This window comes from Megalops cyprinoides, chromosome 9, assembly GCF_013368585.1.
Source record: "Megalops cyprinoides isolate fMegCyp1 chromosome 9, fMegCyp1.pri, whole genome shotgun sequence".
NCBI classification, from domain to species: Eukaryota; Metazoa; Chordata; class Actinopteri; order Elopiformes; family Megalopidae; genus Megalops; species Megalops cyprinoides.
The window spans coordinates 15,460,023-15,520,970 of record NC_050591.1 but is presented as its reverse complement, the minus strand read 5'-3'; the positions used below and the strand labels follow the sequence as shown (position 1 = coordinate 15,520,970).

General features: G+C 45.2%; 3 protein-coding genes across 5 annotated transcripts in view; 1 reads left to right on the top strand and 2 right to left on the bottom strand.

The window, feature by feature from the left end:
• Positions 1-1,315: 1,315 nt before the first annotated feature.
• npas1 (neuronal PAS domain protein 1) lies at positions 1,316-29,880 on the top strand. Its single transcript, XM_036536403.1, has 12 exons — positions 1,316-1,343; positions 8,904-9,068; positions 10,379-10,617; positions 17,962-18,029; positions 19,794-19,883; positions 22,322-22,496; positions 22,941-23,053; positions 23,584-23,780; positions 24,132-24,238; positions 26,243-26,390; positions 27,954-28,066; positions 28,889-29,880. Exons 2-12 carry the CDS (start codon positions 8,974-8,976, stop codon positions 29,878-29,880), a joined length of 2,337 nt encoding a protein of 778 aa, XP_036392296.1. The 5' UTR covers positions 1,316-1,343; positions 8,904-8,973.
• Positions 24,137-40,041, bottom strand: tmem160 (transmembrane protein 160). 2 transcript variants are annotated; one of them, XM_036536402.1, is made up of 5 exons: positions 39,819-40,041; positions 39,272-39,296; positions 38,703-38,795; positions 38,253-38,477; positions 24,137-24,207 (listed from the first exon to the last, which is right to left on the bottom strand). In XM_036536402.1, the coding sequence occupies exons 1-5, from the start codon at positions 40,032-40,034 to the stop codon at positions 24,191-24,193; spliced, it is 576 nt and encodes a 191-aa protein (XP_036392295.1). In that variant the 5' UTR covers positions 40,035-40,041; the 3' UTR covers positions 24,137-24,190. The 2 variants fall into 2 exon arrangements, with proteins under 2 accessions (XP_036392295.1, XP_036392294.1); XM_036536401.1 differs by lacking the exon at positions 24,137-24,207 and having other exon boundaries at positions 36,092-38,477.
• A 4,491-nt stretch (positions 40,042-44,532) lies between these two features.
• The window catches only part of egln2 (egl-9 family hypoxia-inducible factor 2), a 19,299-nt gene continuing 2,883 nt past the window's right edge, over positions 44,533-60,948 (bottom strand). For both annotated transcript variants that reach the window (XM_036536103.1, XM_036536104.1), the window contains exons 2-6: positions 60,340-60,948; positions 49,145-49,264; positions 48,567-48,703; positions 47,029-47,096; positions 44,533-46,693 (exon numbers count right to left, since the gene is read on the bottom strand). The exon at positions 60,340-60,948 is cut by the window's right edge. In XM_036536103.1, coding sequence (XP_036391996.1) covers positions 46,641-46,693; positions 47,029-47,096; positions 48,567-48,703; positions 49,145-49,264; positions 60,340-60,948 — 987 coding nt within the window. In that variant the 3' untranslated portion in view covers positions 44,533-46,640. The remainder of the gene's footprint in view (positions 46,694-47,028; positions 47,097-48,566; positions 48,704-49,144; positions 49,265-60,339) is intronic.

The following is a 60,948-nucleotide window of genomic DNA, read 5'->3' as shown; positions in this document are numbered from 1 at the left end:
TGTCTCCCCTTAGAATCCCCTGGCAAAATGTTAAGCCCGTTTTTAGCTCACCATAATCTGAAACGGTGCTTAACTGAATTTATGTCTACCTCAGTGCATTAACTTCAGCTATTTTCCCTTTGTGTTTTTTTTTATGTGAGTGCCAAAAAAAAAAAACTTGAAACCAGAGCCACAGAGCAGATATCCTATCAGTATTCAGAGGAGAGAGTGAGTGATGGAGCGAGAGGGGGGAGAGCAATGTATCAATATTCTGAGTAGTGTTTGAGGGCAAGGAGAAGAAGTGAAGGAGAGGGGGAGGAGGGAGGGAGGGAGAAAGAGAGGGAGATCGGTCGGAGAAGGAGAGCTTGCATGTGTCTGGGTGAGTGTTTGCATTTGTTAATATGTGCATCAGTCTGGACGTGCGAGTATATGTGCACGCCTGTGTGTGTCTGTGTTCTTAGGTCAGTAGATGCGCGGTTGTCGCGCGTGTGTTTCTGAGGTTACTCGCTGCACGTGTAGAAGTGTTAAAGTGTGTGACAGTGTGTGTGTGCGTGTGTGTGTGTGTGTGTGTGTGTGTGTGTGTGCGAAGGGGAAACGGTTTAGGATATGTTTGGATGTGATGGAATCTCCCCCCCCCCATTTTCAGTCACATACCTCCCTCCCTCACTCTCTCTGTCCCTCTCTCTCCCTCTCTTTTACTCCGGGTGCTAATCAGCATTTGAAAGGCAGCTTTGACAGTGAGGAAGGGAGAGAGCGAGGGGCGGGGGGGGGGGGGGGGGGGGTTAAACGAGAGAGAGAGAGACCGAGTGAGAGAGAGAGTACGAGGCGAAGGCTGTACAAGCATGCCTTTTATATTTACTAGCGAGAGTGGAGAGAGGGAGGGAGAAGGGACGGACAACTGGTACACGCAGCCTTCCCAAGAAGAAATTAAAAGAAGGAAGCTCTGCTAGGAGACAGTGAGAGAGCGAGAGAAGGGGAGGGAGAGAGAGGGAGAGAGAGGACAAATCCACACACCGTTCCTCACAGTCTAAGCACACATCTGAGAGGATATTGCACTGGATGTTTGTAGGAGAACTGTGTGAGAGAGGGGAGCGTAGGTTTTCCTCGGTGAGCAGCGCTTGGACACACACACGCGCGCGCGCGCACACACACATATACACGCAGTCACACAAACACGCACGCAGGGAGCTGAGCGCTTGCATCTTTTGTGAGAGCTGGGGGAACGTTCGGTCCTGACCCCTGAGAAAGCGCGTGTGGATCCAGGGAGGGCCACAGCCCAGGGGCAGCTCATCGGGACATCTGGGAAAGCGGGGGGTGGGGGGACATCCAGGACAGAGGGGTGCAGCGCTGGAAATGCCCATCAGGTAAGTTCATACCCGAATACGGCAACTAACTCCTTCTGTTCAACATCACACACACACACAAAATCAAAGAAACTTCAACAGTGTTTGACATGTCCAGCATGGTAGTATTTACCAGGGATGTTTTGGCACCCGGCTGATACGTGATCATAATGTTGTGGCAATGTTTTTATCTCACTTCAGTCCCATGGCAGTGTGGAGAGGTTACTGGGCTCAGCTGGGTTTAAATGTGGGCTTTTTAAAGGACAGAGTGAAGATGCGACACGCTGAAATGTTGTGATTTCACTGTGCACGTGTTTCCTGAGGGATGTTTCAGAAGGAACAGGGAGCCTGAAATCTTCTATTGCACTTTTTAAGTAGTGTTTCTTTCTTTACAGTTAGGTGAACAAATATCTCCACTGACTGAGGGCACATTTGGGAAATGGAATATATTTAGCCCGTCATCTTACTACCACTAGTGTATTTACTTTTTACTTATTCAAAATGCAGAGGGAACTGTGAATGTAGACATTACAGTAGGTGTCTGGAGTGTACACTCTGATTCTAATGGACTGGAATATTTCAGTAGGATTTGGCAAAACCTACAATTAATCTGATTATGGGGTGACTAGAAAACAACAAACGTGAAAACTTTTATTTTCATGTTTTTGAGCGACCCCGTTCAGACACACTCTTGTCATGAGATTTCATTCCGTCACTGGCCCGAATTGCGGCAAATATGATAAACCATAGCCTTCACAGGAGTCATTTAATGGAAGCTTAAACATTTGCCAGATCATCTCTGTGTGTTATTTCTTACAACTCAAGTCAAATTCCTCTGGGTTTAGGTTTTTGTACCCTCATGGTTTTCTAGACGTCTTGCCAAGATGTCCTTTTTTATTTTGATTTTTGCCCAATTCATTGTTTTGTGTGCATTTCAAAATGTCAGTACTACTCTATACAAAATGACTGTGGTGCACTTAAACAAATATGAATGAATATCTACTTTTGCCCTCAAATGGGTGACAACTGCTCACCCACACAATGGACAGAAAGAAAGATTTGCTGTGGGCTATGGTTTTAAGATTGTATAACCTGTGGGAGCGTTGTGGCCAAGTATTGAGAGTCTGAAGCCAGTTTTAGACGTATCGAGGACCTACAGGCCACAGTGCATTCCAGGCTGTGGCATTTAGCCATTGCAACACTGATGATTTCATTTGAAACCTGACAAATACGTTGGTTTTAAGCATAGGAGTAATACCTTGATTTCCTTGTTGAATTGCAATGTTGCAAAGAACTAATGCTGTACTTAGGGTCAGAGGTAGGGATGTAATGGCAGGCATGAGGTTTATAGACATACAGTATATGTATAGAAATTTGTGGGATGTGAAGTTTCCTTATGAAGAGGTCCTATAGGACAGGACCTTCCATAATCTTATTGGGGGCTTTTGTTGATACAGTTGATACTGTATGCGTCTGTTGTGATTCTTATGGTAACTATCTCTGCAAACCAGTAACATCCTGCACAAATGCAAAGAAAACAAGAAGTGAATACGAAAAAACATTTGAAATGAGCACCAAAGGCTACATAAGTGAAGCACATCAATGACAAAAAATCTGGACATTTTCTGAATCAAATAATACGGTGTCAGTTATTTTTCTGCCTCCTCATTCCCAGTTATTTAAGCCCTGAACATATTGCAACAATCTAAGAGGCACTGGTTTAACCCAACCCGTGTCTGTTCACAGATTAAACTGCGACTGTAGCCCAACCCTTGATATGGGACGCTTTGCAGTGGCTGTCCAGGTACTTATGTGGAACCAAGGTGAAATGACCTCGGGTTTGACTGAGAGTTTCTGGGTGCCGGAAACCTGTGAGATGGGTGTGGTCCCACTTGTTTTGAAGGTGTAAGGCTTCTTTCCAGGCCTGTGTAGGCATGTCGTGGTTCCCTCGCAGCATGGGGTCCCAGACCCACCCCCTGGAGCAATCCCGCACCTCTGATGTGCCTATATAACCTTCAGCCCTTAAGGTCCCAATGTCCTTGAGTTGTGAGTGATTGATAAAGCTAGAAGAGCTAGATTGATAAAGAGCATTGTCCAATCAGTGCATGCAAATGCAGGGTCAGGCAGAGGAGAATGACAAGGCAGACAGGATTGGTGTCAGACAGACAGACGGACAGGATTGCTATCAGACAGACGGACAGATAAGATTGCTGTCAGACAGATGAAGTCAAGTCAGGCAGTCAAATGAACAGAAACAATGTCAAACACACACAGTCAGACAAACAGACTGGCTGGAGACAGACAGAAAGACGGACAGGAACTGTACTTCTTTGTGATCAGTGGGGTGACCAAGAAACAAAAGCAGAATTGAAAGGACAGGAGAAGTAAGTAGAGGGATGGGTAGGGAGACAGAGAGGGGCAATGTCAGGCAGACAGGTGTTTTGTCATGCACACAGAAGCAGGGAGAGACAGGAGAGGTGTCTTACAGACAGACAGAGAGGAATGTTGTCTGACAGACAGAGAGACAGACGGGAGTGGTGACAGACAGCATCTGTGTCAGCGCTGTGCTCTTCTGTGTCACACTCCACTGACCTGATCTCTGGTCAGCCTGTCCACTCTGCTCCACTGTGACTCCTTATGTAACCCTGCTGCCACTCACAGTGCTGTCTGCTGACAAACACACACACACATACACACACATGCAGGGGTGCACACACACTCACATACACTTACACATAGAATACATACACACACACATTGAAGCACACACACAAACATGAACTTACATGTACACACTTTCACTTACAGACATATGCATACACACACACACACACATACAGCACATGCACTTACATAGATACACACACATTTTCTCATAGATACACACATACACACACAGATACTTTAAAGCTCTCATGCTCACATACAGACACACACATTTTGCAGTTATAAGTTTATACTCACATACCCACACACAAACACAAGGTTTATATAACACTGTAATTGCCAGCTGAACTTTGACATTTCCTTTATGTTAATCTATGGAGGGGCTGTCAACCTCTGTGTTGCCCTCTGGATGGGAGCTGTGGGAAGGGGGCAGCATTGATGTTGCAACTTAAGGACGTAGGCCAGCTGTTGGACACTACACTGTAAATAAACTTGAGCTTTCCACTGTGTTTCAACTCTGTGACAGCCTTCATCTGATTTCTTGTCATATATTAGAATGTGTTATCAATCTAAGTTAGTATCATTCTGTCTGCTGTTGGTACCTCATTGATTCTTGAGTGATTTTTCTGTAGTACAGGAGTGCCTTAGAGTTCTGAAGTAACAGTCTACATCTGTTTTCGGGCCCAGTTTGATTTTGACCTGGCTAGTATGCTAACTTGCTAACTCGTTTCAGGAAGCAAATTATCTCACTCTTGACTTCGGAGACAGGAGTTGCATCCTGTTTTCCTCACAGAGTGGATACCTGGGCCGGCCAACTGTGGTCCTCAGTATCCTGCAGGTGTTTGCGGTTATCTTTATATCTCCATTTAATGCACAGAGGGGAAAGTCTCTGTAATCAAACTGGTTATCGATTCTATTAGATGTTTCACAGCTCAGTTAGAATGAATACCATCCAGACTTGGGCCCTTGTGGGTTTTTGAGGAACCTTTGGGTCCGGGTTATTTTGGAGAGGGTCCTCAAGGTGACCCTGGTCTATGAGGGAGCTTTCAGAACCTGGCACTTCGGTTCTGCAGGACCATCCCACGTGGATTTGCGCCAACTGCCGTCAATTGATCCAGAAGTTGAGTCCAAAGCGGATGATCTGACTTTCAAATATTCACTTCAAACGAGTTTTGGGATGAAAAGTGCTAAAAGGCCCTGAGGACACGAATCCGTGCATAGACTTTTATACAGAGACACTGGTTTGTGTTTCAGAACTATCTCCCGACGTGGGTACCCATATTTAAACACAATGGGTCTCCGTGTGCTCACACTTCATATGTTTTGTTCAGCAATACTGGTATTAATTTGTACTTAATATGTATGTAATATATCACTAAACATTTTGTGTATATAATTTATAATAAATCATGAATATGATATATCACTTATATAACTCAATATATTTTTTACATTATATTACTGCTCAGCATAAATTGTATTTATAAAAGATCTGCATGCAATGTTTTTTGTAAAGATGAGACTAATATTTCAGAAAAATACTTATTTCTGAGAAATTTTGCTATGATGGGAGTATTTTATACTTACCTGTAAAACATCACTACAGGTGAGATATGAGATACAGGGGAAAGGCTGATCAGTGCATTTATTTTCAACATTGCAATCGACAAGACTCTTATGGCAGCAACTCCAAAAAGAAAATAAATTTGTAACAGGACTGGATTTTGCTCTTATTTCAGCCCATAGATTAAAAATGGTGATGTCTAGGTCGAAATAATTTCAGTGACTACATTCATGACATATACACACTCATTATTACTATAATACATTGAGAATAAAGATTGAAACTTTTCAACATATTCTTAAATTACATTGTGTCTGATGATAACAAGAAAACAGATTTCACAAAATGGTCAGACACAAAACATCTGTTGAATATATCACATGTTCATGCCCAACCTGAAAATACTAAGATTCTTCCCTCATCTTTACAGACAGATGTACTAGAGCAACCCAGCACCTAACAAAAAACTGAAAACCTGGCAATCCTGCAGTATCTGGCAACCTAAAACTCATCCTCACATGTAACATATCTCCACTGAGCGTGAGTGTTCATAAGGTGTGTCAGCCTCCTTAGAGAGGAAGCCCTTGAGTGAAGGCAGTTATAGTCTGAGGACCTCACAAACAAACACCTGCAGTGTGGACAGGACAGTTTGGCTGGTGCTTTAGTGGTCCCAGACTATGTATCTATGTGTCATTGCTGGTTCTGGTGTTTTCTCCTTCTCACATCCAATGTGGCATGCAACGTTCCTGGGTTCATCAGCACTGGTAAGCGACATGGTCTAAAGGGAGTCCAGCTCACAGCTCACAGGTCCCAGCAAGAGATGTCAGTATGCCCGGCTAAAGCCCTAGGTGCCCGGGACAGAGAAGCAATCACACTCCGTAACAGGCTCTGTCAACTTCCAAAGGTATACTGAGACATTTTAGCCCTTATATTTAGCCCTTATCCTGTAGAATTGTAGCATAGGTGGAAATAATTCCAAGGCCATATACTCAGGAATAATTTATGACCTCTGTCAACACAAACACTAGGAAGTGTTACAGTGAAAGTGAAGTGAAACCAGTGAAACAAAAAAAAAAAAAGATTTTAAAAAGGGTCCCAAAGTGAAGCAGAAAAGCTTTTTGATGACATAATTGCTTGCTTTTACTCTATAGCGGGTACTTTGGCAGGATCCAGAGTGCGTAAATAATTTCTGAAATGATAGCTACCGAGAGCATTTTGGTTACTCTCAACCTCCGCTCTCAGAGTCCATGAGTCTGGCGTTCTGCTCAATAACACTTTATGAATCTTTATGAATTAGAGTGGGGGAGTCAAACCCAGTGTCTGGACAGCCAGGTGTTGGTAGTAGCATATTTATGTTCCAACAAGTTCCCTGGACTTAATTAGCCCAGTGAGTTCATTAGGCACATAAACTTGCACATGCACATTCCCCAAAATGCACTGCTTTAAAACAATTGCTCTTTTGGATTACAGGCATAATTGTAAGATGCAATACATCATTTACAAAAATGTAAAAAAGAAAGCAATGATTAGAATGATTAGACTTAAGCAATTAAGTGCATGGTTTGGATCAAAAGCATGGACTTCAGTTTGACATCCCTGACTGAATAAATGCCTTTGTGCCCTTGCTTCTTTCACATTGCCTACACCTTGGCAATGAAAGGACAAAAAAGGCCAGTCCCTGCGGAGGCTAATAGGAAAGAGATAGACACATCAGTCCACGGCAATCGCGCCAAACTTTTCCGTCCGCAGCAGATGCAGCACCACAGTGTTCGAATGCACTCAGTCTTCAGGGAGGGGCGGAGCACACTAACGAACCTCTGACAGCTGGAGGCTCTAATTAACAATTCCCCACTGAACGCAAACAGTAATTGAGCCAAACTGGTGCCGCGCCTATGCAAATGACGGCGAGCACGACATCACGCAGGGGGTCCGTTGGGTTTCCGGGGTGGGGGCAAAGTGGAACCCCCGTCCCAGAGGGGTCAGACCAGCAAACAAACATTTAATGTTGTCGCAAAGTTGGCGCAGTGTTAGTTTTACTGCAACATTATGGAAACATTGTGGAGATGTTGTGTTCCACTTCGGGGATGTCTGTCAGAATGCCAGAGGGAGTGTAGTGCTTAAGACAAAAAGAACTGAATCCATCTTGTTTGGTTGTACAGTTATGTCTTTAACTGTCCTTTATAAATCAATGTCTTCTTTGCAAGTTCATCTTTATCTTCCTTTTTATCTGTATTTTAGAAAAATAACGAAAAGGACGAAAGGTGTTTGGAAAGGCAACCCCAATGTTAGCTATTATATTTTAATGTTTTATCAAATAAGCTTATTTGAATTGAAATGAGCAAATCTTTTTGGATCCTGGCACAAACTGTATCTGAGAGAGACTGCATGCATGGCAGGTTTTTCAAGCTTGTCCTGTGCATCCCCGATTGCAGGAGCTAGACCAGGGCTATGAAGTTAATTGAACAATTACAGGGAAAGACACCTCCATTATTTCCCCGGCACTGTCAATGGAGATAGCCATGGCAGACCGGTGGAGAGGGGAGATTAGATAAAGAGACACAGATAAGATGCAGCGATAAGCATATTGGGCAAGATTGGCGGGGGAAAAACCCTTCTGCACGCGCACACGCGCATGCACACAGGCATGTCATTTTTTCACCATGCCCGTTTTTTTGTCTACCTCCTCCTACGCCTTAGCTCTGAATGCGTGATGGCCGCAGTGAGCTGTGCGTGGGGTTGATCTTGATGCGTGCGTGCTGGGCCGGTCTGCCACCACGGCTCAGTGCTCCGGTTCTGCTGACCCAGACCCGGCGAGAGGGCAGCTGTTGCCCGGAGCAGGGCACCAAGGGTGCTGGAAGGCACTCCGGCCCTTTAAATGTCACCGGAGCAGGCGCGCGAGGGGGGGACCAGCCAGCTGGCGCTGGGAGCTCGAGGAACTGGGGGACCTGGAGGGGGGGAGGGGCGCCGTGCGAGTGTGTGTTTTAGGGGCTGTAAGTATGGGCAGGTGTGACCCCCACAGACTTTCCTTATCTGAAGGGAAAGCAGGGGAAACCCCTCCCTTTGAAAGTTATCCGCTTTCATTCTGAGTAAACGGCTGTCTGTTCTGTGACAGTTTCAGTTCTACATAGGCTTGTGTGAACTGTAAGCGTAAGGAGAGAGTGGGACTGAATGGTCAGTGCAGGAAAGCAAGAGGTAGAGGCAAGTCAGAACTTCCACTGACATCTGCCACGCTCCTTGTGTTTTCTTGATCCTCCTGCTTCTCCTTCTCCATATTCCTCTTCATCCCTGACTCCTCCTCCTCCTCTTCATTACCCCTGTGACTTACGTGACTCCTCCCCTCTCCCCTGCAGGAGGTCTTGGTTTCACACAGCCCCGGCCAATCACAGCCTGCGTTAGGGGTGGCGGCCAGCGAGCGCTGGAATGGCGGCCATGCCGTTTGTCAGCGAGGGGAAGTGTGTCAGCGTGGAGTGGGACTTTCTGCAGGGACTGCTGGCTAAACCACCTACCCTGCCCTGGTAAGAGTGACAGCCACACACAAACACACACACACAAATGTGCACACAAGCATACTGTACATTCACAGAAATACATAGACATAATGTCTTTCACACCCACACACACACTTACACACACACACAATGGCACATACACACACTCTCTATTATTCTCTCTCTCTCTCTTTTTCTCTTTCTCTCTCTCACACACACACACACACACACACATTCAACATTCATTCATTTCATTATTAGCAGATTACCTGAATTTACCTGTAATTATTAATGTCTGGCCATTTATAGAAGGATATAAAAATGGAGCAGAATCAATGAAGATCTATTGATTGTGTTTTCCTGGGGTCATGCCAGCATCATTGTAAGTGGCTGTGGTAGTCCAGACACAGCTATTCCCAGGTGTCGCACGCACACACGCACACACACACACACACACACACACTACAGGAGCCGTCCTGCTCCCGCTTCTCTGGCCTTGGATTCAGAATCAATGACACAGACATTGGGAAACGCTGTTCCTTTGTTCTAAAAGAGACGTAAATTGTAGTCGCCGCGACAACATAATTCCACCACTCAGGCTCCATTGAGAGACTCGATTGCCAATAAGAGTGACAGGCTACCTGTGCCCGCTGCTCTCTCAGTGACACCCCCTCATTGATCCCGCAAACAGGCCTGCAGCCCGCTGCAAAGGAGAGATTACAGAAATAGGATTACCAGGATGCTACCACTGTACACGCTGCATCAGTCGAATGTGTGCAACAGCCGGATGGCTGTGCTGGATTGGTTATTTAAGGGCATGTTATAGAAAAGTCTGCAACCAATAGACAATTCATGTTTTTTTCTAGAAATATTTATGAAGAGGAAAAACAATTACTTCCTGCCTCTGTCTTTACCATTAATAAGAACAGTAAGAGGAACAACAATACCAGTATTGCAAATAATAATGATAGCATGTTATTATTATTATTATTATTATTATTAGTAGTAGTAGTAGTAGTAGTAGTAGTAGTAGCAGTAGTAGTAGTACTATCAATGTAGCTATATAATGACATTGATGATAATAATAAAAAAAATAATAATAATAATAATGTGACGTAATATGATTATTATATTTTATTATACTTTATTTTGATTATAGTAGCTGATTTTAAAGTGGACTGTTCCATTGTATAGGTTATCCTTTGATCAGATCACTTCCAAGCCCCACCTGTCTGATCTGTACCAGGCTTACCCTGTATCTCTCTTCATCTATTTCACTATTTCTCTCTCTTGCAATTCCATTCCACCTCTCCGCTCACCTTCTCCCTGTACCCCAGCCTGCAGAATCTGAGGAAGGAGAAGTCTCGGAATGCTGCACGCTCCCGCCGTGGGAAAGAAAACTTTGAGTTCTTCGAGCTGGCAAAGATGCTGCCGCTGCCCGGAGCCATCACCAGCCAGCTGGACAAGGCCTCTGTCATCCGCCTCACCATTAGCTATCTGCATATGCGCCACTTCGCCAGCCAGGGAGACCCGCCGTGGAGCCCCCTGCTGGAAGGAGGACCCAACTGCACCAAGGGTAGGGTAACTCATGACAAATATAAAGTGGAGACAGGGGCATTGGGTTTTCACATTTACAGTTTCTCAGTGGCTATTTTTCCATATTTTTTATCTCCTTATGTATATGTATGTATATATACAGGGAATAGACAAAATAATGGAAACATGCATCATATGCAACATGAATATTTATTAACTGATAACGAGCTGGGCTGCCCTTTGTCTTCAGCATAGCTTCATTGCTTGAAATTCTCTTACACAAATTTTTAACTGTCTTTAGTGGACTGTTACACCATTCTTTGAGAATGAAAGCTTCCAGTTCTTTGAAAGATGAAACAGGTTGAAATCTATTTCTCACTCTACTTGCCAGATTGCACCATAAAGGTTCAGTGATGCTCATATCTGGTGATTGGAGAGGCCATGTAAGGTGTTTGACCTCATCCTTGTGTTCATGAAACCATTCTTGAATCCATTTAGCAGTGTGTATGTGATCATTATCATCCTGGAAAATGGGAGCATTCTGAGGAAAGAGTGTTCGGGTGCACCTAGTTGCCTAAAATGGGTTCACGTTCCTTGGCCGTAATACCATGCAAAGGACCCAATGATTCCCATGACAGGGCTGCCCATACAATAACAGACACACCACTGTGTTTAACAGTGGGGAACAGGCAATGTAGGTTAAAGGTTCTTTTGGGTTCTTCCAAACATTTTACTTGAGTACAAGCAGTTTCCGAATGGCAACCCTACCGTAAATATCAGCTCTGTGAAGCTCAGGGCCTACAGTTTTCGCTGAGAGTGGGTTAAGGAGGTGTAGATTCATTTCTGTGGTGATTTTTGAGTCCATCTTGTCCATCTTCTTAAATTGATATCGATATGTAGATACAGTAGATTGATATTCAATTTTATATATCTGATGGTATAAGGTTATTATTATTAAGTTAATTATCTTGAATTACATTTATTTCATTGGACTAAAATTAGCATGTGCTAATTCTATTTCCTTTACCCTAGTACAGCAGTGCCTTCCACTGCATAAAGATGTGTTATTCATTTGAATTCTGAATTGGAATGAAATAGGTTGTCTTTTGGCCAGATTGCATGAGGCAGTGAGATATTTTTCCTTTTGTTCTCATGTACAGAACACTATCTCTCTCCTCATGGCTATTTGAAGAGGTGCTGCCAAAGAAATTATTTACTGCATTGCAATGTTGAAGTCCGAAGAAAGCAGAGAGCTACAGTCACAGATATTGTGTTTACTGACCAGATACACAGCCACTGTATGTGTGCTTAGAGATGAAAATCCTATGTGAATATATAAAACCCACGGACTGTTAAAATACATCCTCATAACTAGCAAGTAACAGCTCATTACAGACTTTATGAGGCATTTGGTCACTAGGACTGAGATTCCGCTGTATAGCATATTCAGTTTTCCTCTCACACATGATTGGCAACTTCACCGTAAATATCTACGTAGATGTTGGAGCTTAAGAGAGAGAGCTTGAGAGAGAGAGAAGTAGATGAAGAGAGAGGAGTGATCTGCATGATTTGCAATTATGAAAATTAACTATATAATGAGGAGAACATAATTACAAGGGTTGTTCAATTGCTATTATTTCTGAGGGGAAACAATCCAGATACAATTAGACTGTATGTGTGATATAAAAGGAGCGCTTGTGGACATTTAAATGTGTGAAGGGATGTGTATATGTGTGTGTATATATATATATATATATATGCAGTATATATATGTGTGTGTGTGTATGTTTGCGTACTGTATATGTGCATACATATGTGTGTATGTATGCTTGTTTGTGTTCACATGCATGTGTGTATGACTGTGTGTAAGCTAGTGAAAGCGGATGTGTGCATGAGAGCTTCATGTATGTATGCATGTGCTTCTCAGTGTGTGTATGAATTTGTGTATGTGTGTATTTAAAATAGAGTGGTCAGTGGTACAAGTAGTTAAAATGTGCATACAGACAGATACAACAGTTCATGGAGGGTAGGATTATTTTTGTTTGAGCGCTGAAGGAGTGCTGGCCAGCACAAATTTACAATATTTCCTGGTGATTACATGACACACAGTGTTTCCTGTACTTGCCCATAATCCATTTGGTGCTTTTGTGCCGTCAGGGCACCCTGCATCCATTCTGCAATGTATTGAAGGGATAAATACCCAGTCATTACTGCACAATTGACTCTAGATAGATAGATAGATTTATTGTCATTGCACAGAGTACAATGAAATTGAGTAGCAATCCTGACAGTGCATTCACACATAACAAACAGCAATTAAAAATAGAAAAGAGTTCAAGCTAAACTATATATATATATATATATATATATGCATATATATACGCACACACACTGGGGTCCAAAATTATTGGGACACTCACTTTTTTTTCTGAAAACCCACAATATTTTTGCTGCATATTCCATCAGATATTGGGAAAGTCATATTTATGTCGATTTCAATTTCAGCTTCATCTTCTGTGACCATGTTCCAACCTTATTAGGTTTATATAGGCTTCAGTATGCATGTTCAATTAGGGGGCAGGGCAACGTTCAATCAGGCCTAATTGAAGTGATGGTCATTTTTGTTCACTTGTCTGCACTTAAGTATGTAGGTACCTTTTAAAATTAAGTTAATGTCATGAAATTGTCAGTTTGTTTGGCAGAATTAATGTCATACATATTATTAAAATGTTGGAAATAAGGGTAGTCATCAGGCAATCGTGTGCCAACCACATAAAGAGATGTTTTGAAAATGTCAATAGTTGTAACTGTTTTCGCCACACCATAAATTAGGTTTTATCATTAAAAGGCTGAGATATTGCACTTCAGGATATTGCACATTTACTGATTTGCAGTGGCCCTATGTACAAGTAGTGCAATTAGGAATATATACATACAAAAGTGCAGTGTTCTATAAATGTAACTGCAAGTATTACAGTATTATTGCTATCGTGGTTATTGGTCAATCTAAGTAGGATTTTCAATGATTATCAATAAACAGCTTATTTTTTCATGCTGACATAGATACATCATGTGCAACCTGCACCCGGTGTGTCTGTTGTTCATGACTGTACTACCCCACCTGATGTACTACTATGTTAGTGCATCAGGTGTACCATGCAGTATCATTGGACTGAAATTGTTACTCAGATTTGAACCAACCACTTGATTTCTCGATGAGTGCCAAAAGAAATTTGATCGACTGAAAAAAGCAATCCACTGACATTATCAATTCTCTGTGCTGTATGAACACCTAACTGGTGTTGGGCATCTTGAAAAGTGGATGGGATGCTGTATCTTTCAATTAGTGGTCAGTATTTTTCAGTCTGTAGTTGGTGTGGCTCATCTGAAAACTTCAGGTTATCTGAATAGCAAAAAAGCATTTGTCAATGAAAGTGTTTCACTGAAGATTTGTTGGCTGGATTCTCCAAAGAGAATTCTTTGACATGTAATCCCAGCTACAGTCTTTGTATCAGTTCACAAGGAGCTAATCATTTGTATCACTGAAATGAATATTTTATGTTTACTGAGAATTTTAGTGGTATGATGAGCAAGAGAGGGATACGGGTGGTATGCTGGTTCAATTCCACTGGTGGAATCTGCTCTGGAGTCCAGCTGTAACTGCAGGAATCTGGGAGTCTGGTCGCGATGTTCTCTGCTGGGGGGGTTGAAGGGGTGGGGGTCCAGTGTGAGAAGAGGAGGGGGGTTGGGAGGTGGCTGGGATGGATTGGGGGGTGGTGGTCGTGATGGAGGGGGTATTTGGGGGTTGGGGGGGGGAGTATTGTGGCTTTTGTCTGCTTTGCACGTTTCAAAGCCAGTCTTGAAAAATGAATAGACAGAGGAAAATCAATTGTATGACCTTCACATGGCGAGAGATAGAGAGAGGGAGAGAGCGAGACACATGGGGGAGGGGGGGGTGGGTGAGGGAGTGAGAGGACACGCGGGGGGAGGGGGGGAGTAGAATGGCACGGAGACACTTCATGGCATTTTTATTCAGTTTGTGTGTGCATGGTGGGAGGGGGGGCTGTCTGCACATGGAGTGGAGCTGGGCACACTCACCAAGCCATCAGACCTGAATAAGACTAAAGTAATCATATTTACAGGGATGAATGCGAGAAGAGTCCTTTACGTTTACAGACTGATCCATGTTTGTTCATTTTCCTGGATCGTAGACGATCAATATTATCACTACTCATATAAGTGATGAATCACAGTTGCAGCACCAGCCATTTCTACTTCAAAGAGAGGAAATGGAGAACTGATTAGGCATTACACAGGGAAAAAAAGATTTGTTGTCACAGAGATTTAGTTGCAAATACAGGATTTAAGCTATGGAGGCATTACAACTGTGTCTGTTGGACTATGCCACATTGTACAAGATTTTCCTCACCCTAGAAGCCCGCAGGCTCATGCACTCAGCCTATCAAAGTATTGGCCTGGTTAGACCTGTTGAATCCATGCAACCTTCTCAGCCTTTTGGTATTTTTGCTGCAGGAAAGGAGCAAAGGTGTTTTAGCAGGTGCTGTAGTCAGTCTCGATATGCCTGGAGGGTGGTGAGTGTTTGAATGTGACCTGCAGTATCCAGCTGTTATTCACAACAGCTACTCATAACATCCAGACTGCCTCCCCATTGCCTTCCTTTTTACCCGTTCGTGTGTGAGTGTTCCTTCCTCTGTCTGTCTGCCTCCACTTTCACGTTCTCTCGCTCTCTCGTTCTCTCTCAGTCCACCTCCCGTCTCCGCTGCTGCACCCGCTCCAGTGCTCTGCCTCTCTCCTCCACGTTCTCGGCGTCTGCCTCGATCGCGTTAATTCCCCGCATTTAAAGCGGCGAGAGCTTTTAAGGGACGTTAATTGCACTCAAATTATGTTCGACCGGAGAAGGAACGAGGGGAGCGCGCGCGAGAGAGAGAGGGATGGCAGGATGAAAGGATAATTGCAGGGGGAGAAGGACGCCGCGATTAGGGTCGTTCTCTCCCTGTCTCTCCATTTCAACCCTGTCCGTTCTTAAGGCAACGGGGAGGTGGGGTGGGGTAAGTTGCGGGGGGGTTGGGGGGGTTGTTGAATCTGCAGCCCAGTCAACGAGTTGCGAGGTAATCAAGCTATTATTCGCACAAGAAAACTGAATTGACAAAACTTATGGAGAAAAGCTCTCCGTGTGAGCGTGATATGTCTGGTCTCCATAGTTACCTCCTAACTTGGTTAAAAGGTCGACTGGTTGGGGGAGTGACGGGATTGGGGTGGGGGAGGGGTGTGTGGGCTGAGACATAATTATGTATAGAACCGAAGCATAAAAATCACGCAGGCAATTTCCCTTTTTTACACCTTCAAAATGTCAAGGAACCCCAAAAACTGACCTCAGAGTCACAATGTAATTAACTTACAGGACGGCATTTGAGTCGCTTCAAAAATGATATCACCACCGGAGTTGAAATCGTTAGTAGCTAATGGAAGCCAACTACAACCATACCCAGGCGGTCAGACTCCCTCAGTCCCACTGCAGCAAGTCTGGTTTCCCAATTATTACATGTCACATATATGAAGCCTGGCCAACTCCACACCGAGGCCTGTTGCTCTTGATCACATTTTGCGGGCTCATCCGAGCGTGTTTTGTAAATATCCCAACAACCGCCAGTGCATTCATCAACTTAATGGATGATGTCAATCTGGCTACTTCCTGTGAGATGGCATTTTGCACATTCATTCAGCAGACGGCCCAGACCGACCACGAGACACGGGTTGGGGGTGGGGGGTCGTACCCCGCTGTTGGCTAGCCCACACGTGGTCCTGTTGGGGACAGGCGACGGGCCCCCAGCCCCCAACCCCCCAACCCCCACCTGCCCCAAGTTCTAGGCAGGGTCTCTCTGCAGACCCCCTTTCAGCAGTCTAAATGGCCAGGCTCATTTATATTCCTGTGCTGTCACAGAGGGGGACCCCACCGCACAATGGCATCAGGGCTTTGTCACACAGCTGTGTGTAGTGTTTGTGTCGAGTCTGGGCTGCCAGGCCTCACTTTGTACACACATACCCACGCCACGACACACGGAATGCGAGGCCGCCCTGCCTAACTTTAAACTGGGTTTCTCTCGGCGACGGGCAACTCTTGTTGATGTTCTAGAGTCGAACCGCAGAAGGGCCAAGTTCAATCTCCCCACAAAATGCTTTAGCCTCAACATTTATGGACGCATTCCTTTTTAATGGTGCGAATGCCATGGGAGAGAGCAACACAACCTTATTATTTGTGGGACTGCATTCAGGTCAAACTACTTTTTCGGAGGATAAAGTGATGTGTTTGTATGAATCCAGATCTATTTCTAACTTCAACATAGCTGTGATAATGTGAATGCATCTGTAATCTAGATGGCTATCTTCCAAGATGGCTGCCATAAGACGTTTTCTCCCTGTTAAAGAAAAAAAAAAAAAAACATAATGGAGTGTTTGCGCGTGCTAATCGAAGAGCATTTCCTAATGTTCAGCCTGAATTTTGGCTAAAAAAAGGAAGTAAGCGTGATTCATGAATATGCCTCTGGTGTCCTGACTGACGCGCAACCCTCCCCTCCTCCATTGAGTGGGTGAGTTCTGCGGCATGCTGATGTCACTCCTGCTGCTGCTGTTTCGTTTAACAAAGCGATTTGAGACGCAAACATCCTGTCCCTGATCTTCAGTGTCTGCGATGCATTAGACTTTGCTGCGCTGAAATGCTGGGTTAAAAGCACTCCCGCCTCCAGATGCTGTCTTTACTCTCTGTACTAATGTACAACAAACCAAAAAAAAAAATCAGGAAACACTGTACTACCAACTGAAAGCAATGTCTATTAAGGTGCTTTGGTGCTGCAAATTAATATTGTCTGTTTTTAGAAAATTCCTGTAAGGGGCAGGACAGTCAATGCTTCTCAATTTTAGCCTTCAAACCTCTTTGAATTCTGAGATTTGTCATTATGGACTCAAGAACATTCCTTTGTGCTATACTCAGGAAGGATTTTAGATCGCTACTATGATAATGTGTTATAAATGTCTTACTAAATCAGTATGAGCATCTATTAGTCAATGGTGCAAATGCATAAGTAATTGCATTTAGCCCATTGGCAGCAAATGAAAATGTTATTTACCACAATTTGTAATGTCTAAACTTTATAGGTTTTGCTTTCTTCATTAGGTTATAATTTGTATTATGTGACAATTACTACAATAACAAACATCATCAAATCACATGATTTACTGTTATGAATAATGTTATGTTATGTGGGTGTGTGGAAATCATTGTGCGTATGCCCGGGTGGTGTGTCTGACAGCCTGTTGGACATGTGCCTCAATAATGTGTGTTTGTTTTCTCTGTGTAACCCAGCAGTGCGTCGTACCTCTCAGTCCTTGGCCTCTGACATGTTCGAGCAGCACTTGGGTGCACACCTACTGCAGGTAAGACGGTGTGGGTAGTGTCCTCCATAAACTACTGACTCTAGATCAGATTATGCTTTTCCCTCATACTGGTTTGTAATTTGTTAAACCAATCCTAGATCACCTGTTGTTTGCCAAAGGAATCTTGAAATCTATTTGGACAGACAGCACTGCTGGCCCATTATGTTAATATTGCACCTCTGATACCATGTGTAATAGGGCTTTTATTATCTGCCCTGTTAATGACATGCTCACTTTGCACTGTGCAAACAAATGTTAACTGCATGCCTGTCAGGAAGGGTGATGTAGCGACACATGATGGCCTAATTAGGGCATCTGTACCTTTTGACAGCATTGTAATTTTGCCATACTTCAGCACCTGGCTGTTGTGCAATGGTGTCAGTTGTGGGATACATCCTCACAGGTCACTCAGATAAAGAGGAGGGCAGTGCAGTAACCTAGACTGTCAGACAGGGTGACATTGCTTGGATTGTGCTTTTTAACAGCTCGCTGCCTCATTAGAAGGTCTAGACCTTTTTAGCAATATGGTAATCCACTAAAGTACAGGAGACTGTGGTCAGACTGTTGGAGGGTTCACCCTCCACCATCTCCTCCCCACATATCACAATGTTATTGCTTGTGTAGGATGTTTGGATATTTGGCTCTTCTTTTCTGTTAAGACTGGCATATGTATTCCCTTTTTTTTTTTTTTGCAAAATACGCATACATTATATAGGATGCGGTGTGCGTCCATGTTTTACAATGTTGAAACGATGTACTCGTTCCCACCACCAAGATGTACACAAGTGCTTTGGAATGCACAGTAGTCTGATCTCTAATAATGATCAATACGCATTAAACGTCCAGTGCGATTTATTCCGGGACCATAAAAACTGGCGGCACACTCGGCGACAGCCGAATACCGCCCTGTCCGGCGCGATCGACGTACCGCGAGACAAATGTGAAAGCCCGAGTCTGCGCGAGGGAGGAGGAGGAGGAGAGGAGCGGGGCGCGAGCGGGGAATGCCGTAATGGAAAGCTATGTTAAGACAAAAGAGTGGCGACAGTTAAAACGTGCAGAGAGAGAAGGGCACCGATAGAAATCAAATTAGCGCTTCAGAAAACTGTGTGATTCTTTCTTCCCTGCGTCCTCTGCCAGTAATAACTAGATAATTGCACTTTATTTCCTCACGATTCAGGCTGCTCGCTGCTCCCACATCCCGGCCACTCGCATTTGCATACTGAATGTGTCGGTTGCATAAATTACCACCACTTTAAGCACCACCGCAAAAATAGCAATCATCCTCCAACAAAGTGTCTACCCCCATTCCTCACTTGTGGCTGCTTGTTATTACGATTAATGTTATTCTTTGAAGGAGCCCTCTAATGGGGTTGCTGTATACTTTTCAGTTTTCATTATAATCACATAAAATAATGACTGCCTCTTTCTGTTTTTATTTCTGTGGAGCCTGTCTCACTACACAGTAATTGCAGCAAAGACCAGGTATTTTTTGTTGTTCCAGACATCTTGAGTCTCTTTAGGTCCCTGTTGGTAGACGTTGTATCTTCTGAAGTATGGGGGAAGTCTGTGATATTGTGGTGTAGCGCACTTAGTTGGTTGACAAAGCAGATGTAGGAAAAGTCAATTATTGTGAAAGAGGGTCAGTTTGATGACTTTTCTTATTGCAGTGGTTCATTGTAATTTGTTCATTGAGCACTTTGAAAGCTTAATTACATCAATTTGTCTATTTTCTTTCTATTAATTGCATCTGTGTCCTCTCCACAGTCTCTGGATGGATTTGTGTTTGTGATTAGCCATGAGGGACGCTTTCTCTACATCTCTGAGACGGTCTCCATTTACCTGGGTCTTTCACAGGTGAGAAGCATACACACATGTCTCTGCCCATTGCTCTTGCCTCCAACTGCACATCTTTCAACCTCTAGTATCTCCCATCTCCTCCTGCTGGCTCTGCTATGAGTTCATATTTCTATCAAGGAAAGTGTGTGTGTGTGTGTGAGAGAGAGAGAGCGAGAGAGATTATTGTGACTATGTATATATGTGTGCCTCTGTGTTTGTCTCTCTGTTACCATGCATGTGTGTGTATGTGAGTATGCGTGTGTGTGTGTGAGAGAGAGAGAAAGAGAGAGAGAGAGAGAAGAATGAGTGTGTGCGTCTCTGGAGTGTCTCTCAGGCTGTGTGCTTGCTCTCCAGGTGCTCACCCCTGTTGATTGCCTGTGGCCTCTTGTACTGCGAATGTTAAGTCCTGCCATTTCGCCCAGATGCATAAATAATAACTGTAATTACTCGCACAGCAATCAAAGTGTCGCCCCGGCGTGCAGGGTCTGTCTGGGGAGCAAATCGATAGGCATCTTAAAAGCCACATTGATTGGGGAAAGAAAAAAAAAACACGCAGGGGGATGGGAGGACAGAGGGAGGGAGACAGATAGAGAGACGGAGAGATAGAGATATTTGGAAAAGGGATAGACTAGAAAATAAAAAGGATGAAAGCCTTAGAATTGCCGGCGTAACAGAGGAGATAAAAAGGGGAAGATTTATTCCGACGTCGTCTCATCTTCACCGAGGGTGTGCACATCATTTTTTCTGTCAGATGAGTTATTGACCACTGTGGTTAGCTAATACTGGGGTTCAGCAGGCATAAACACTCACTCAGCTCTAGTTTTTTTTAAATTCTTTTTTTACCCATTGCATTTTAGAAAAAAAAATGAAATAACATCATTAGGAATAATTAGGGCCGGTCTTTTCAAAGGGTTCTGTGGTCAGTGTGTGCAGGAGAGGGAGAGAGGGGGAGGGAGAAAGGGGAGAGAGAGAGAAAAAGTGAGAGAGACTGAAAGAGAGAAAGACATCACCCTCCTAATGCTTCCCTGTAGGTTTTTGTGACATCTCCACAGTTAAACCAACGAGCACGTCAGAGGTATCATTAGAGACAAAAGCTGCTACGTGTAGCTCCTCATGAAGGACACACTCTTCTTCCTCCCTGCCTGGCCAATCTCATAAACTGACCCCCCGTGTCCTGGCAATTCCCAGGACCCTTTTAAACAGTGGGGTTCCTTAGCCGGATTAATCCGGGTCAGGGACCTTGTCCACCTGGGCTACCTGGGACTATAACCCATGACCCCCGGGGTTGCTGGTCCTTCGGCCTCGTCCGTCCCGGTGTCCCCGGCCCTGCGGCTTATCCCCCCACCCCCTGCCGCTGGCGAATTGATCCTGGCCTGGTTAGTATGCAGCCTGCTCCCCCTCCCACCCCACCCACCACTCTCTCTCCTCTCTCATCCGTCAACGCTGGGCCGAGTATGTGTTGTGGACGACTGCCCGGACACCTCATACATATTAAAGCTCTCTGTTATTATTTATACCATGTCTCTCCCTCCCTCTCTCTCTCCCTCCCTCTGCCTCCCTCTCCTCTCTCTGATGGACTTGGGGCAGATGGGAAGGGCCTGTAGGAAGGCCCCTCTCGCTGACAAGGGTGTGTCTGGGTGGTGGGCTTCTGCCTCCACGCATGCAGGGTGTAGAGCTGTCCCACTCACCTACATCCTAGCGAGCTGACAAAGTGGCCAATTTTAAAGGACACTGGAGAGAGACCGCTGGTTGCAGTGATGCCTCTCAATTAGCTAACAACTAATTAAGACCAGGGCTTGATTTAAAACAAAAATAGGGACCCCTCCACCCCTCACTGATTGCTAGGTACAAGCCTCACATTTGTGGAGTTTTTTTTTTGTTTTTTGTTTTAATTGTTTGAGGTTTTGCAAATACCAAGCATAGAGCACCAGCAAAAGCACTCCAAAAATATCCTTTGGGATTTCTGAAAATCCAACAGAACCTTACAGTAAGTTAGCCTAAATTACTGTAGCCTTTAACATAATTACCATAGACAATGGCTTAAATCCAATATATAAATTTTCCGTAAGGGTGAAAAATGTTCATGCCAAAAATTACATAAAATATGTCTTGCACACGCGCACACGCGCACACACTCACACATACACACACCATCTTCTCTGCAACCATAAATCCACAAGTGGTACAATACCTTTCCTGTATTGATCTATTATTTGTGCTTTTCCTTCTGCACGTGTAAACATTGCTTTGAGAACATTTTAGGAGTCTTGTCATGCCAGTAAAGAATATCTTCTAAACTTGAACTTGACTATGACAATACCTCTCTGTTTGGTAGGAATGTGTGCATTTGTTGTTTATTTTTCGACTGGTATGGTTGAAGTTTGGACAGCGGGTAAGGCGTGTATCTGTCTCATTACCATCATTCATGGGATGGCTTCATGTTGGCTGTCTGGCAGGTGGAGCTGACGGGCAGCAGTGTTTTCGACTACATCCACCCCGCCGACCACGTGGAGATGGCAGAGAGACTTGGCATCAGGCCACACCTCCGGGCTGAAGCTGGGTGCCAACAGGCCCACGAGAGCGCCTCCAGCTCTGCATCTACCTCCTCACTGGCTGAAACCCCAGAACCAGGTGACCTGAAACACGAACCTCAAGCCTGGCTCAGACTCAGCCTGCATGCCTCCTTAGTGGAGAGTCCCTGTGAAGCTGGTCTGGCTGCAGTAAACATTGGCGGGTCTTAGCTTCCAGACATTGCGATGGGATGTTGGTTAACAGACACACATTCCAGCATTTGGCTGGAACCAGAAATATCCTATGAGAGCTCCACTTTCCTGTCAGTGTGAAAGTCAATGTATTTGATGGTCTCTGTGGAGTTTTTCTCCCTGATATTTTGTTGTTTTGTGACTCTTATCTGTTCTATCTGTGTCTTTGTTATTTGAATGTCCAACTCAGTGTTGTGATTTTTCTGCAAGTCGTCTGAGTGTGTGTGTGTATGTGTGTGTGTGAGAGAGAGAGAGAGAGAGTGTGTGTCTGTGTGTGTGCGTCTCATTGGATGTTTGTCCATCTCCCCTGCAGCCCCCTCCAGCCCTCCATCCCCTGAGGATGACCCTCCTGACCGGGGCTTCTTCATCCGGATGAAGTCCACCCTGACCAAGCGTGGCCTGCACGTCAAGTCCTCTGGATACAAGGTCCAGAACACTGAAAGCTCACACCGCTTAACGTGTGCTTAATACACAGCCTGCATGTCAAGCCCTCTGCATAGTGGCTCTGACCTGCAAATCAAATTCTTTGGATACAACGTCCTGGACATGCCGCAAAATACTGATCGCTTTGCAGGACACACACTGAGCACACTCATACATATTGCTGTATGTTCCAATATGTTCCATATACCTATATGAGGCTCACCACAAAGTGTACTCACAATAACAATAAAACCAGCCACTAATGTGTCATGTTTTGGTTATAATGGTTAATGATAATTTTCTACCAGTGGTGATGTATTGGAAATATAATCTACAGTAGTGCCAGTGAAAGCAATGTTATTTCCCAGTGGTTGAAGTATAAGGTCAAATTGTGTTGCAAGTTCCAGATAAATGGTACCCCTGAGCACTGACCAAAGATGTTCTGCACATTTCTGTTCATAAATCTCAATTTCAGAAGCAATTGTTTGTGGTCCACAACTTGCTAAAACCAGGCGTTGTAAACTTCCTGTCAGGTGATCCATGTGACTGGGCGGATCCGCTGTCGACTCGCCCTGGTGCCAGGTCCCACCCGTTCGCTGCAGCGGCCGCTGGGATTGGTGGCCCTGGCTCACACGCTCCCGCCCTCCACCCTCAACGAGGTGCGCATGGAGAGTCACATGTTTGTCTTTCGTGTGAACATGGACCTGCAGGTCACCTACTGCGAGAACAGGTAGAGGACGGCCGCACTGCACACATGTACAGTACTTTAACATGATGAACACCTGTATTGTACATCAACATTGCACACCTGTACAGGACATCAATACTGCACACCTGTGCAGTATATAAACAATATGCCAAGGTGCTTTATATTAACACTGCATGCCTACTCTGCACCAACTAACTGTGTATTTATACAGTACACATGAACCATACATTAACATTACACCTTTATAGAAAATCTACGGTGAATTCAGCATTGAGCAGTCACGATCACTCAAAAGCCGGTCCTTAAAAGGCCAGCAGTGCCTGTGTGTGACTCACGCGGGGGGGTGGGTTTTGTGATCCGTCCCGGCTGCAGGATCTCCGAGTACATGGACCTGAGTCCCTCCGAGGTGGTGGGCCACACCTGCTACCGCTTCATCCATGTGGAGGACCTGGAGAGCGTGAGGCAGAGCCATGAAGACCGTGAGCCCTTTCCCGTCACCTGTCTGTCTGTCCGTCCCCCTGTCCATCCGTCTGTCATCTGTCTGCATGCGCGTCATTTTCTTTCTCCCTTTTTGCGCTTGGGTCCCTGTGTACCCTGTCTCCCTGGCTCTGTCTGTGCCTCTGCTATGCACAAAAAGGCATATTTTGAAATATGAAAAGTATTTACTATGAAAATGAAATGTAAGTGCAAATATGAAAAGTAAGTGCATTTTGAATTCATGCAAATACACCAGCCATTACTGCTTTTGTTGTGTCATTACTTATATACAGCTGTGGCAGCATATATTGTGAGATGGTGTCTTGTAAAATACATTGCAATGCCCAGAATTTGCACATCATTGAAATTATGATTATTATGACATTTATGAGCAATGCTATGAAGACAAGATCAACCTAGCTGTATTTGAATCCCCTGCGTAACATCTTGTCTCCGGCTCAGTTTCATCCACATGTCAGGTTTGTAGGACACTAGACTGCATGCATCTACAGTTACACAGTACAGATCACCAGATGCAAAAGTCAGAGTAAGGGCATTTTTACATGTCGATTTGAATGGTGAACTCTACAGTCTTCTTCTTGTTTTGCTGTTTGGTTGTTTCAGTAGTGCTGTCTGCCTCTCACCCAGGTCTTTAGTAAAGATAAGAACTGGTTCTCATTTAACTTACCTGGTTAAATGCAGGTTAAATAAAATAAAATCTATACATTTAACTTACTTGGAGCTTTGGCTTCCTCGCCTTTCATTCTGGTCATTAATGTCATTCTACTCAACCAAATGTTCACAGGTTTGGCTCTTTAATGAAGTAATTGTGGATTCCTCCATGTCTTTTTAAATGTTACTTTGGCTGCTCATTTGCATAAGCACATGGATAACAGCATCAGGTGAAGTAAGTTAATGATGAAATATTCATTATCTGACTTAGAACATCAGGTAATTATTCAGTCACTATTTGCGGCAGTCACATATCTTATTTAAATATGTTCCAAATAATAGTTTAGTTCCATTTTTACACACATTTTTCTTTTTATATATAATTATAATTCCTTTCTCTTCTCTATGTTTTTGCTGTACTTGAGTGACAACAATTTTGAATGGAAGTTGAATTTGAATGGCTTGCAATGTTATTTACTTTCACCAAATTAGGTCTGAACATTTGGATTTAATATTTCATTTATATATTATCTTTTATTGCTTGTTGAGTATGCAATTTTTGTATGTTGTATTTTCTGTTGATCTTCTCTCTCATTGTGTTGGTGTCAGTTTTTTTTATTTTTTGTAATGTCTGAGTCTGTGAAAATCTCATCTCAATGTACCAGTCCCATTCTGTACATCTACTGCATTCTCTGTCTTTCTCTTGCTCTCCCTTTTTTATCTGAATCATAATATAGTGTTTCAAAATAGGCTTGCTTAATGAACTAAATCTAAATGTAAATGTAGCTAGCTGTTCAGTTGTGCTAAAATGGCAATTGAGGTTACTTGCCAAAGCAAAGTTCAGGGTTAAAATGAAAAATTCAAGGGGTCAGTGAACTCTACCCTTATTCTGGAGTATTACTATAAGTATTATAAGGCAGTCACTTTTAACACTGCAGGAGGCTCAAATAGTGTATTTGTTCAGTTGATAAAGAAGGGGGGACTATGGTGAAATCTCTCATGTTGTTTACTGGTGGATTGTTAATAAGCTATGTTCTACCTTTGCTCTCTATCTCCCTTTTTTCTCTCCCTCCCTCTATTTTTCTGTTGAAACTTGTGCATGACTGAATAAGATTTTAGGAGGTTTTAAATATAAGAGTGCGGATGCGTGTATATTAACGCAGAAGGGTTTTCCACACCGATGTGCTTCCTGTATCTGACTATGCAAATTCTGTTTCAGTTTAGGGTGTTTTTTTTTTGTCCCGTCCTAATTCAAGCTCTTCATGACAGCTGTTAAATAAAGAGCTTTTCAAAGTGGATGGTCTGTCTCCCGTTCTCTCCCCCGCTCCCCGCAGTGCTGCGGAAGGGACAGGTGGTGACGGGGTACTACCGCTGGCTCCAGAAGAGAGGGGGGTACCTATGGGTCCAGTCCTGCGCCACCGTCTCCATCAACCACAAGGCGCCCCACGAGCGCAACGTCATCTGGGTCAACTACGTGCTCAGGTCAGGCTCCGTCTGCGCGGGCGCTTTGTGCGTGATGCGCTCGCGATGCATGCGCGTTTTCTGCTTAACCACGACGCGTAGTAAAACCAACCCCCATGCGACAGCACTCATCGCCACACACACACACACACACACACACACCAAAAAGGTAGGCAGACAAAAACAAGAAGAGCAAGCTGCATTACAATGCTAATTGGACTGGCGATGTATAATTACACCAAATGGATGTCGAAATTTTCTGGCTGAATGGTGTTTTAGTTAATTAGCGCTGTAATTACAAGAGCTAATTAACTTCTTCAGCCTCCTCCTGGAGCCGAGCTCCATGCCATTAACAGAAGGGCTGTTGAGAGGGGTGAGGGGGAGGGGGGCAGGGTTAGGGTGTCAGGTTACACACCCGCCCGTCACTCTTTAGTCCATGAGGCAAATCTACTCAGACAGCAGTTGGATCATTTTTCCCTGTTGTGTCAAATGGAGGGGAAACAGCATGTATTTGCTTGGGAAATAAACACATTTTCCTCTTTGTCTGTCCCTGCCTCTTTGTCATTAATTCAGATCAATTTGAGTCAGGATTGATGTATTGACTAAAACTACAGCTGGAATGTTTTCCTTATATATCTGAAAGAGAACATTACCATATTGACATTGTCTGTTTGTTGGTAAATCAAAATATGTAAACCACTGGGTAACAATATGGGGGAGGTGTGCGAGTAAGCAATATTAAATATTTGCTCTATCTTTTTTGGGGGGTGTGGGGGGGGGTGACCCCAGGTCCCTTAGGCTGCGACAGGCTGCGATGTGTAAAGTGTCATAATTATAGGCATACTGATGTCACACTGTCAGTGTCATTATGAGTGTGATAGCATTAGAATCAGGGTGCAGGTGGTCACTCTGCCGCTCATGCTGTGACAGCTTATATACTGGATTGCAAGCACAGTGTTAGTGTTAGAATCACAGTGTCAGTGCTAGTGTCACCATTATGGCATCTCTGTCCCCCAGCCTGTGGCATGCGCCTGTAGATTTGGCTGTGACTGCAATACAGCCTTTCGTCCAATTGGAAGACAAGGCCTTCGTCAATATTTGAAAGGTGGAAAGGAAGACCAGATATGGCTGTTATATTTTGGAAAGGAGATGGCTTCCTGTTTCTCCCATTTACTCTAGTTGGAACAACCATCTCTGTCTGACACAGGGCTGATAATGTGAGCACAGTCTGTCCTTGATGTTAGATGGGGTCAGTGTAATAAGTCTTGGAATGAAGCTGTTTTGACATAAATAACATTCCTACATGCATTGCCAAATAACATCTGCACATTATTGGGAGATCGGTAAGGAAAAACATGAAAGAATAATATTTATGGCTTATTATTATGGCAATTAAAATTTACTGGCTGTATAATTTTGTATGTTTATGAAAATTTTCTCTGTCTGTTCTGTCTCATTCAAACTCTCTCCCCATTCTGCCTTCTCTTTTCTCCCTCCTCTCTCTTTCCTCTGTCTCACCCGCACTTTTCCTCCCCCGCTCATCCCGTCTCTCTCTCTCCCGCCTCTGCGGCTCTCTCTCCTCAGCCGGACGGAGATGCCGGACACTCCGCTGGACTTGCTGCAGCTACCGGAGAGCCTGCGGTCTGAGCGGGTGCGAGCAAGCCCCTCCCCCCGGGACATCCCGCCTCACACGCATGGTAGGAGCCCCCTTTTTGTCCTGGTCCATTGCCCTGTCTTTTCCTCCTTGTTTATTGCTGGTCCCACTACAATCAGTTTGCTGACCCAAAACTCCAAAATGACTTTGATAACCTCCCGTGTCTTACTCCTTCACCATTCAATTTGTGTATGACATTCATTCCTTTGTCAGATACCATAACCTTCCTTGTCCAGGCTTGGCATCCTAGTCCAGTCAAAACGGGATGTTTAAACTCAAAAATCATTTTCTTGGATCTTTATACAGACAAAACTATTGATATATGGTAACTGAATATGACATCTGGGATTTCAGGTGAACGTCAAAGACTGTCTTGTGGTACTTGATTCTATATAATAAATGTCTAGGGTTTTTTCTTTTTGAACGGCCGCTAAAGAATCTCTATGAATCGCTCACATGTGACACCTAGTGGCAAAATATATGAATTGCAGAATGACCAGCACCAGAAACCTCAAAGTTCAGACTACTCCATTCTGTATCAATCTGTGTACAGTTTGACCACGAGGATATTTTTTTATTATTGCAGTATTTTTTGTGTCTGAGAACGTCTAATTGAGCCCCTCTCTAAGGGGACATTTCTGTTGAATTTAGCAATTAAATTACCCATTTCCACAGGATCCAGAGTGCTGGTTTGAAACATAACCTCACCCCAGCTAGTTATTGCTTTGTACTAATGGCAGTAGAACCACTGCCCATAAATGTTATTATATACCAAGAGTAAAATACTATATTTTTGTGTATGTGTGAGCTTCCCACTCAGGGTACATTAGTATGCTTAAGATAACTGCTGTGATTTTCATTTCAGGAACCTCTGTCACCCGGCCAATAAAATGTGCTGGCAGCAGAAGTGGATCTGGGCTAAAGGTTAGGGAGCCGTTTACCCATCCCTCAGATGGCCAATCAGAGGAGAGCAGGAAGAGGACATGGCAGCCTGACCCTGAAGACGGTCCTCCGGAAGTGAGGAGGCAGAGGGAAGAGTTTCGGGAGGCGAGAGAGGAGAGCCCGTCTGCTTCATCAGACCTGGGGAGTGACAGCGAGGTGGAGGGGGGAGGAACCGACAGGGAGCGCAACGCTGATGACAAGAGCGTGAAGTCCGAGGAGGGGGTGCCGAGGCAGAGCGGCGACACCGCGCAGGGCAAAGGGGGCCGGATCCAGAACGGCCGAGCCGTCATCCAGCACCTTAAGAGTGCTGTCGCTTCCAGCATAAAAACTGAACAGGACTTTGCGAGCTCCGGGCCTGCCGTAGCAGGGGGACGATGGGGGCATTCGCACGCCTCCCTGCACGCGCCCTCCGGGACCCAAAATGGTGACGTGCCCCCTTCTACTGTACCTGACTCCGCGCTGACCCCACCTGGAGGGGAGGCCCCGCCCAAGGGCCTGTTCTCGCCCGCCTCTCCTGCCCTTTCGCCGCCCATTTCGGGCTCACCACTTTCGAGGGAGGAAAGGTCCCTCACTGGGGGTCGAGGCACGGACTTTGAGCTGCTCCAGAGACTGGCGGCAGGGGGCGCCGCTGGCCGGGTGCTGTTCCACCCCTTGGCCCTCGGCCCCCAGGGGCCCCAGAGCCTCTACGCCCCCAGCACCATACGCTATGCCCCAGCTGAGCTGCCCACTGCCCACCCCGCTCCGGAAGGGCTGCCCCCGGAGCATCCCAAGCCCCCCGCTTTCTTCCCCCACCTGCAGCGGATCGCCGCTCTGCCACCCTTCAGCGGCTTCTCAGCCTCTGACCCGTCCTTCCCCCCCGGCCTGCCTTTCTGTGTGAACGGACTCAGAGGAGCAGCCGGGTCGGAGGAGGACTAAGGACGCGAGGGAGAGAGAGGGAGAAGGAGGAGAGAGAGAGGAACAGAGAGAGACAGAGAAGAAAAAGAAACAGGGAGATGGAAAAAGAAAGAGGAAAAAGAAAGCTGAGAGAGAGGAAATGAGAGGAAGAGGCAGAGACAGGAAGCAAAGCGAGAGAGAGAGTGTAAAGGGAAAGCAGGATAAAGGGAGAGATGGAAAGAAACAATGAGAGAGAGATTGAGGAAAGAGAGAGCCAAAGGTACAGGTACATACAGAAGGTTATCCACAGCACTAAGCATTATGGGAAGGGTCTCAGTCCTCTCGTACCTCTTCTCAACTGCTGTGTGGGACACTGACTGCATTCATGTCCCTCTCCATCACCCCCTGCCATTTCAGAAAAGCCATAATGTACATACTGTGAATGTCATGAACACTCTCATGAAAGGGGGCTCTCACAGGGACAGTTTGGATGGCGACGCCATGTTTTGGGGTAAGCAACAGGAACAATGTCCTCCAAGAGTATTTGACATTCAAACACAAATTCAAGAAAAAAACTGTTGCGCCCCACAGAAAGCACTTCACAAGCTCACAACGGAAATCAACATCAGAACTTTTAAGCACATTGTTTGTTTGTCTTCTTGGGTTCTCCCTCGCCATTAATGTGTTTGTGCTCCTTACCAAGCAGGTAACACAGTTTGGTGTGTTTGGATTTTTTTTCTTTTAAAACAGTACCTTGAGCTTTCACAGTGTCCTTCAACCAGGGATCTCAAAGCTCTTCGCAGTGAGGGGGAAATACCTCATCCACCGACAACATGCTCACTCTGTCTCCCTCTCCACTGCTGAAAACTCTCACATTCTGCCCATAAATGTGTTCATGTGGATGGCGTGGATTAATGAAGCCATTGAAATATTATTATTATTATTATTTTATGATTATTAGTATTATTACTTTTGTCCATGTTGGTGTACTTCCCCTCCTTACACGGATCCTATAAAGGAGTTGATGAGTAAAACGCACAGGGACTGTGTGCCACAAAAGAGATTTCAGCCATATTTCTCAAACTACCTTGCTGTCACTTAGGGGGAGGGGGGTGAGAAGGTGTAGGAGCTGGGGGTGGTGCAAAAAGGTCCTCTAGGACACGCCAATAGTATCCATAGGGCTTAGCCAATTTACTGCAAGGCCCTACAGCTAACTGGCTAGTAGGATGTTTATATGTTAGAGGGAGTTCCCAAGGTCTCGTCATAATTCGTCTGAGCACTTACTGTATATCTAATAAGTTTCCTTGTACAGAATTGTGAAAACGCATAGCACTTGTAAATCCATGACCAATGTCTCACTTGTTCTTGTATGTGTAAAAGACGAGGGCCATAGAAGAAAAGGCAGGCGTGGTCAATAAAGCGCGTTTAAAATGAAAGTATGATTTGTAACAAATTTCAGGCCAGATATGCTGATCCGTATACTGTAGCAGCGTAGTTTTAGCACCACGCTACGCCCCTGCCGTTAGCTGCACTTCTTTGATTTTATTTGAAATATGAAAACAAAAAATGTAATCTCTGCAAATGTAATTCTGGAGAGATTGAGATGTTTTGATCAAAATGAAATGATCATTTTTGAGTTGAGGTGTACGAGACAAAACTGTTAAATGATGTTAAAAGTGTTTAGGTTGTTTCCTGACGGTGAATTTGAATGCTTAAGGCCACTGTTCCCGTGATGAAATGGGAGGTCTTTTTGAGCATTTTTTACTGGGTCAGCAAAGCAGAAAGTCTGCTTCCTTCCTGTTAGTTTATTTCCTGAAGGAAACAGCCTTAACCCCCTCCATCACTGTGGCTACTAGTTTTTTTTGTTTGTTTGGTTTGGTTGATTGTGAATAACCCACCAACACCCAAACTGGAAATAAAAATGAAACAAAAAATGTTTAAAACAGATGATAATAAAACAAGAATAATAAAGGTTTTATTCGATTGGAAGAGCACACAATCCTTTTTTTATTTTTTTGAATTACATGGATTTTCATAGAGCTCATTTTTTTACTACCATAGGACATGGTATGGGTTTATGAGACAATTTACAATTTATGACTTGCAACATGAAAATTGAAAGTTGATCCACAATGGATATTTATGGCTTTGTGGACAGCCTCATTTCAGAGCAATGCCTTTAATTTTTCCATTAATTGATTGTGTGGGCAGAATCTTCATTTACATTTATATTTTCAGAGCAGCAGCTTTCCTACTGGGTTTCAAACCCATGACACCCTATCCGTGGGATATTACCCCAGCCATTATTCCCCACTGCTATCCAGTGAGATCCAGTGTGAAAACCCTTCGTCCTTTTCCCACACCAAAAGCACTCAATAGCATTTACCCTAAAGGACTGACCTATTCCAAATAGGTCAATTCAGGGAATGAATCGAAATCCATTTTGTGAATTGAAAACTAGTCATTATTAGTCTAAGAACCTTTTCAGTTAACCTTTCTTGAATTGACTACATTGAAATGAAATGGACCTCAGCTCTGCCTACGGCCGCTCTCTGCAGCGTTTTGCTCAAGTGAACAATGGCGACATACCGACATAATCTGGCTCGCTGACGAGCGAGTCTGTTCAAAAGCCGGGCCGAGAGCGCTTCTGTGATTGAGACGGCAGACCGGCTCGTGGTGGTGGTGTTGTGCTGTTTTCGAGAGGTGAGAGGAGCCCATGACATTGAAGTCAGGTTAAATCCTACTTTACATTCTACTGGCAGGGCCGAGTTCATTAGTGTGGGAATCAGTCCTCCTGTCAACTGCGCAATTGCATACTAAACAAGAGCAGAAGAGCAGTTGTTAGGGAGAGGATATTTGTCCGCGCGCGCGTGTGTGTATGTGTGTGCGTGTGTGTGCATGCGGCCAGAAACAAGGAACTAGAGTGGCCAACAGGTTAGCTTATACATGTTTTTCATATAATTCATTGTGCTCAGCAGACATGTAAGGCAAATGGATGACTTCTACCTATACATTTCTGTCTTCTTTTGTTTATTAAGATGGTGAGAGTGATGTATGTGTGTGTTTTTGTGTGTGTGTGTGTTCACGCACATGCATGGATAAGTATAATTAGAAATGAGCTGATGGAGCATCACCCAAGGATGATTATTAGTGTGTTTGTTTCACAAACAGCCAGGGAGATAAAGAGGTTCCACCTATGCACTTCTACCATTTGCAGGTTTGTCACGGGCATGTTGAATAAATTTTTAGTTTGAGGGGATTGTCTCCGATACATCCTGCTCATAGTCAAAGGTAGCATCTTGCGAAATGTCAAACGGTGGAAATGCGGAGTGGTTCAACCAATGAAACCAACGGGGCATTCGCCCCAGGCTCGGACGACGCCTCGCCGATCTCCCCCTGTTCCGCCAGGCATTGCTCGGAGTGTCACGTATCCAGCTATTTTATACGCTGGTACCGTATGTTTCGGCTGCGTGATACACATTCAGCACAGCTCGGGCGCTGTGGTGTTTGTCAGCGGGGAGAGCGAGTTGGTAGTCTGCCCTTTAGACCGACGGGGGCCCGCAGACTCCTTGCATGTAAAACAGATCTGCGCAGTCAGACGCAGCCGGGGGGGGAGAGAGGGAGGGAGAGGCGAGGGACCCGCAGTGCACAGAGACACGCCCAGAATGAGAAAACGAACTGCGCCAAAAAGCACCGAGGGAGGAGAGGCGAGCGAAGGGGCGGGGGGAGGGATGGGGGGGGGGGCTTTGGCCATCGTGCCATGCAGAGAGAGGCAAACCTCACCCCCAATCACCGTGTGGCGAGATCAAACCAGAACTCTGAACATACCCAACAGCAGTGGGGTGTAGTGGTAAGGAGCAAGACTCATACACAAAAGGTTGCTGATTCGATCCCCTACTTTACCTCTGGGCACAGTACTAAAGCCATAACTGCCTCAGTAAATATCCAGCTGTATAAATGGATAAAATTGTAACCTACTATATATACTGTATGTTGCTCTGGATAAGAGCTTCTGCTAAATGACAATAAGTAATGTAACGCCACCCACCCAGGGACACTTCAGATGCATTGTCATCCATGCCCGACTGGAGCAAAAACCAACCGCCTATCGCAAAATGGCCGATGGATGGACACGGGCTTAATCCCAGCCTGTAATGTCACCTGTGAAGAGCTCACAAAGTAAGCATCACTGGGGCACGGTTCCTGGCCCCACGGAGCACAGACACAGAACACCTTCCCCTTTTGTTGTCCTAGACTCAGTCCCACTGAATAAAAAATATACAGCACTTTGTCTACACCTGTATACATGGCCTGCATGTTTTGAAACGGTTGCAGCTGCCACTGTTTCTGCTTGGTCAAGCATGCATTTTCACGGTGGCACACTGCAGTTACCTGTGGCGTGGACGCCATATCAATCAGCACCATCAGCTCAGTGTACCATTCTGCTCACAAATCAGACTCATCACACATTCCTTTTTCTCAAATTTAGCTTTATACAGGATTTATGTACACAGTGTAATTAAGTCAGGTGGTGTGCTGTATGCACCGCTGACTGCCATGCGGAAAAACCGGTCCACCTGGAGGAAAATGAACCAGAAAAACCTATAATCCTTCACGTACAGTAAGACACATACACATCATCTCTACACAACCATTCACAATTAGTGAAAAAAAAAAAGTCCAGCAGGCTTCTGTTAACGTACAGCGTATTTGTCAGCCTCCTCCCGAGCTGTGAAAGAACTGTAATAAAAGCGCTTTCGTTTGCCACAGCAGAAAACCAGAGAACATCATGCACACTCGTTTTCCACCCAAAAATAGTTCCCTGTTGACTTATTTGATGCACTCAAATGAAGCTGGCAGCAACGTCACACCACTTTGTCCCTGTAAGAGCCAGGTAAATTAACTGAATGAGGAACTCAGTGAACTTGACAACCTTGGCTCTCATTCCAATATGACATTCAACAACAAGGGTACATTTAATTAATCATTGTCCTACTGCAAGCAAGTAATCATTATGCATGATTATACCATTATACCAGTGCATGTATAGATGACTCAATGCTATGGCTCTCTTGTTCCTTGGAATAGTTAGTTACAGAGCCCTTTTTTTATTTTTACACTTTAGCTCTTCCAAGTAAGATGTCACACCGCAAGATATCTCTTCTACAATACATTATTTTGGCCTGATTTACAATAAACAGCATCATACAGATAAAAAAAAACTTAAATGGGCAACTACAGCAACTTTTAAACACAAATATTTCAACATTACATACAGAAATGACAGAAATAGACATGCAGTGTATTATTGCTGACAGTCGTCTCTGATTGGTTAATCACACTCTGACATCACAGCTGCCCATACACATCTCACAACTCATTTGCTCAACGATGTCAGACACACTCCCTCTTATTTGTTTTGCTACCATGGATCATCCTAGAACAAGCAACAATCCTAGAAGGACTTCGAGTCATCGGTTTGTACCAGAGTAAATTCTTACAAAACAATGAGCATGCCATTTGTGGAAAAAGTCACCGAAAGAAACTGGAAAGACAGATGGAAGGAAGCAGAGGCATTCAGTCTAGACTGTAAGAACCGTTGCAAACTGTGATTCATTGTATTTCACTGTTCAAACTAATGATGCATCTAGTGGCACTTTTAAATGCTTTGACTTACTTCATGTAAACATACAGTACTATTAATACACTCAAAATGAGGCTCTGCCTGTCTGTGTGTGTGTGTGTATGTGTGTGTGTGTGTGTGTGTGTGTGTGTGCACGCACGTGTATTTAGCATAAATGATATTGGTTCAATGAGAATTACATGATTTCTGACCAATAAAAGTGAATAATTCCGATATCCACTGGTGTCACTGTGGATGTTTGCCAATATCAGACTTGATCCATGGATTAATAACTGAACTAAATTTCATATTTCATTACTGTGGCGAATTCAAAAACAATTGTTTTACATTTTAATCTGTGGACAGAGCCAAATTAAATCATCTCATCAAAGAAGGAAATGGTTACAGAAGAAATGGACCAGCTCATATTCAGCATGACGCTGTGATCCTCTAGATCAGAGAGATGTCCCACTAAGCTCTGTAAGGGTCACACATCTACAGTGATTTTAGTGGCCTACTTATTTAACGTTTATCATAAATACTTTGCAGCAGTGTTATCTGGTATACAGCCAATCAACCTATTGAACCTGCCCAGCCTGGGAAATTGGGAGAATATAAAACTAGCATTCACTCAGCCTGAGAAAAAGTGCTACTACAATGTTCCACAACTAAGGTGGCTCACTTCACATGCTGTACGGAACTCTGTTGATTGTAGTGCGAGTTGTTCTCCATCGTGCTGCAACTGCTCTGAACCACGTGTGGATGAATTGTACTACGGCTGCGAAGGAACTGCTGTGTTCTCAGAGCCGAGTTCCTTGCGTACACAGTAGTTAAGAAGGCACCAGATGCTGTCTCTGGTACATGTGGGTGTTATGCAAGTCAGGTTCATACTGCACTGTATTACTGTCATCATATAACCGTCATTGTCTGAGCTTTGAAATGGGGTGGCAAGGAGGCAAAACAGGAGGTGGAATCAGGCGATGAAGAGTGTGTTAACAATCTACCCCAGGGACCAACTGTGACACAAACTTAACATGGGTTTAACGAATGGACTGAATTAATAACTAACAGGCTTAGCGACATGTCACCTTGAAGTTTGATTATGCTTTATCAAAGAGTGTCATTTTGGAGGTTTGAAACGTGGTGGGCACTCCCAAACCAACAGAAAATGAAATCTAGTTGTAAAACATTTGGTCAGACCTTGGAATCTGAGCAAATTGGTAAATACATTTAACACCCGTTTCAGTGGAAGTGACGATTGCCAAAATCCAGCTTCCATCCAACAATACAGTCTGCAAGTCTTTGGTGACTGTTAACCATGTGATATTATTGACAAAGGTCATGTGACTACGTCATGTTGGATGGGTGCTGATTGTCTTCCCCCAGGCACAGACCCAGTACAAGCATCACGTTTTCTCACACTGACTAGGGGTTAGGTCTAAACCAATAACCTGATCCTGGATCAGTTGCTGCTGATAAAAATTCAGTGGAGCAGTCGGCTAACAGGAACATACTGAAGGTCAGAGGCTGAGGTCACTCACTGTTTCATGAGCACCTGTGCTCCCTTTCCTGCTCTCACTCTGACTCCTTCCCACATACCAACAAACTCACCCTCTAGGCTGGCAGTTCTGTTGAAAATATTTCAGGAAATACGACAGAAATCAAACAACAGCTATCTGTTGTGCAATTTACTTACAAATTCAAATTTCTACATTTCTGGTATATATTGCATTACAACCATGGCTTTGATTACGCCATTTCCATGGGACTGATTTACCGCACTCTATAACTATTAGAGAGAGGGAAGGAGAGAGAGAGAGAGAGAGACATTGTGCAGTTAACTCTCTGTAAACCAATCATCTCTGCAAATTCTGTTAGACAGCAACTAGCATCTTAGAACTGAATTGAATTTAAAATTATGAATCTGCTTAAGAAGATGCATTTTACACACTACAAGTCACACAGCGAAGTAGCCATCAACTGGAGGGTAGGCACAACCCTGCTGACGTCTTCTGAGCAACTCACAGGCGCCTGAGGAATTACAGGGTGCCTGAGAGCACTGAGATAAAGGGGCCGGAGCAGACCAATCCACAGGGGAACAAGCCAATTTGTTCCATCGCTGTGGCCTCTTGGTCATTATCAGCAGATAGCACAGCAGTTTTCAAAGCTTAGCCTGTACTCAATGCAAGAACGCTGCCAACCGAGTCACTTGGGAGTCACAAAATCTCTTATCATACACTTGGCATGAGGGAGAGGTGATGGAAGGACTAGTTTACGATGAGCACCCTCATGTTTGCCTATATCATAGCTGCATTTCGCGTATTTCACAGGATCCGTTTAATCAGAGGATTTATCCAGTTAATAGTAAATGTGTTCTTTTTCCTTCACACTGAGGTCAGGGGGAAAACATGAAGCTCTGAATGTTAGAATGAGGCCCTAGGGCTACAGCCTGACCACCTTTGCACTAGAACAATGCTTACATTGAATCAAATATAGTAAACTCAAAAGAAATACAGCCATCCTGTCAATTCACTGCTTTCCTGTATTACGCACAAGCACACACACACACAGACATATCCACACAAACTCCCCTACACCCACAAAAGAACAGACCGAATTAGAAGGCTGCACCCAAAAATCAGCAGCCATCTCTGCCTCTTGCACGCCCGAGCTCTGGCTGACTTCCAAAAAGAGGGGGGCACGCCCTCTGTCGAGAACTCCTTTCACTTCTCCTGTCCTTTGTCCTCTGGGTGGCGCCCCTCTCGCCGGCCCCCGCACTCCTCGCACTCACCGCCGTCCTCACCCTCCTCATCCTCGTCGTGGATGATCTCCACCTCCAGCCGGCCGATGTACAGCGATACCGCGCAGAGCCAGAAGAGGGCGATGCTGGTCACCACCAGGCTGTGCATCAGGGCCAGGGGCAGGGAGAGGAGCATGGTGCGGCGCAGGGCGAACAGGTTGCCCACGTAGGACGCCCCACCAAAGGACACGCACACGCCACCCAGAATGAAAAACGCTGCCAGGGACACACACATAGACAGATATTTAAATTAAATACTACTGCAAAAGAACAGTATAATTATGCACCTGAAATTAGCTTTAACTTCCAGCAGCCTGGTAACATTAGGAAGCTAATGACAAGGAGTGAGGGACAGAAGGAGGGAAAAGCAGAGGAAATTTTGCATTTGGTGGAGAAAAGACAGATGAGATTATGGAGTTGTGGGCGTCACAAGACTCATACCATATCCAGCCTCTCGTCCCACATCGCTCTGCACAAAAGCGATGACTCCGATCCCTGTAGCCAACAGACCATTACGAAACCAGGACAGGAACCCTAAAAGACAAAACAGCAGGGCTGAGTGCACAAGGGAACACTATTCACTGGCACACCACATTCCTGAGACGTAACATTCCTGATGCAGAATTACTGTGGGATTAAACGTCTACCTCGATTTGCATGGGACTATCCCATTCAACATGACATCCTAAATGAAGACATCTAGTATACAGTAGCTATAATAGTGTTGTGCTGCAACTGCTCAATTTTAACATTGAAATTAGTTTGCTTGAAAAAGCAAGCAATAAGACAATTCCAGTAGTTCTATAATTACCCTTGCCTACAGACATCACACCGTATTGTGCATGGCTCATCTTTAGCAGAAACGCCATATCCTTTAAGCACAATGTTTATTTCCCACAAGTATAATATTCTTTTGCAATAAACAAAGCTCGTACAATAAACTTGTGCACGACTTACAGTCGTTCACTACAACATTACAAGCATATCAGTTGTCAAAAACAGCTTCTTACCTGTTTCATGGGACTTTCTCAGCATCTGTAAAATAATGTCGATATAACTATCAGTCACCCTAGACATACTGCCTCCAAACTTATTACGCATTGGAAACACGGGTGATTTTTTTTACTTATGTAATGTAAAGTATAGTGTAAAGTATATGAGTATATTTATCAACAAGAGAGGTGTGCACGTGCAGTGTGTGCTTAGCGAGCTAGCTAAATTGTAATGTTACGCATCTTTTCACGTGACAAATAAATCGCTGAAGCTGAAATGGGTTTGCAGTGGGTTAACAGCATTAATACTAAACGCATATTAAATGTATTCTGTAGCAGGGATGGCTCTGTCTTCTTGTGATGATCGAAACAGGTTTACAGGTTTGTAACAATTACTTTCGATTCCGGGGACAAGCCACAAATGTAGCTAGCATACAGAAGGTAACATACAGTTTGACAACTTCTTGAGAAATAACGCAAGTCAGCTAATTGTCCTTCAAAGACTGGATAATTATCTATCTCTGATTCTTTTAATATTTTAATTAATCGCTTTACACATATTTACCAATGCATCCGCCTTATCAAGTTCTGTCAAATGAGGTTGCTCCAGCATCCGAGTCTTGCCCCACGGCCCTTTCTCCCCGACTCGGGTGCGAGGTGTTACAGCAAATCTCCGCACCGGGGCCCAGGGGTGGAGCGCCCCAGCTGGCCTCAGATACCTACCGAACTGGGACGTGATTCGAGGCAGCTGCCTGCACGCAAACCAACTCAAAGCCGCCATAGCTATATAAAATAGAAAACACAACCTCTCTCGACCTGCGAACTTTGACACCATAGACGACTAACGCATAGAGGAATTTATGTTACCAAAGCCAAGCACAAGCTGCGTTAGCGCCATCTTCTGGATGCAACACTCCGGAAGATGGCGTCGTCTTGTTGACGGCCTGATGGCGCATTTAATTTACGGTGATGACTGGGGGTTTTAGAAAAAGTGCGCTGTGCGGTATCTTCTGTCCTCTCTTATTTATTATTTAATTTACTTTTTAACGTTATTTATGTTGTGCCTGTGTAGGTTGGGTCCACAAGGGGGAGATAGTGCTCTAGTAATCAGACACCTGTCACAGGATTTCATACTAAGCTTGGGTGCATGCATCTGCACAATGCAATGTTTTCAAACACATTGTTTTTTACTCTGGCTACATTTATGGAGATGAATATCAGATCACACTAACCAGAGGGAATCACAGCTGGATGACAGTGAGTCAGAGAACAGATTAAGGAATGGTGTGGAATCTATGTGGTGAACTCTTCTTGCCACATGGCCATATTCCAAGCCGCTTCCTCACTCCCAACACCCCTCAGTTACACTGACCTCAGATCAGTAGTCAGCACTTGAAGTGTCCCTGACAGGAGTAGACAGCTGATTATAGACTGCAGCCTTAGCATGTAAATGTGTCCCTGTTGATGACTGTGTGCATGTACTGTATGTGCAAGTATGTGCTCATGAGGATGCCGTTCAGGTCATACAGCATGTGTTTGTGATGTGGGTATGTATGTACTCACAGCTACAGGGGCTCCAAGCATCGCATCTCCCTCCCTTCTCTTCGGCCCTTTCGTCTTGCTGCAGTCCCTGGGGGTTAGGAGGGGCCACACCCGTGCTACCTGAGAATTGTTTGGCATGAGGAGCACAAGGAGGAAGAGACAGCGAGTCCCAGGGGGGAGGAATGGGGGGGTGGGGCTGGAGTAGGGGGTATGCTGGAGGAAGAACCAGGGGAAGGAGAAATCTTTGATGTGAAGACCAGCCTGACCTTGTAACCAGCTCTCCACCCTGTCACAGCACGCTACTGTCCCACCAAAAAGTATATATAAATGACGATAAAAATCTCATCTGGCACACGCTGCAGTGCGAGCATGCTGGGAAATATCTGGGGTGTCTGCTTGCTGTCATTTGCCAAGTGTCAGAAGAAAACACTCTACATTTGGGACAGTAACTGTTAAGGCTGGTCTCGTCATAAAACACTGATGTCAAACTCAAGAGGCTCCCAGCATCATGGTGGACTCTTTCAGAGTGGCATGGGATAACTGGGTTTGATTGATCCCATACAATGCGTATCATTCAAGCAGAAGGAGGAATGAAAATTCACAGAGGAAACTAAAAAAGTATTACTTTTTTCTATGGCAGTCTGTTTGGCAAAATAACTTTAAAATTTCTATGATTGAACAATGAGTTGGATGAAATCCAGGGGAGTGAACTATTTCCAGTTGTTGGTGTGGGGAATGATGAAAGGTGCCTTTGTTCTTAGCAGGCCTTCCCAACCATTCTCCTTGCTGTTTGACCCCGTTTCAACCCAGAAAATACTTACGGCATTATGAATTAAGCAGAGTAAATCCTTCTGTGTATGTTACACAAATGTTTGAGGTTAGCCAATGAAAGACTAACGTTGAATCAACAATAACCTACACATGCATTTACCAGTCATGTTCATTAATGGTGTTGATCATTTTTCACAAATATGGCTGTGCAACTCAGTTGTTTTAAACACAAAGACGCCAAGCAGGGTCCCAATGCCAAGATTAGGTATGTCTGAAGGTTAAGGAAATTTGTCTTATTGGTGATTGACTATGTGTCTGTACATATGTGTGTTTGTGAGTGTGGTACATATAAGCACATAGGAATGCATGCTAGGTGCTGGATCAGGCCTTCACTAAAGGATTTTTCCGGGGTTATTCTGGTCCACATGCCCGTGCTGAACCCTTTGCTACAGTATTCATCCCAGCTCCATGGTGACCGGTCCTCTGGCCCACCCCCTGTGTCCTGACTGACAGCCTACCCCCACACTGGCCCACTCCTGCTAAAAATCCGCTACCCACAGCTTCTCCGCTGCCTCCTCCTCTTCCTCCTCTACTGCTAACTCCTTCTTAGAATTGTATGATAAACTGTAAATTAAAATCAGATTAATATATTTGGTTGTCAAAAAAGAATAACAAAAATTTATATTGGAGTCAAAATTATTTTAATACATTATAAGATTGTCTTGCAAAATTTCAAGACATTCCACAAATATATATAAAAGTGTCAATTTAATTATTTTTAAATCTAATTTTTTCATTTGCAACAAATACTTTTTATGTATGTTAATGTTTCTTTTTTCATTATATCTTCTATTATAGTACATATCCAGTGGAGAGAGTCTTTCCCTGGCGGAAGTGCTGAATCTGTTGATCCTGCGTTCTCCGTCTCTGCAGCCAGCCTGTGCTCCTGTCTGTGTGATTGGTGACTCACTATTAGAGCTTTTCTCTGTGCGCAGTGCTTTCTTCATCTCCCCCCTTCTTTCTGAGCTCTTCTAGCAAATTCGCCCATCTACTGGACAAAACCCACTACGGGAAGCAGCCATTTTGCTATGATACAACAGGCCTGCCCTTTGCATCTACTGAATAGAAAAACTGCTCACAGTGTAACGGCGTCCATAGATACCGAAAGTCAATGAGGACAGATTAAAGAGATTCATTAGTGAGACTCCTACTGAATGAGAGAGAGCAGAAAAGAGGAGAGAAGAGAAAGTGAAAAAGTGAAAGACAGAAAGAAGAGACTGTGAGAGGGAGTACCAGCCATTCTCTAAGCCCTGGGGATGAAGCAGCTTCATGTCTGCAGTCAGACCCAAAACAGTAAGGTTTTTTACTGTGTGGGATGGGACTGATCTGTTCTTACCTCCTCTTCGTGACATCCATCACTTCAGCACAGAGACACCCACTGACCCCAGAGGGCAGAGCACCATTAGAAATACAGGCAAAGACGTAAGAGTAATGTAAGAGTAAAGGTGAGACAGGATAAAGCATCTGCACCCTAGTAATTGGACGTTATTGACCAGGGCTGAGCCACAGGTTATCTGAATTACAGTTACCAGTAAGTTGTTGTGCAAGTTGTCTTTTCCTCTCCATGTGGACATTGTAATTGTAATTTTGGCACACATTCAAATGGTGACGTAAGTGACATACTGCCTGTGGGTGTCACAGAAATACAACCATCAGTCTCGAACAACAGAGCAAATGATTGGGCTATGGCCTGTAAATGATTGCTAGAGGAGGGCAGTCGAGTCCATTCTCTGTTGTGTCTGAGGTTTCGCAGGTCAAGATAACAGTAGCATACGCCCTATGCGTGTCTTCCTGCGGTTCCATACATCCTGAGCACAGCCAAGAGACTGGACTACTTTAACTCACTGTGGCTACATTGTCCTGGGACATGTGAGCCACGTATGAAAGCAGCCATCACTGAACCAGGCCAACAAGACAGTCTACCGCTTCTCAAGTTTCCTGCTGTCTCTGTCTGGCACCTTACCACAATGAGTACTACCACAAAGCACACGTATACTGTGGCGAAAGAGGGACAACCCCATAAGTGAATGTGACTCTAGAACATGATGTACAAAAAATCTTTAATTAAATATTGCAAAATTCAAAAAATTAAGCACTTTTTTCCATTGTCTCAAATTTCTATTGCATCTGAATAATATACACAGCTTTGAAGCATTTTTTGTTGTCATTTTTCCTTGTTTTTTTTTTTTTTTTACAATAAAGTGCATTTTTCTTCTTTAAATGACAATCTGCAGGGCACATGACAGAAGAACAGTCCACATGACCATACCCCCCCCACTCCTCATAACACCTCTGTGAATCTCTCCAGTGCTTTTAAGAGTGCTTTTTTAACAAGCGTAGTTCCTCCCCTGGCTCTGCTCTTTTGTGTTAAAGGCTCCTGTCCCTGCCCCCCGCTGTGTCTGCTCTTTGCCGTTCTCTGTGTGTGACCCAAAAATAGCGGCTGGGGACTGTCCATTTAGGGCTTGCTTTGTCCTGTCCACGGCCCCCCCCCCCCCCCCCCCACCCCCCCGGGGAGGGGGGGGGGGGGAGTTATTTAATTAAGCTACAGATGCAATTAAAGGAGGCACACGTATCTAGCTTAATGTTATTTTAAGGAAAAATAGATTAGAGCACTGCTTGTCTTTCCACTGCAATTAAGATTCTAGTATTCTGCAAAGGCTGGTTGTGATCAATGCTACACTGAAGAAATAGAAATACAGATACATGGCCAGTCCCCTGGCCACCACTGATAGATTACATAGTACTGGCACTGGGATATGGATGGCTCCATGTATATAGCTATGAACTGTATGTGTTGACATGTAAAATGATATTGGCTATCAATTACAGTAGCTTGGAGACCTTCTTGGTATCTAGTGTTTGGGTATCCATTTACAGACAACAGGGGGCTGTTTTTACTGGGACACTTACAATCCAAACACCAACATAGGAGTTAGTGTGGCATAATGGTGCAGTTCAAAGAGTAACTGGAGTTTACCCTGAAGGCTGTAGGTTCATTCTCAGGTGCATGGTTGTAGCCTTTATCAAGGTATGTCACCCTGAACTGCTTCTATACATATCCAGCCAAAAGAGAGGATTATAAATAAAATGTAAATTTGTCTGTACAGGAGCATCTGCCAATAATTCAAATATAAAATAAATAAACCGGGACTATTCTAAGCCCTATGGACTTTTGTACTTCTGTGTAAAGTGTGGATTATAAGGGCAAAACTAAATTACTCTTACAATGAGAGTAATATCCATTGGGGGTTCAAGTGCTTTGAAGGGCAAAGACTCAGATGAGAGATCTCATCTTAGGGGTGTAAGGAACCATTCTCTGCACCAGTGATACAAGCCAGGTGCTTAAATATGTATCACCAGTCAGACGCACAGTGATCAGCACATCCAGAAATGCAGATATACATAACCACACAAGTATGAACACAGGTACAAGTACAGGCACATGTTCAGGTACAAGTAAAAAGAACCTCTCTGACCACATCAAACCCGGTGAGAGGGGGGTTGGAAAACAAGCCTTTAAGACGGACAGGGGCGAGCAATAACCTTCCCTCTGACTGCTGAGGCTCCAATTCCCATGGTAGCAGGCAATGTAGCTTTTGCGTGAATGGAGCAAGGCTGACTGGTTCCAGAAACCCGACAGCCTGTGGTCACCCACAGATATGCTGTCTTGGACAGTCTCTTTCTCACACATACATACACACACAAACACGCTCTCTCACACACACACACACACACACACACACACACACACACACACACACACACAAACAGACCAGGTCTCAACCCCCCACATCAACTCACACATTCTCCAGTGTGTGAGCACCAGTATCTGTGTTTCTGTCTGTGTCTGTAAACACTTCTATATTTGAAACTTCTGGAAATGCACTTTCACAAAGGAAATGTCCACGTGATCACACGTGGTCCATGGAACTATATTCTTTCGTTTACCTGGTTCAGGCATATTTGTTAGAACACTGTACTAGCACTTTTTTGGCATTGAGAGCTACACTGTCTCCGTTAAATACAGCAGGACCTTCGATCTTGGATTCTGGCTCATACTGTCCGTGTCAGAGAGTGATGATACCAAAACAGGGGCTGGCACGAATATGTCTACGTTACACTTGAGGCGCTGTCCAGTCAGAGTGGCAGAGATGATGCTATGAAAGCACCAGCCTGCTGACATCACTTCCTCCTGGACAAAGAGCAGACAGGAAGTTCCACTGCAGCGAAGTGAATGAGACCACAGGTATGTAGCAGTTTTTATCCCAGCAAGGACTGACCCTTTACAGCAGATTTGAGAGGGTGAAAAATGTGGACAGGAGAGGCGGACGGGGATCTCCAGTACACCCTTCCACATCTGAGTGTATGGATGACAAGTCTCGATGACTGGTTGTTGTGGAAGTGGGGTTACTGGGGGTGGGGATGGAGTTATAGTGTTTATCTAGGGGTGAGGGTGTTATGTCTGAAGTGGGGATCTGGGGGTTTCCACCCCAGAGATATAAAAATGCACAATTGTCACTTTCACCCTTTCACTACAGCTGTTCTGTGATGCGCCCGATAGCTGCGTTCCACTGTCTCGATGCAGCCATTCACCAAGCAGAGAAGGCATCCCCTTGCGGACTGATTTTTGACTGCATGATGACTGTAACAATCACATACAAAAACCCAAAGGAACAAAGGTCCCTTCTGACATCATGGAAGAGGGAAAAGTTCTCTCTCCCTTCCACTGTAGGGCATCTGGGCAGTCGAGCTTGATTCTGACTTTCGCCTCTGACCCCCCGCACCCACCTGCTGTCTCCATGTTTTTTGATTCCCCACTCCCTCTCCTTCAGTAACCAAGTAATCTTCACATAGCTAATGTGGGGCCAAGGAGAAGGGTGAGGTGGGGCTGCAGGGGGTTCAGGGACAATGGGACAGCGAGTCTCCCTCAACAGTTTGTCCAATAGCAACGCAGGTAGGCACATACATTTTCAGAACACACTCCTGGGATTGGCTGCGTCCAGCAAGGCCAGAATTAAGTCTTGTTGCTTTGCGTGACAGGCACTTGAACACCTTTCTGTCCAGCCGCTATAAGAAGAGAGAAAAATAGAGGCAGATGGGAAATTTTAGTCAAACACTCAGTCCAAGAACCATAGTAAAATATGAATCTGAAGTTATGGTTTACAGTCCTATATACAGTACAAAACAAAGGTACAGCGTGTTAATACGGTATCTATTAGTGACTGTATTTTCAGTGAGGTTATTTAGTCAGCTGTGTAAGACAAATTAAATAATTATCTACAGTAACAACTTGAGGTAATCTTTGGTAAAAAGCTGTGAGTTGTGGCAATGAACAAATGAACAACTGTACACATACGATGTGTATAATTCTCAAAAAAGTACATAAAATAACACAAGCTCACCCAATCTGTATTTCTCTTTGGCTTCCGCCCGCTCCTTTGCATCGAAGTACCAAACCGTGATGGCATAGCTGTCAGACACAGGAGAGATCACAGAGATTTCAGCACGGGATTCCCAGGTTACTGTGAGCCCCCATTGAAGACTTGCAAATATTTACTCACAGTAAGAAAACAGAGACAGTCATAGAGAAAAGTAAAGAGAGGGCAGGCTGAAGAAGAGAGACTATTTGGAATGTGAAAGAATGAAGAGTGCTTCATAAGCAACAAGATAGTAAATGCTCTTGAGGGAGAGGTAAAAGTTGACAAAAAGGACACTGCAGCAGAAAAGCCATTTGTAGGCTTGTAGATTGTAGCGGCTAGAGACAGGCCACACCAGAACAAGACAGGAAGGGGTTAACACGGGGTTATGAGAGTTCAGCATTCAGTAGGCCAGCAGGGCCCTTTTTGTTTATTCCTGTCTCTCTCCCTGAACGCGAGCGCTGCAATTGAACCGGCCGCCTGCACTCAGGAAAAACGTACATCCTGTGCTTCGCCCTGGCCCCCAGCTGTCACTGTAGACACACACAGAGACGCCCACCATCCCCTCTGCCATCCCCTCACCCCTCTTGCTTCCCCTCTCTCTATATCTCTTTCCCTCATTCCCCTCTGCTACCTTTCAACACTTTTTTTTGGGGGGGGGGCTACCACTGAAAGAATTAATAAGTGTCCAATGTTCTTGCTCAGCACAACTCATGTGCCAAAACACACAGCAGACAATTCAAAAACAGATGACTGAGGTAGACATGGAAGAGAGGTGATGTTCCCTGGGATTGAATTTTTAAACATCTGTTTATTTCTAAAAAAAAAAAAAAGAAGCTTCAAACCATGTCAAAACAGGCAAGTGCCGCCAAAGCAACTACAACAGAGTCTGAATTTTTCACACTGTAACACATGAGGGTAGCTGAGCGTTCGCAAGCCACGCCCCTCCCCTGGTTCTCTGACTCTGTACGCAGTGGGAGGTTAATTGGGTGAGAGGTTGCAGAGGCGTGCGAGGTGGTGGGGTGGTGTGCTTGTGGGAGGCCCAGGGGGGTGGGGGTGGGATGGCTGCGGTTTCATGGGACATGCTTGGTACAGTGCTGTGGCTGGGAGCAAGAGAGGCTCGCCAGCGAGAGAGAGGAGCTGTTGGGTGGCTTACAGCGACAGGCCATGAGTGGGCCATGTTTTGCTCCAAGTTCAGCTGCCCGTGAAAAGAAGGACGTAGTGCATCTGTCATCTCTGGGGAAACCAAGCTTTAGTGAATTCTTCTTAGTGTCAGGGATTTATGTAATTCATTAAGTAGTTAGCACAACTCAAAGACTGTGGTGACAAGAAAAAAGGTGCAGTATCCCTTGCTGTTGGTGATGGTAGGGGGTTAGGCCACAGGGTGGGATTGAGAGAGGCTGGTGAGTGACTGGGCAACAGAGAGGTATAACTGGGACTCCACTGGTGTAGCGCCCTCTGGGGTGGCTGACCGCTGCTGAATGAGCACCCTAGTGTGTCAGGATTGTGTCATGGTCACTCACCGTGTGGCGTAGGCAGGCTTGACCTCGTGGGGGTTCCGGCGGTCCGACCAGAAGATGAGCAAGCGGTCAAAAAGCGGTTCAATGTTGGCCACCACGTTCTGCCCTTCGGGATAGATCTGTAGCAGGCCACCATGAATCTAAGGGAACATATACACACGCACACACACACACACACACACACACACACACACACACACACACACACACACCAGCTCAGTGAAGTGTTTTACTGTGTATAACTGTCAAGGCATGAAATGTCCATAAGCTGCAGTAAATATATGGTTACATATCCATTTTCAGTTTCTATTTTTCAGTCAACATCTCTTGATATGGATTTAATTTCATTAGTCACCCACCAAAAAACTCCCTTGAGTGGTTAACCTAGTTTTTCCAGGGAACTCATTAGCAATAGAGTAATATTGCAGTAAAATAATATGCATGTGTTCAGTCATGTCTGTGTGCATTGAAAGCCAATCCTAAAAAGTATAACATAAAGGGAAAGGCTGACAAATAGCCAGACACCAAGACACAGGACAGAAAGACAAACAGACATATGAGGAAAGAGTGAGGAGGTGTACCTTGACGTCCCAGTTTTTATTGAGATAATAGATGCAGGTAATGCAGCGCCCATCTCCGTTGGGGTTGTCTACATGGCGCACGTAGCCTGTCCCGTTGCCTGGGTAACATGCCACCATCGCCTGTGGGAGAGGCGGGAAAAAGCTTAGAGACCTGAACCTAAACTTTTTAGAAAAAAGATATAGGGCCTTTTAAAGGATCTCAAAGTGCTTTATGGTCATGATGCGTGATTCAACACGACTGTCTAGCACCCACCTGGGAGATGCATGACAGCTATTTTGGCCCAGAAGGCTCAATACACTACAGCTGAGGTAGAGAGGGAGGGAATTATTTGGCCACTTAAACTGGGGGATATTTACATGGCCAGATTGAAAGAGCCTGACAGGGAATTTGGCCAGGACACTGGGGAACCCCTTTAAATCTGCTTGAGTCTTTAGAGACTTAGGTTGAGCTTTTAGAGCCAATCTACTGATATGTAGCCGAGTCCAGTTTATGGGGTAAGAGTCCACTGGCGCTTGAAGTTCAGCTGGACATGAAAATAAGGTCACCTCTTTTGACCTTTCCCTTTGGCCCTGCTCCCCCTCGTCCACGTCCATCCCCTCTATAAAAAGCTTGGAGGCAGGGTGTCAGAATCCTGCTCTGTGCTTGTTTTTTATTCCTGGCTATTTCCTTCCCATCATCGCTGACAGTCTGAGTGCTTACTCTATATATGGCTGCCGTGAGAACAGTTATGTATCATGGGAGTTGGGGTGGGGGTGGGCTCACAGTTTCCAAGCCTGAGGGCTCTGTTGTACCTGACTGCAGGAGGGTAGGTGGAGAGACCTGATTTTCCCAACAACAGTCTGTTCATCTGCACTCAACTCTTTTTTTTTATCGGCACAGACTCTCATGCGCGTTCATTCACAATCATTTCGGCTTCGTCCTTAATTTGGCAGAACAACAATGAATGGGAGCTCAACGCAGCACGGCGGGGTCTCTCTAAGCGAGCGGCGCTCCGGGTCGGGTACAGCGCCAGCGTGAGCCGGCACCTCCGAGAGGGTGGACAGAGGCACCTGCCAAGCGCACTGCGCACGCAGTGCCTGTGGTCCAAAATTAGACGCCGCGCCTTTAAGCGGTGCCTGGGCATGGCAGCCGTGTCCCTGCGTTCCGAAAAGCGCTGCATCATCAGCGGCTGTGGGCGCTTCCGCCACCAAGGAGCCCGCCCCCGGGCCGCATGCAGGGGACGCAGTGCCAGGCACCACCCCCGCTCCCTCTCTCTGCGGCATGCTTAACCCTCGCACCGCCAGAGAGCAGCGTACACATTCCTCGGTGTGAGTGGAGCATTCCCTGACATACGCGAACAGGCTCAGATCTCTGCATTCAACATACAGGTTTAAGACTGTCTTTGTGACTATAATGGCACACTGTATATTTTCAATGCGCTGTTTCTCAGATCAGTGAGCACACTGGGTGAAAAGACACACGTGGATGCTGATTTCAGTAGGTCAAGGTTGTTCTAAGGGCTGAACTGAGAACAGTGAGATTAACAGTCCTGACTGCTGTGAGTCACATTCTGGGAAGGTACTGCCTTCTCATAGTGCTAACTGTAATGGATTAACTGTCACACTATTAATGCCCTTTCCCTGAACATCCATTACACCCACTTACACCTTCATATCACAACTTGCTCACCACTGTATTCCAAATTCTGTGTGAAAAGTACAATGGAAGACATTAAGGTTTGTCTGTATTTATACTTGTGCAAAATGACACCTGTTCTCTATCATACTTGGACATAGACAGGGGCTACATCCTGGTAGCCCAGCTTGAAAATGAGCCAACTTCATTCACTGCTTTGCTGGGACAGATGTCTCTTCCTTGGGGAGAGGCAGGTGGTGGGATGGCCAGGTTGAACGGGGGATGGGGATGGGGATGGGGGGTGTGTCAGTGGCCCTGTGCGTGCCAGGCACTCCCTGCATGGTGGGGGTGGGAGGGCAGGAATTCAAACCATCGGGGCTCCTGTGTTGGTTTGAGGAGCAGAGATACGGTCAGTGCCTTATCAGGCCCAGGAGAGAACGCTTCATCCCCCCACCGCCTAAACAAGCAGCTTTTTTTCTTCCCCTGCTTATCTTAGCACTGATCACGCTGCAGGGAGAAGATGAGTAAACTGCAGGGCCGGTACAGGGCGAGTAGGACCTGGGTCTGTCTGCTGTCTCAGGGTGAGTATAAGGTGAGTAGGGTAGCATGAACTGAAGCACAGCCGTGGCATGAGAAGATGAGAGCCGTTTCGGGGACTTTCTACCACCAACTGCAGATCCACCATCAGCTTACCCACTTTTAATCCTAACTTTAATAATTTTATGTAAAACATAGACACTGATCCCGATCAGCACTTGCCAGCAGAAATTTTCTCCACACGCTTAAGGGACCTGTTTATTGTGGAACCTGGAGGTGAGTAACCACCCTTAAGATGCTTAAGGGAACCTTAAGATTATACATGATGAAAATCTGTCAATCACAGGTTAAATTGCTTTTCAAATCCAAGGCACGCTTAACACATTCTACTCTGATTGGCTCGAAATCACAGAAAAGCTAATTAAAAAATTAAGCCAGTGATCACAACAGCTTCCAAAGAAATGCACCCGTTGCCCTGCTACAGACGAATGGAGTCAATTAGAAACCATGCTGCTGTAATCATACACTAGGCTGCAACGAGGGCCAAACAGCATTTCCAGCTAGCGCGACGGCTGCAGCAGCGAGCCGTCCACTCATCTCCGTCCAGGCTCATTACCGAGCAATCCTCGCTTCAGTGCCTGATTAAACTTTGACCAGGTCCTCTAAATCCCAAGGCGCAGGCCCCCCTCTCCCTCCGGGGTCGCTCCGAGGGCGCTCTCGCCATCAAAGCGGCCGCCCCACCACTCCCAGCCTCGCTGTTTCCGATAAGCAGCAAGGTCAAAGTTCTGATCCGATCCAAGCCGCGACCTTGTGTCGCTGTGTCACTGTGGAGGTATTTGGGGAACGGCCAGAGGCTGGTCAGTGTCTCTCATAGGAGCGGGAATGGGAAGGCGTGGCTATTCCCGTAACCTTGCCCCGCAAGGGGTGGGGAGGGGTATTGTGGAGGCTCTGTGGGTGGAGGGAGACAGTAACACGTGGTGACAGTCAATTACGCCGGGTTCGGGGCAGGGTGACGGCAAGCGCAACCCCCGCCGGGAGAGAGCCTTCTGGGAAACGTGACGTCAGCGCAGAGGTGAAGTGGCAGCGGGGAGCCAACCCTGTTTAATTTCATTTTCATTGTTTATTAAAATGGACTTGTTATAAGGCAGCAGGCTGACTGCCTCTTGTGTCTCACAGTGAGGCACTCCTTTTAAATGGGAAATTTAACACGTCATTCCACATCAGCCGAGTGCAGCCCTGCTTCAAGGGCAACTCACTGAAAAGCATTACAGTTAATGTTGACAAGGTCTGGGATGGGAGGCTTGTTAATTTCTATTCACCTCAATTACTATTCTGATGCTTCATTTCAATCTCCTACTGGCAGTTGTGTGGCAGGCTGTCACTTTAAGGGCCCCTGGAGCTGCTTTCTGAAAATGTATCAGTATTTTGTTTTTTTGATTATCATTTACCAACATATATATCTGGGTGAAGCTTGTAATCAGATTTGAAGGTTTTGGTTAAAGAAAAAATAAACACACTAATGCTAAATAAATGCTAATAAGTATTTGGAGATCAACTCCTGGCAGAGTTCCTTTCTGTATGTGCCAAACAAACAGGAGATTGCAAGGCTAATGTCAGTTCATAAATATTAGTAATTTACAGCTACCGTTTGAAATGCAGATAAAGTGTTTATCAAGCATATGCACCAGGTCAATGGCCCTTACATGCGGAATATTTACAAAAGCTTGGCAGTTAAACCCTTCCCTGGGCTTTTTCTAATTCTATTGACCCAGTACTAGTGGGTCATAAAGACTTAAAGCACGTAGTAAAAGCATGGTGTCCAGGCAATCTTTTTTACCGCACACAATGCATATGGCTCTTCCCCCCAAATGGTGGCCAAGAGCCAAGCTTTACACTGACTGAACATAATGCACCACAATTAGCTTTACATAACACATAAATAAACAAGGGCACAACCCTAGCCTTAAGCCTAAACAACACCGTCACCCTAACAAACACTTGAGATAAAACAGTATTAAATGTAATCAAGTGCTTGTCCTCAAATTCGAATTTAGGCTAATTCAGATCCTGTCTCCTCTCTCTGTAAGCTTGGACTAGGTATGGACCTGTAAAGACAAGCATGCTCCAACTTGATGCCTGTAATCCCCTATTCAAATTGTGCACTTAGTGCACTTAGTAACAAGAGAAAGGGCATCTTGCATTAATCACCAAATTATAGATAAATATCTCAGCCAAGGTAAAGGCCTGAACAAACCATTCTGAAATGTGATGTTGAAGGAGGAAGGTAAAACATGATACTTTGTGGGAAGAAGGGAGAGGACACCGGGGTGAGATAAGGCCAAGCAAACACTAGAAGAGGAGCAGGGGAAAGTTTGGATTCTGGCTGGGCTGTGCGGTTTTCTCTGCCCAAAGTTGAGTCAGCAGGACGGTAGAGGAAGGGAGAGCCGGGTGGCCTGAATCGATCGAGAGTCGTGCTGCGCACTCCGGTGCTCTGATCGCACTCTCCCACGGCCTCTCTCACATCTGACAAACTGCTGCCCTGACGAGCTGCTGCTTTATGGCCAGTGTTTCTGTCGGCCCTGTGCCCTGGCCATCACTCTTCTGTCTCTCCAAGACTGACTTTCCCCCCTCTTCCCTCGACTGTAATTCGTTTCTCCTTCTTGTCCTCCTCACCCTTCCTCTCCCTTCCTCCATCTGTCTCTGTTACCTTCCTACCACCCTCTCCCGCCACCTCCCTGCACATCCCCCTCTCTCACTCCTCCTTTCTTCTTCCTCTATTTCAGCCGCCCTCCCTGCACACCCCCCTCTCCTTCGTCACCGCGCCACGTCATCCTGTCACAAGGCCCCCCCCTGCCACTGTGCGTGGACCTGAGCGTGGGAGAGCCCGGTGACCGAGGACAGGCTCCCTGCGCACTGATCCGCTTGGATGAGTCAGCGCTGGTGCTGATCCTTGAGCTGAGTCACACTGATCACAGAACACGGGGAGAGAGCATCGCGTACAGGCACCTCACTCCATGCGCTCTGCTTGTGCTTCCTCTCCACATAGTCCTCATGTCACAGGTGTTCAACAAGGGAGTCAGGGGTATAAATCTGTGTATTAGTGGAGGCAACTAGATATGGCTGAATAAGTATGAGCCAGTAATGTATATGTATCTGTAGTGTTTTGCTGAATTTACTGCTCCAAACAGTACGGAAAGATATGAATTATAAAAGGACTTTTCAGTGTACTTTTTGATGTACTGTAATATTTCTTATATCTTGTATTACTTATATCTTGTGTGTATTTATCTATATGCATGCATTTGAATTATGTCATAGTGTCACAGTAATGTGACTGTTGTTCTAAGAGAGATAAGACAGCTGGGAGAGGACATGACAAGCTGACTGAGCAGGAGTGTGCGTGCGTGTATGTGTGTGTGTGTGTGTGCGTGCATGCCTGTGTGTGTCTGGCCACGGCTTATTATATGTCCCCATTATTATTTCTCTGCACGTCCATCAAATACCTTGTCAAAACAAAGTAAAAGCAAACCTGGCAGACAATGAATGCTGCTCAAAAGGCAAAGTAAATACCAAAAAGACAAAGGGGCAACCTTTAAATCGCAAAAAGCAAGTTCAATCATTGTGGTCTGTTTTGATTGCATCATGAGGAAATGTTAGGATTCCATCAATGGTAAAAGCAATAAATACTCATTCTTCACAATCCAAAGGTTGTTCCTTTTTTTCTTTTTGATGATCTACAATGGTGTTAGTGGAAAATGAGGTGAGAAGTAGTTGTTTAAGTAGAGAAGGGGTAAAGCTATCCAGTAGTGATTACATAGTAACTCATGTAACTAGTACATAGTAACTCATGTTAAGTCCTTCTGGACCTAGAGGCTTTGCTTTTGATAGACAGGGATATGATGTTACCCATAGAAACTAGTGAGGAAACAGATGAAAAGTCATGCCCCAGATTTTACTAGCATTCCTACCATTGTCCACCTGCTTCTGTCCAACGTGGTCACCACAGGACACCAGCTTATCAGCTGTTACATACTATGTTCCAACAACCGCCCCCATAACATTTAGCCCTGAAATCTACTTGGAGGCAAATTACAATCGTGTTCCGATGGTCACCTTGTCCACCAAAACCTGTTCCACTACAAAACATCCACATGAAACAAAAACAGAACACAAACTATGAGCTTTCCACCATTCCATCTGTTTGGCCAGGACAGCCAGGATTAGACATCTGCCTCCACAATGCCGCATACACCTGTCCTTGGGGCTGTTCTCCAGGCCTGCGATTACCTCACAGAGGATATTCTCCCTCTGAGCTCTCTGTTCCAACACCTGTCTACTGCTGTAACCCATGACCTGAGCCTACTGTACCTCCTTCAGACTCCAAGAGGAAACAGCATACTGCTCCCACTTCCAAAGAACTATATTTTTCCCTCAGTCTCCTTCCAGTTTCATTGTAGCTGTCGGGAATGATTAACAGGGGCACTCCGCCAGACAGCGCGACCTCCGCTTCGCAAATGCAGGAGTTGAAGTGTTGGGGTGTGCGCAGACATTGATCCTGGGCCTCCCGTCCGGGAAACCAAGTGACTCACAACCCCATGACCTGGCGTTGCACAACACCCAGCGGCTGGGCCCTCTCTGCTCCCGCTGTGGCTACTCCTCAACTACTCCGTTTCGGTGTTGACTCCGGCTGGACAGAGTGTGCCCCGAGTCACACCTGTCCTTTCACCCCGGCAAAGCATGGCAGTGCCATACAAGAGATTCGAACCTGCCCCCCCAGGCCCATCGCTGTGCCATTAAAAATGAGCATTAAGTTTAGGAAAGAGTAGAAACGCTCAGTATGATGTATGTGGTATTCAGTATCAATTTTTTGTCAATTACCATGCATTTGAATGATAATCCAAATCAAATGGATTAGTAATGTCATGATTCAATAATGAATATTTCTCTCATTCCTTTCCTAGAGTGTACAGCTTGCTGTGGCTGCCAGTATCAAGGCCCTGTGGGGGAGGCCTCTACAGGAAAGCTGTGCTAGACACTATGATTACCGCTGGTGGTTTGAATACGTGGATCTGGCAGCGGCCTCTCTCTCTCTCTCTCCCCCCTCTCTTTTTCTCTCTCTCTAGAGGACAATCCCAATGTCTTGTTGTGTTGGACGTGTTAAATGCAGACTACTCTAACATGTCTGTCTGCCCACTCACTGCTGGCTGGCTTCTCCCTGTCTACCGACTCCTCTGTGGTTGTGTGTGTGTGTGTGTGTGTGCGTGTGTGAGTGAATGTGTGTGTACCGGTGCCAAGACAGGTCAGCATATTCATGTCATAAACCCGTTGTTACTCAGGTGTTATCTTCTCTCTGTCCTTCCACATCAGTTTTCCTGATGGAGGACATGCCCAGGGAATATTCTCTTTCTTTGTTGGTAAAACAGAAAGTGTCTGTCAAAGTAAGAAGCAGAACACTGTAAGATTACAGACATTCAGAGATGCCCGGGGCGTAAATTCCCTTTTTCTGTAGACACTTTTGACACCACAGCAAAAACACTGTCTCTGTGTTAAAACAATGATCCATACAGATTTGCATTTGAATAATGCATCACATCAAAACCTGGGTACAGTGGTAGTTCAGAGGACTGGCATTAAGATACATTTACTCCGCAATGCTCTGTGTGTCTTGTTGCCAGGGAAACGGGGGTGAAATATTTTGGCAGACAAGCAAGCAAAGAGCTGATAAGACACTGCAGAAAGGGAAAGGGAGAGAGAGGGAAGAGGGGTGAAAGGAAGAGGGGAGAAAGCAAAGCAGAGAAAGAGGAGAAAGACAGAGAAAGACTTTTGAGAGAGACTGAAGGAGGGCTATGAAGACAGAAGAAGGTGCAGAGAGAAGGGGGAGTCATTTTTTTGTGAGGAGCTGAACTGGTGCAGTGACCTTGTGATTTTGTAGCCTTCTCTGGTCCCACACTGCTACCCCGCCCCCCCCCCCCCCCCCCCCAGACTCTAACCCCGACTTAATGCCCAAGGGTACACCCCTGCCCTGCCTCTGTTGCGGCCGCTGCCCTACACTGTAGTGGGGTGGGGCACAGCATCGTATGTCCCTGGGAGAGAACTCATCATGATGGCCCTGTGGTCTCAGACAGCTACAGCATCTGTAGGCTTTTTTCAGCCTTCAGCCTGGAGTCTCCACTGTGTCTCTGGCACTCAACTACGCAACTTACATCACAGCAACTCCGGTCCCTAAGGGCCTGGATCTGTTGAATCCAAACTCAAAAACTCCCTCATCCGCATGAGTGCTGACGGCTGCTAAGAACAGGATCACCAATTCAATCACATTTCAGGTTCTACTAATGTTACACAAAATATGTTTTATAGCTACACAGAAAAAATGACGAGAAAATTATCCTTCCCCCTCCCCCTTAGGAAATGTATTGGGGGTTCTTACCAATTAAACCAATGCACAGAAAAGCTTCGTGCCCAGCAGCAGGGGACACTGCTAACTTAATTCAGTTCACCAATAAGTGGAACTAATGTGACCTGTTCCTGGTAGCCCAGGAGCCTCTTTCTGGACCGCAACCCATAGACCGTGTGCTATGTGAAGCATTACTTTTTGACTTTTTGTTTTGAAACAACATAAATACGTGCACATGCACACATAACAACTGAATAACAATATTCCATTTCCTGTTCCTGGAGGGTCACAGCCAGGTCATGGCCGTGTGATTGCAGGCAGGTAGAGCAAAACATGGAGAAGAAAAACTGGTTTGAAGGACACAGGGCTCTTCTAGGACCCACCGAGTGGAGTAGGATGGGGTAGCAACACAAAATGTTCAACTTTAAAAGTGCTTTCATCTTTTAAATGAATGACTCACTAGCCACAGGTCAGGTGGAAAAACAGTGACTAACCAGATAAAAAGGGGATTTTCAGTTGCTCAAGTAGAATAAACCTCCCTTAAAAAGGGTATGTGTGTCTACATGCGTGAGTACATGTGTTTACATTACTAAAACACATAAACACACACACACAAACTTTAGGATTTACCAGGATTTTGTAGATTTGCAGGATTTACTATATTAACTTTTATAACAAATATAACTTGCTGGCTAGCCAGCAAAACATTACTCCTCGTTTTCAGTTCTGAAAGTTCTACTTCAGCTGTTTGTGTATACATTCTGCATTAATTTTCTAAAAAAAAAATTTAATTCCACTGTTCCTTACATATTACTTGCCAGCTACCTTAATATTAGTACAACAAACAAACCATAAACAGAAATGGGACCATTGCTGAAGTGCAGACATATTAAGTAGATGCGTGTCCTACTCTGAGGTAGCTAAAAAGACTACAAAAAGTGCGTACATGATGTACATGCATGAGTGAGGTGAGAAGGTTGAATTTACGGAAAAAAAGCTTTATCACTGCAACACAGAACTCAATACTCCTACAGGAAGTAAAGCCACATCTCTAGGACTGATATGCCTTATTCTGCAAACTATTTTAGCACTATGCTTGTGTCAGGGGAAAGTTCAAGAGATGTAGTGTTATTTCTTGCAGAAGCATTGAGTTCTGTATTGCAAAATGAGACATATCAGTTTTAGAGATGTAGTTTTATTTTATTATATTTATTTTAATATATTTAAATTTTTTATTTAAGTTTCATCAGGAGAAATTCAAGATACAAGGTCATAGTGAACTGGTGCTGTATGTTCACCATAATGCCATCAGAGCTGTGTGCAGCAAATGAAAGCAGTAAGGGAGAAAGAATGTCACATAGTGAAAGAGGGCCACAGCCAAATAAAAAGTAATTGAGGGCCTTGGACTGCAGTTTGGGAACACCCGGCCCTCCTAAACTGCCCCTTTAAAACCTGGGCTTGCAGGTCTTCAAGGCGCCTGAAGACCTTTGTCTCCTCCCCATAACCTGACCTTTGTTTGACCCAACAGTCCAACGGTGCAGAAATAGTAACCGCAGTTTTGAGCACTCGGTGATGGAACCCATGTGACATCTAGCAATGGACTTTAAGGAAGGGTCACTTACAATGGAGCCAACAAACTGTGACTGTGCTCTGATCCTGACAGCTGAATGGGGGTGAGGACATCACAACCATCACCACCAGAACCAAATATCAAGGCACACCTGACAGGAACAGGTTGTTTGTGAACACCCAACAATTTTTTTAGCACCTTTCTCTACACCTAGTGACACAGATAGGCTGTAAAGACTCTTATGTAATGTTTCTGCAACCTTATTTCACTTGACAAAAATTCAGGGGCTTTTCAGTGATGACTGACTCTGTTCCTAAAATGCTCACAGAAATCAGACTGGATGCCTCTGTCCAGTACTATATCACTATATGGTACTCAGCACTTCAGTGGTAGGTCACACTTGCATAACCTCAAAGACATGCACATGCATGCACACACACATGCGCGTGCACACACACACACACACACACACACACACACACACACACACACACACACACACACACACACACACACCTGACTTGTGGAGTGGCAAGAATGCATTGTTTGTGTACGGGGCAGAGATTGAGATTGAGAAAGCAGTCTTCAAAGCCAATGAGACACTGATCAAAAGTGCTGATATTACAGTTGAGCTTTCACTATAGAAGCAACTGCTGGCAGAAGGCCTGAGAGACGTGCACAGACTGAGGGCATTCAGCCCTTTCCCTGACACAGAACAGTCAGTACGACCTGCACCGTTTCAACTACCTTCAGGCTTTTCAAAGTTTACACTTGCCCCATGCATTAAGTGCGATGAGGCCCTACAAATAAACAAAATGCCCTTTTTCAGAACGTTCCATGCCATTCTGCATGCACAAGAAAAGTTGTGAAACAGCAACGCGTCAAAGCAGATCAAATTGCTTGACCCTAAAAATTGTACCCGTTGGAGCTTCTCCAGAGTACAGTGACGCATATGCAAGATGGGGTGGACTTTCCAATGCTCCACCCACAGTAATGCATGCCAGTCAAAACTCCTCCCTTCCCACGCATACACACACACACACACACACACACACACACACACACACACACCCTCTCACCTTGGTGCGGCCGTTGATGACGCAGTTGCCCAGCTGCCCGTTCATGGCGCTGTACATGACGGCCTCGTCGATGTGGGCCATGAGCGCCCCGATGTTCTCGCAGCCCGGCTCGCAGCCTTCCACCCAGGCGATCTGGTCGCCCCGGATGTTGCCTGACGGGATGGTCCGCTGGCTGACCAGCTGGCCGCCACGGAACTTGCCGCTCTGGTTGAGCGTCTCCACCTCCTTCAGCACGCGCTCGCCCAGCTGCGGCCCCAGGAAGCCGTCCTTCAGGCAGATGCCGTACTGCTTCATGCAGGGGACGATGTACTGCTGGGCGATGCGCTCGGCCGACCACCCCGGCACCACGCTGGCCATCGCCGGGAGGGCCTGCGCCTCCGCCGGCGATGTGCGCGCCTTCTGCCCCGGGGTGGAGTCCGGCGCGGGCCTGATGTCGCCGGGCTTTTGCCCGCCGTGGTGTGCTTTGTGGTTGTTGGAGGGCAGGCCATTGTGGCGGCCACCGGTGTCGACGCTGGCAGTCTGCGGCGCCGGTTCCCTCGGTGCTCTCGCGTCCGAATTTGGCTGCTCGCCCTCCACCCGTCTCCTTTTGCAGTCAGGGGACGGCTGATC

Excerpts from the sequence above, each read along its gene's own strand:
- npas1 (XM_036536403.1), top strand. The coding sequence starts at position 8,974 with ATGGCGGCCATGCCGTTTGTCAGCGAGGGGAAGTGTGTCAGCGTGGAG. Across the intron at positions 18,030-19,793 it reads TGGGTGCACACCTACTGCAG|TCTCTGGATGGATTTGTGTT; the intron begins GTAAGACGGTGT and ends TCCTCTCCACAG. Across the intron at positions 28,067-28,888 it reads CATCCCGCCTCACACGCATG|GAACCTCTGTCACCCGGCCA; the intron begins GTAGGAGCCCCC and ends TTTTCATTTCAG.
- tmem160 (XM_036536401.1), bottom strand. The coding sequence starts at position 40,034 with ATGGCGGCTTTGAGTTGGTTTGCGTGCAGGCAGCTGCCTCGAATCACG. Across the intron at positions 39,297-39,818 it reads TTGATAAGGCGGATGCATTG|ATGCTGAGAAAGTCCCATGA; the intron begins GTAAATATGTGT and ends ATTATTTTACAG. Across the intron at positions 38,478-38,702 it reads GGGACGAGAGGCTGGATATG|CGTTTTTCATTCTGGGTGGC; the intron begins GTATGAGTCTTG and ends TGTCCCTGGCAG.